General features: G+C 45.9%; 1 protein-coding gene across 1 annotated transcript; it reads right to left on the bottom strand.

Annotated features, from left to right (window-relative positions):
• Positions 1-41,733: 41,733 nt before the first annotated feature.
• On the bottom strand, positions 41,734-55,685 carry CYP1A1 (cytochrome P450 family 1 subfamily A member 1). The gene is made up of 7 exons (XM_086959341.1): positions 55,436-55,685; positions 51,085-51,942; positions 50,655-50,781; positions 50,097-50,186; positions 49,870-49,993; positions 45,529-45,615; positions 41,734-43,775 (listed from the first exon to the last, which is right to left on the bottom strand). Exons 2-7 carry the CDS (start codon positions 51,922-51,924, stop codon positions 43,472-43,474), a joined length of 1,572 nt encoding a protein of 523 aa, XP_086815467.1. The 5' UTR covers positions 51,925-51,942; positions 55,436-55,685; the 3' UTR covers positions 41,734-43,471.
• Between the last annotated feature and the right edge of the window lie 16,404 nt (positions 55,686-72,089).

Raw genomic sequence — 72,089 nt, 5'->3', positions numbered from 1 at the left:
CCCCCACAACTCCCTCCACCCCCCTCCCTGCCACCCTGAATAACGGATTCCGATGGCCCTCTTCCCCAACTGTGCAGTGGGCCTGTCCATGGAGGAAACGGAGGCTCAAACCCCCCCTCCCATCCCCCTCCCATAGAAGCATAACTTATGCTACAGGAACCATTATGCTAGTTGTTTACACTCATCGCAGTCCTGAACAACATTCCCCAGTCTTTGGTACATTTAACCCATACATCCTCTACCAATGGTAGGATTACGCTGGTCGCTAGTCTATCAACAGTTCCGATATGACAGCTCAGTCCAGTTTGCCTCATCAACGGTGGGGCGACCCAGTATGATTGTCCGGAGGAATATTTATCACACTAGTCTCGGCTCCAGCTCTTGTGGTGATGTCACAAACCCCGTCGCGTGTTATTCTCTATCGTCTTGGGTGCATTATTGTCTCCTCTGTGCCTTCTCCACACTTCATTCTTGTTGGTCCGGGGAACCTTTATATCCCACTCTCCGCCAGCCGTCAAGCCATTCCATCGCCTCCACAGGATCCGTGAAGAACCAGCTTCTGCCCTCCGCCTCCACATGCACTTTTGCCAGCAAAAGCTTGGTGTATTTGACTGGTTTGTTCCAGAGAGCCCTTTTAACATCCAGGAAAGAACGCCGCTGCTTCTGAACTTTAGCGGTGAAATCAGGGAAGAATTTAATTGTGCTGTTTTCAAACATGAGCAGAGGGGCAGATCGAGCTGTTTGAATATGGTCTCGGTCTCTGAAGTTAAACACCCTCAAGAGTATAGGTCAAGGGGGTGCCCCTGGCCTGGGCCTTCCCCCTGAAACACGGTGGGCTCGCTCAATAGAGAAATAGTTAGAGATGTGTTTAGGCTGCAGGTGTTTGGTTACAAGGTCCTCAATGAAAAGGTCTGGCCCCTCGGCCCTCTCTGGCACCCCTAGGATGCGGACCTTATTATGCCTCGATCTTCCTTCATAATCATCGAGTTGGATCTTCAGACCCTCGGTATGTTGTTGTAGTTCAGAGACTTGTTTTTTCAGGGTCGATGCCTCGACGACCAGGTCTTGCGTGACATCTTCTACCTCTTTCACACTAGAGTCCATCATCCGTAGATCTGCTCTAAGCAGGGATATGTCTGTAGTAACTGAATCGATCTGGCCTTCCAGCGATGTACGGATGCCACAATCGGGAGACAAGGTCAAAGAAACACGACAGCGCAAATGAATTCGAGCGCAGCAACAGTAATCAACCTATCGGACCTAATTCTGCCAGAGGAGGAATTAAGGACTTTGTCTTTAGGTCTTTCTTACTGTACTCAAACTAACTTCAACTATGGACAAACACAGATTGACTTCCCTAAATTTGTGAGAAATCTGAAATTGAGAAAGTTTTTTCACAACAAAACTGAATCAGAAGGAGTGCGACAATGTGGTGGTGGGTGATTTGAATTTACTACATGATTTAGAACAATTGGAAAGGGATAATGAAGGAACGAGGTCACTCGCAACATCTAGAGAGACAGATGATTTTTGGGGTATCGATATTTATGGTAGCCTCAAACCACCTTTTAGACCCAAGTCTACTTTTGTTCCTAACATTCCCAGGGACTCAATGGATATATTCTCCGACCATGTAATCACTGGTTTAAAAGATCTATGTAGGATTTCCAGTGAGAACTTTTTTTAAAGGAAATATAAAGCAGGATGAAGGATACTTAAAGTTGTGAGCAAGATTAAATCTAGGAAAGACATTGTGATCCGGCAGTCAGATCTGGAGGAAACATTGTTTTGTGGCCATTAAGCATGTATAACAATGAGGCCAAAACTCAGCTACGGGACATCAAGTGTTATCAGAGAGTACCACAAGCCAATATGGCCGAGGTATTCAGTGGATTCCACATAGATTTAGCCTGGTGGAAGGGAACATGTTTAAATTCTCTAAGTGAATACCTGTATTTGAAGGTAGATGCTCCTATTACACCTATACAGTACCTGATCCCCAAGATACACAAAAATCGAGATTATCCACCAGGGAGACCCATTATCTCAGCCATTGGTAGTTTATTTGAGGCAACCTTCCTCTACACTGACCACTTTTTGCAGGAATTTGTAAATGGCCTTCCTTCTTACATACAGGATTCAGGGGATTTCTTGAGGAGGGTTTATGATATCCAATGGGAGGAATCTTTTGTCCTGATAACACTTGATGTAACTTTGCTCTACGCCAGCATCTCTCCTGAAGATGGACTCAGGGATATGAGACATTTTCTAGACTCAAGAGCAATAGGCTTATACCAACACTCAGAAATGCTAATTGAAATGGCAACATGGTGCTTGGAAAATACCTTTTTTATGTTTGGCAAAGATACATTCTGACAGATATGGGGTATGGCTATGGGCACCTGCTTTGCCCCAAGTTATGCCAACCTACATATGGGTTGGTGGGAGGAGCTGGTGCTCCGAGTCAAATATGCCAGTCAATATGGTCAGAGAATGTCATTATCTGAACAAGATTCATAGATGACTTGTTCATCTTGAGGAAAGGTTCACAGAAATCAGCAAGGCTATTTGTGTTGGCACTAAATGACAACTCTTTAAATTTACACAGTACAATGTTTATCGTGCTAAAGTGAGAGAATCCATGTAAAGACATTGGCACTAAGTGAAGAGTGACCCTATATTAGGCAGTATTACACCACGTAGACTTTGTTTACCAATCTGAACGGCAAAATCCACAAGACAGGATGTGGTAGTGAGTAGCCTAGAGATGGTTGATATGGAGGGTAGGTTGAGGGCCAGTCCTGGCTTTAAGAGTCAGAAATGCAAAGCCTGTAAACATGGTCTTAACAAGAAAGAGATCCAATCAGACTTACTAAAGAGCCAATGCAAAATTCCCCATTTTACAATTGCAGAAGCAAATTTGTAGTTTATATCCTTCAATGCTCTTGTCCAAAACTCTTTGGAGGTAGCACTATCCATATGGCTCATGTGATAATTCACCAACACCTGAGGGCGGTACAAAACTGTGACGAAAGCTACCCTGTCGTCAGACATATTAAGGAGGTACATGGAGGAAATGTAAATGAGCTTTTGTACTATGTGATCGATTCTGTTTAAAAAACTAATAGCGGTGCCAGCCGAAAATGAAAATAAAGACATTTAGAATCAAGATATAGCATAATGCTCAATACAAAAATTCCACATGGCCTCAATTCTGATGAAGATCTGCATGTTCTTATATAAGGATGAGTTCTTTTCATCCATCTCTCTTGAAAAGCAAAATGAGATCACATGGGAGTGGAAAATAACAAACAAGTTTTGTAAGGAAAACAACATCTCAGACCACAAAAATGAATGTGAAAAGATAAGGTATTTCTGATAGATACATCTGCCGTGTGGATTCCTCACCTTGTGAATATCCCCCTTGCGTCAGCAACATTCGGAAATTCTTTTCGTAGCCTCGCGCCGACGTGGATAGGACGTCACAGAGACACGGCTCCGCTCGCGACTCCGCTGACGTCACCGACGCCTATATTAGGCCCACGCCGGCGTGATGATATCAGTTCCCTTTTTTCCGCGTCGTCGACGCTAACGGTTATCGGGAATCTCTGTAGCCTACTGGTACATTGTTGCCATTTTGTTGCATATTTCTGCTTCTCTGTATCCTGTCTCTTCGATGATGTCATCCAAGAAGACCGGCTTCAAGCCCTGCAGGGAGTGCGGTAAAATGATGTCCATTACCGACCCCCATGAAGACTGCATCTGGTGTTTAAGTTCCGACCATGATGTGGAGGATGGTTCTTCATGTCGGAAGATGAATCCGAAGGCCCTGAGGGAGAGAGAAGCCAAACTTCTGGTTGCTAAGGTGAAAGCTGGAAAGGAGAAGTCGTCGAGGTCTCGTTCTCGAAGGGCGAGGTCGAAGTCCAGGGCGAGGTCGAGATCTGGTTCTCGCGAGAGGTCGTCTTCGAAGTCGGCGTCGGATCATGTTTCGAAGTCGAAGAAGAAACACAAGAAGAGGAGACATGAGTCCCGACGTCGGTCTGGTAAGGAGTCGTGCTCGAGGTGGAGGTCGAGGTCACCGAAGAAGGTACGTTCGAAGGTGGTTACTCTCGAAGTCTCTGAGCCTGAAGGTGAGGCCTCACCTTCCGAGTCGCATGGGCGTTCTCCCACTCCGGCTCCGGTACCCTCTCCGGCTCCGTATCCGTCTCCGGCGCCGTCCCCGGCCCGTGAAGAGGAAGAGGCTCGGGAGGTTGTGGATTCTGCGCCTGTTGAAGAGCCGAATCCGATCCCTCCACAGGACCGGCCTGATGGTTTTCAGCCGCCCTTTCCTGCTCCAGGCCAGGACCCATCAGCGTTTCTTAACGCTATGTATGGCGTTTTCTCAAGGGCGGGGTACTCCTCTGGTGCACCTTCGGGTCCCATGGGTCCTTTGGCTTACAGCCTGGGAGTTCCTCACTCCTATCCTCCGGCTCCGTTTATGCCTTATATGCCGGCTCCGCCGCCGCATTGGCAATTCCCGGCTCCGCCGAAGTCGTCGACGCCGATTCCAGTGTCGCCTGCTCCAGATCGTCCTCGAGGGCATTCTTCTGTGCCGTCGGATTCGATACCGGCGTCAGCCCCGAATCCGTCGGAGCCGCAGGTGGATCCGGCTGCGAGGCGTGTAAAGGAGAGATCCAGAAGGGAAGCTCAACGCCTTTTGGAAGAGCAGAGGTACATGGATTCACAATATTTATTTTATTATTTTATTTTTTAAATTTGTAAGGCGCAACAGCTACCCAAAAAGGGTTTCCCGGCGCCGAGACACAGCAAAATGAGGGCAAGGAATTACTGGCTATTCTAGTTATTGTTCGAATAGCCAAGTCTTTACGTGCCTTCTAAACCTAGCATGGTTTTCCTCCTTTCGAATGAAGGGAGGGAGTGCGTTCCAGAGGGATGGTCCAAGGTGGGCAAAAGATCTGCCTCCCATTTTTGCCAGTTTGAATCTTGGTACGCAGAAGTTGGCAGCTGATTGTGAGCGAAGTTTTCGCTTGGGGATGTAAGGATGAGCCAACGCTAGAAGGTATTTGGGTGCAGTACCAGCTTTGATTCTGAACATGTAGTTCAGGGCTTTGAAACGGATTCTACTTTCTACCCTGAGCCAGTGGAGTTCACGGCGGTAGCTTGAGACTCCCGAATTTTTGGGGATTCTGCACAATAGTCGAACAGCTGCGTTTTGGACAAGCTGTAGTCTACTGACTACAGCTTTGTTGGAACCAAGGTACAGAATATTGCCGTAGTCAAGCCGTGATGTTATGAGGGCATTGACTACGGTTTTTTGAGTGGAGGAAGGCAGCATCCAGAGGATTTTCCTCAGCCATTTGATGATGGTAAGGCATAGGCCGACAACTTTGCTGGTCTGTTGGTTCATGGAGAGGGAGCTATCCATGATGACTCCCAAATTATGTACTTGAGTAACTGGGGTCGGAAGATTGCCCATTTGAAGAAGGTGAATTGGAGGAGAGCTGTTTTGAGGAATTGGCAGATTCAGGAACTCTTGATTTGATATTAGTTAAGTCGTGTCTGCAATAAAATGGGAAGGTTGCATATAAAATGTCTCAGTATACAAAGAGGTGTTATGAGCAATAAGGTACAAGCATTACAGTCCAAGGCATGTCAAATACATAATAATAAGGCACTTGCCAATAGGTTCTTCTATTTATTAAATGAATATTTGCACAAGCAATTATTTCACTACATGAATGTTGGCACTTGCACTTTAAGAGAGTAAAACATATTTACCTAATGCACTTGCACTTTACTACAATGAATCTCTATCACCATAATAGTATACATTTAATGAACTCTCCAGGCACTGATTTCATGCACAATCACTTTACCTCGGTGTTAACAATCGACTATTGTGACTATAGTGCAATATTATCTGAAATTTGGTCAAGTATGATTAATTTGAATACAAAAGTTAAATGCTGATAGTAATTTGACATGGGCAACATGAACATAAAACTAACACAAAAAATACAAATAAAAAGTGTAAAATGAATAAAGAAAATAAAATTAATAGAGAATAATAATTTGTTGAAAAGAAAAATCAAAAGTAAGAGAAAAAGTAAAAGGGACACATTGTGAGTAACACTTGTGTTTTAACATATTTGCCTTGTGGTATGTCTTCTATGTCAATTGTTTGTGCAACCATGTGATCTGTTGTTTTAAAAACATGGGAAGTAATGGTGTCTAGTATGTGATCAAGGCAGTAGTCACTGCTGAAACGCGAAACTGCCAGAAATAAAAACGTCCAATTAAAAATATCCTAGCTTGCTGTGTAGGTGTCCAGTTACTGAGTACAAACTGAAATTGGTGATAAATATATATATATATATATATATATATATATATATATATATATATATATATATATATATATATATATAATACATATATATATATACTCCACCAGTGCCGGTAAGAGAATATCGACTGTCGTGAGCGGTCCCAGTAAGGTCACCGGCAGACCTAGCATTTATTTTCCAAACACCTCCTCATCCAGGAAGTAAACCAGGACACCCAGAGCTCCTTGTAGGAAAGTTTATTCTGCAAGTGAAACAGCAACTTGCTGTTTCACTTGCAGAATAAATTTTCCTACAAGGAGCTCTGGGTGTCCTGGTTTACGTCCTGGATGAGGAGGTGTTTGGAAAAGATATATATATATATATATATATATATATATATATATATATATATATATATATATATATATATATATATACATATATATATATATATATATATATATATATATATATATATATATATATATAACCTACTGGCAGTCGCCAGTAGGTATATATAGTTAGGATTTTTTTGAATAGGGATTTCTGAAAATTCTATGTTGAATAACTTTGGCGTTGAAGGACGGAATTGGCTGAAATTTTCAGGAAAATGGCACATTTTGTTTCTGAGCGTCCCCTGAAAGTTTGGGGGGGTTTCTTGAAGTGGGGGCCGAGAAAAAAGGGGGGTCCCAAAACGTGTTTTTAACATTGAGTTTTCCATAGGGCGGTTGGACTCACTTTTAGCTCGAACGGCAGAATGAATTTCTATGAAACTTGGCAAAATTGTAGGGACTGGTAGTCCGATGTGCCTTTGCTAGGTCTCAAGATATGTGCTCTAGTGGATTTTGAGTAATTTAGGTTAAAAAAAATATATATATCTGTAAGCGCGCCCCGGTACGCGCACCGGGGAGTGCACCGGGCGCGCCACGCGACTTGCGCACGGAAAGCTGATTGGCTCTCGGGTGTCTGTAAACATTCGAAACAGTCCGGAGCGGCCGCCATCTTGTGTCTAGGTAGGATCAAGACACAAGAGGTGGCCAAAACAAAGGGGGAAATTACCATAAGGGGGCAGAGTAGATCCTCCCTGACCCCCTAGGTTTGATGTGGGGGCTTTAAAAGGGCCCCGCAGGGCAAAAAAAATATTTATTTTTTTTCATTTTTTTGCGGGGGGAGCGCCCGGTACGCGCACCGGGAAGCGGTCCGGGGAGCGTACTATGGGGAAAAAAGAAAGATAGACTTTACAAATATTGTATGTTTATTGATTGTTCTTTTTGTTGTTTTTTTGTTGTTTTTTTATTTAAGTAGCAACATGTAGGTACCAATGCAGAGTCTAAAAATTAATATACACCGTCTCCTTTGTAGATATCTTGCATGTTGTTTCAGAAGTTATTGTGGTATATGGAATTCATACCATAGTCTGTCAGGAAAGCAGAAACAATATGGAGGCAGGAGATGATAAAGAGATGTTAAATACACATTGGAGATAATATAGTTGGAGAAAGGAAGTAACTATGAGCAAACTTACTATGTAACACAAAAAAGTTGCACAGTATATTTTAAGTCTCACTTTATATTATATCTTTTTGGGTACTATTTCATAATTTTCATATAAAAAAGAATAATGTCTCAAACAATTTTAACTTTTATAATTTAAATTTATTGTTATGATTTTTAAAAATCTAAAAGAATTTGCAACATTAATTCATCTGGTATGTCCTCCTTATCATTCCATGATTCACATTCTTCAACACATTGAATTAATTCTTGGTCTACAGAGTCATGCAAAAAGTCTATTTCGTCATTTTCTTCCTTAGGAATGTTTTCAATCTTAATTTCAAATGAAATATTATTTTCTTTTTGTTGAGCTTCCATTTTCTTGCTGTAAATTTCATTAAAAAAAAAATATCAGTATAGATAGGGCACTGTTGGGTTTAAGTTCAGATAGGTACTTGTGAGTTTTTAACAGTGAAGTTATCTTTGGGCAGTGTATGGTTTCAGGCAGGAAGTAGAACTATTAAAAAGTGCCTGTGATGAAGCCTAAGTAAATTCATAATTATACCACAGAAGCCTAACTCAATCAATAATTTAAATAATTAAGCCTTTCTCAATGACTAACTCTTATAGAGGGACAGTATATAACTATCACAAAACGTTTTCCTAAATTAATTTAAAGTGCATAACATAGTTCTCCTTTCAAATTTCTAAAATAACATCTTACCTTTCAAAAAGAAGTTTAAGTTGACAGTGAAAATGCTCTTGAAATGTACTTCAGGAAGTAGTAGTCAAAATGGCTGTGTTTCTCTCTCTTTCTTTATATATATTCAGGTAATAACCAATCAAATGTCATGAAATAATAGTAGAAAATGAAAGTAACATTTTAATTGATTGTCAATTCTAACACTTCATATGTGTTTTTGTCATGTAATTTACCTCAGGATATTTAGTCAGGCATACAGCATAAATGTCTCAATGGAATTCTATCAAATTTGGGTAAATGGTAGGAACTGCTATGTAGTAGGGCTTATTCTATATTTGGTGTAAGTGTCTCCAGTGGTTTTTCTGTAAATTACTTTCCCACCTTTTTTTAGCGAGCGCTTACCGGTGCGCGCCCCAGTACGCGTACCGGCAGCGTTACGGGAGTCCTCCATTTTGAGTTACGGTAGAATTGAGACACAAGATGAAGGGCAAACAATGTTCCGAATGGGTAGAAGGGGGCACGGTAGACACTTCCTGACCCTCTAGGTTTTCTGAGGGGGGCTTAGGACGCTCATATAGGCAAAAAATAAAAAAAATTGAAAAAAAAAATCGCGGAGGGGGGGGGCCGGTACGCGCACCGGTAAGCGTACCGGGGAGCGTACTGTGGTGAAAATAGTGAAAAAAGTTAGAAAAAGATAAACGTTTTGAATGATCAGAGGTAGGGTAGCTCTAAAAAGAGCTATTGGGTTCTGTGGCTCATTTAGGTACCTACAAGTAGGTTCAAATGCACAGTCTTAAATTCAGGAGGAATATTCTATTCCCCTCATCTGAGAAGTGCACACCTCCTCCTCTGTAGATGTCTTGCTTGTTGTAACGTAAGTTATTGTTGTATATTGAACCCATTCTAAAGTCTCTCATGTAAGCAGAAACAGATTTATTCACATGTTTCCGTGCTTTCTCATATTGTGGACAAATTGGTTGGACCAGTTCCATTTCTGTCTTTGGCATATATTGGAATATACCAAGGCAGTTTGGGGAAAAAGTGTCAACAAAAGATGAAAGGTGTCCTTTAAAAGCATTTCCAGACCAACCCCAGTCATAGTGCCCAAATCATTTCCACCACAGTGCACTATTAAGAGGTCAGGGTTTGGCAGATGCTTAAAAAAAAATATTAAAAACATATAAAATATATTTTTCTTTTAAAAGAAGAATAAATTTCACAGCTTTTGATATTTGCTATTAAAAAACCTTTGAAATTCACTGAAAAAACCATAGGCTATAGACCATATATAGTTAGGAATTAGCATTTACAAAACTTTTAAAATTCACTGAAAAAAACATAGGTTATAGACCATATATAGTTAGGGATTAGCATTTACAAAACATTATTTCTGATAGATACATCTGCCGTGTGGATTCCTCACCTTGTGAATATCCCCCTTGCGCCAGCAACATTCGGAAATTCTTTTTCGTAGCCTCGCGCCGACGTGGATAGGACGTCACAGAGACACGGCTCCGCTCGCGACTCCGCTGACGTCACCGACGCCTATAACAGGCCCACGCCGGCGTGATGACATCAGTTCCCTTTTTTCCGCGTCGTCGACGCTAACGGTTATCGGGAATCTCTGTAGCCTTCTGGTACATTGTTGCCATTTTGTTGGTTAATTCTGTTTCTCTGTATCCAGTTTCTTCGAAAATGTCATCTAAGAAGACCGGCTTCAAGCCCTGCAGGGAGTGCGGTAAAATGATGTCCATTACCGACCCCCATGAAGACTGCATCTGGTGCTTAAGTTCCGACCATGATGTGGAGGATTGTTCTTCATGTCGGAAGATGAATCCGAAGGCCCTGAGGGAGAGAGAAGCCAAGCTTCTGGTTGCGAAGGTGAAAGCTGGAAAGGAGAAGTCGTCGAGGTCTCGTTCACGAAGGGCGAGGTCGAAGTCCAGGGCGAGGTCGAGATCTGCTTCTCGAGAGAGGTCGTCTTCGAAGTCGGCGTCGGATCATGTTTCGAAGTCGAAGAAAAAGCACAAGAAGAGGAGACATGAGTCCCGACGCCGGTCTGGTAAGGAGTCGGGCTCGAGGTCGAGGTCGAGGTCACCGAAGAAGGTACGTTCGAAGGTGGTTACCCTCGAAGTCTCCGAGCATGAAGGTGAGGCCTCGCCATCTGAGTCGCATGGGCGATCTCCATCTCCGGCTCCGAAAGCTTCTCCGGTTCCGAGTCCGTCTCCGGCGCCGTCCCCGGCCCGTGAAGAGGAAGAGGCCCGGGAGGATGTGGATTCCGCGCCTGTCGTAGAGCCGAATCCGATCCCTCTTCAGGACCGGCCTGATGGTTTTCAGCCGCCCTTTCCTGCTCCAGGCCAGGACCCTTCTGCGTTTCTTAACGCAATGTATGGTGTCTTCTCAAGGGCATGGTACCCCTCTGGTGCGCCTTCGGGCCCCACGGGTCCATTGGCATTCAGCCTGGGAGTTCCTCACTCCTATCCTCCGGCTCCGTTTATGCCCTACATGCCGGCTCCGGCGCCGCATTGGCATTTCCCGGCTCCGCCGAAGTCGTCGACGCCGATTCCGGCGTCGCCTGCTCCTGATCATCCTCGAGGGCATTCTTCTGTGCCGTCGGATTCGATACCGGCGACCGGCCCCGAATCCGTCGAAGCCGCTGGTGGATCCGGCTGCGAGGCGTGTTAAGGAGAGATCCAGAAGAGAAGCACAACGCCTTCTGGAGGAGCAGAGTTATATGGGCTCTCAGTCTGACGTTGAAGAAGGTGAGCTAGAGGAGAGCTGCTTTGAGGAATTGGCGGATTCTGGGACCCTTGATTTCTCTCCAGAGTGGGAGTTGCCCTCAGGCTCAGGTGCTCCATCTAAGGATATCCAGCCTTACCATCTAGTAATGAGAAAAGCTGCTGAGCTTCTTCAATTGACTCTGCCTACAGTGGAGTTCAAGTCTAACCTCCTCACAGAAGTCTTGCATTCTCCTAATTCGGTGGTTGAGCCTTTACTTCCATTCAATGATGCCTTGACTGATCCTATTATGGAAGTCTGGAAGAAACCCTTGTCTGCTCCTGCGGTATCAAAGAGTGTTGCAAGGAGGTACAGGGCCGCTCCTGAGGACCCGGCTTTTCTCTCTTCACATCCTTCGCCGGAGAGCCTGGTCATTCAGGCTGCCTGTTCAAAGAAGAGTCTTAGTGCCTTTCCGCAGGTTCCTTGTGAGAAGGAGGCAAAGAAACAGGACCAGGTGGCAAAGAAGACCTTTTCTTCGGCTAGTATGGCCTTAAAGTCAACTAATGCCACATGCCTAATGGGGAGGTATGTTCATGCCCTGATGGACTCCTTACGTATCCTGGCCCCTAAAATTCCTGACGCAAACCGAAAGGATTTTGAGGAGGTGATTAATGACACTCAGGCGGCTGCCCGCCAGGTAATTCAAAGTGGTCTGGACACTGCTGACTCTGTGGCTCGAATTATGGGCACCGCTGTTGCGACAAGGAGATCTGCCTGGTTGAAGTCATCGGACTTTTCGGCTGATGTTCAGGCGACTCTGCTTGATCTCCCCTTTGATGGCTCAGGTCTCTTTGGGAAAAAGGCGGATGCTGCTCTTGAGCGGTTCAAGGATTGCAGGGCAACAGCGAAGTGTTTGGGCCTCCAGATCAGGGGCGCTTCTTCCGGCAGAAGGTTCAGGGGCTTTGGTCGCTCCTTTCGGAATTTCCGGCAAGGCCAACAGCAGCAGCAGCAGCAGCAGCAGCAGCAAAATTCAATGTACAGATCGTACAGGGGAAAGCAAAGAGCGCGTCCTCGTGGACGTCAGCCCTCCTCTTCCTCCACCTCTTCCAACCCCCCTGCCGCAGAAAAGCAGCCCTAGATCCGCTATTCAGGATCATGTGGGTCCGGTTGGGGGTCGGCTTACCCATTTTCTACAGGATTGGGAATCGGTTACGTCAGATCTTTGGGTTCTCAATCTTGTAGAAAATGGGTATGCCCTTCCCTTTCGGGAATTCCCCCCTGTTTACCCTCCTTGTCAAGGTTTTTGCACCCAGGAACATCTGTCTCTTCTGCAGGAGGAGGTTCTAACTCTGTTACGAAAGGGTGCGATAGAGGTGGTCCCAGAGCAGGAAAGGGGTCAGGGATGCTACTCCCGGTATTTCCTGATCCCCAAGAAGGATGGCAGGCTTCGTCCTATCCTGGACCTCAGGATCTTGAACCTCTATCTGAAGCAGGAGAAATTCAAGATGCTCACCCTTGTTCAGGTTCTTCAAGCGTTGATGGAAGGAGACTGGATGGTGTCGCTCGACTTGCAGGATGCGTATTTCCACATCCCAATCCTGAAGTCGCACAGGAAGTATCTCCGTTTCACGGTTGGGTCACAGCACTACCAGTTTGCGGTCCTTCCGTTTGGTCTTACTACTGCGCCTCGAGTCTTCACCAAGGTGATGGCGGTGGTGGCAGCTCATCTCAGGAGATCGGGGATACCTGTGTTTCCGTATCTAGACGACTGGCTGATCAAAGCGGAGTCGTCGGAGAAGGTGCTCCATCATCTGCAGGAGACAACTCAGTTGTTGTTCAGGTTGGGTTTTTCGATAAATGTACCCAAGTCTCACCTGGTGCCCTCCCAGCGCAACCTGTTCATAGGTGCCGTACTGGACACTACTGTTTGTCGTGCATTCCCTCCTCCTCAAAGGATTCGCGACATACAGGAAATGATTCCTTTGTTTTACCCTGGAGCGGTCGTTCCAGTCCTGAAGGTCCTTCGCCTGCTCGGTCTGATGGCTTCTTGCATTCTCCTGGTCAACCATGCACGCTGGCACATGAGGGCACTCCAGTGGTGTCTCCGCAGGCAGTGGTATCAGCACAACGGAGATCTCGGGGAGTCGGTGAAGATCTCCAGAGAAACTGCAGCGGATCTGTCTTGGTGGAGCGTGGAAGGCAACCTGTCGCAAGGGAAGCCTTTCCATCTACCTCCATCGGTGGCCGCGGTGATTACGGATGCATCCACTCTAGGGTGGGGTGCTCATCTGGGGGATCTGGAGGTCAAGGGTCTTTGGTCTCCAGAGGAAAGGTTGCTTCACATCAACCTTCTAGAGTTGCGGGCGATACGTTTGGCGCTCAAGGCCTTCCTCCCTTCCCTTCGCGGTCAGTCGATCCAAGTCCTGACGGACAACACGACCGCGATGTGGTACATCAACAAGCAGGGAGGAGTGGGGTCGCAGTGTCTCTGCAGAGAGGCTCTGCGTCTCTGGGCCTGATGGCAAATCATCTGGCCGGAGTTCTGAACGTACGTGCGGACAGTCTCAGCCGGCAGTTCTCTGCCGACCACGAGTGGAGGCTTCATCCAGAGGTGGTTCGTCACGTCTTTCGGACGTGGGGGACCCCTCGGGTGGACCTGTTTGCCACTCGCGAGAATGCTCACTGCCCGTCATTCTGCAGTCTCCAGTATCCGATGCAAGGAGCCTTGGGGGACGCGTTTCAGTTGTGTTGGGGAAGTCAACTCCTTTACGCGTTTCCTCCCATACCCTTGATTCCTCGGGTTCTGAGGAAAATTCGCCAAGACCGGGCCCAAGTTATATTGGTCGCCCCGGATTGGCCAAGAAGGGTGTGGTATACAGATCTACTCCACCTCTCCTCTCACCCGCCGCTCCGTCTCCCTCTCAGGGCAGACCTCCTCTCTCAGATGGAGGGGCAGGTTCTACACCCCCACCTCCAGACATTGCACCTTCATGCCTGGAGATTGAACGGGGCAACCTGATTTCCTATTCTCTCACACCTGATGTGGTGGATGTCATTTTGTCTGCTAGACGTGACTCCACTAAGACTGTCTATTCTTATAGATGGTCTAGGTTTGTTGTTTGGTGTGGTGAGAATGATATTGACCCGTTGAGAGCCCATTTATCAGATGTGCTCCGGTTTGCTCTCTCTCTGGCTCAACAGGGGCTGGCAGTTGCCACAGTTAAGGGCTATCTTTCGGCACTGTCAGCTTTTATTTGTTTGCCTGATCAGCCCTCTCTTTTTAAGTCACCTGTTGTCTTGAGATTTTTGAAGGGTCTTGTAAATAAGTTTCCTCCTACCCCTTTTATTGTACCTCAGTGGGACTTGAATCTTGTTCTGACTTTTCTTATGGGCTCTCCCTTTGAGCCTCTTCATAAATGTCCTATGAGGCTTTTAACCTTTAAGGCAGTTTTCCTAGTTGCAATTACCTCGGCAAGGAGGGTGAGTGAGCTTCAAGCTCTTAGTTCCAAGCCCCCGTTCCTGACCATACATGCTGATCGGATGGTTCTAAGGACCAGGGCTGCTTTTCTTCCTAAGGTGGTGACTCCTTTCCACCTTGGTCAGTCCATTACCCTCCCTACCTTTTATCCTCCCCCACACCCTTCCAAGGAGGAGGAGAGGTTGCACCGTCTGGACCCTAAGAGGGCGGTGTCTTTTTATTTGGACAGAACTAGAGACTGTCGCTTGGACGATCAACTCTTCATTGGCTTTGCTGGCTGCAAGAAGGGAAGAGCGGTCCATAAAAGGACTTTATCAAGATGGATCGTTCTGTGCATAAAGATCTGCTACTCTTTGGCCGGTAAGGAGCCTCCGGAGGGTATTAGAGCTCATTCCACTAGAGCTAAGTCATCTACCTCTGCTTTAGCTAGAGGTGTTCCTGTGGAGGACATTTGTAGGGCGGCAACCTGGTCTTCCCTCCATACTTTCGCGAAGCATTACTGCTTGGATACGGAAGTCAGGAGGGACGGCCACTTTGCGCGCTCTGTCCTTCAGGATTTCCTGGTTTAGAAGAGTGGACACCCTCCTCCGGGAGTGGGGACTGCTGTGGGACTCTATTCACAAGGTGAGGAATCCACACGGCAGATGTATCTATCAGAAGAGCAAGTTACTTACCTTCGGTGACGCTTTTTCTGGTAGATACTATATCTGCCTGTGGATTCCTCACTGACCCACCCGCCTCCCCGTTGTCCACTCTTCTATGCCAGAGTTATTGTACTGTAATGTATATTTGTTTTGATGTCAAGGAAATGTTTCATTTGCTTCCTGCATTTGCTTTACACTGTGTGTTTTGCCTTGACTATTGTATACTGTGTATGCTTTGTATATATCTACTGTCATTGGTCCGTCCGTGTGCCTCGATGGCACAGAAAAAAGGCGGAACTGATGTCATCACGCCGGCGTGGGCCTGTTATAGGCGTCGGTGACGTCAGCGGAGTCGCGAGCGGAGCCGTGTCTCTGTGACGTCCTATCCACGTCGGCGCGAGGCTACGAAAAAGAATTTCCGAATGTTGCTGGCGCAAGGGGGATATTCACAAGGTGAGGAATCCACAGGCAGATATAGTATCTACCAGAAAAAGCGTTACCGAAGGTAAGTAACTTGTTCTTTACTCACACAAAACCATTGAAATTCGCATATATAGTTAGTTGCACTAACTATATATCGCGCACCCGCAATCCACTGCTGATGATGTCACATATTACATCATTCATGACATGGTCAGTGACATCACTGATGACATCACTGTTGACAACTCAAATGACATCACTGACAACATCACTGATGACATCATTCATGTGATAATACGATGAACCTCTTCAGACTCTAATATAACCTTAGATACACTCAGTGTAAACAGACACTCACAGATTGTCACTCATCCATGAAGTTACTCATACACCTAGTCAGTCATGCAAAGAATCAATCACACCTCCATTTCCTCAACTATACAGTTATACACACCTTACTTATTCAAACATATTCTAACACATATTTACTCTCTTATACAATCACTGATACAAGCTTTCAATGATCCATGCAGCCACTCACACAGTCACTGGCTCTTATACACAGTAATTTATATATGTCAACTCTCACATGAACTGTGTTTTACATATGTACTTACTTTGACATGTAGCACTGAGATATCCATTCACTCACCAATACACTCATGCACACAGTCAACCACCCATACAGCTGTTTCCACATGCAGTTTTGAACCAATACATCGAGTGAAGCAAGTGTTTACACATCTATGCACAGAGTCACACACCTCCCAGCCACCCACACACACACACTCACTCTCCCATACAAATACTTGGGCAACCAATCAATAACCCATACAGTTAATCATATAGCTACTGATCAACATATGCAGCAGTTTACAGAACAACAGATATAATGATGCACAAATTAAGACAGTTTAGTCACTAACCCATGCACTCAGTGAGACACATTTAATCACTCTCTCATACAGTCAGTCATGCACCTACTAAATCCTTCATCCAGACACTTATACATCCACTCATTCTTCAATATTAACACATATTTTAACTTTAAGAAACATACAGTCACTGGATGATGTCATCAGTGATGTCATCAGTGATGTCACTGACCATGTCATGAATGATGTAATATGTGACATCATCAGCAGTGGATTGCGGGTGCGCGATATATAGTTAGTGCAACTAACTATATATGCGAATTTCAATGGTTTTGTGTGAGTAAAATAAGGTTTTGTAAATGCTAATCCCTAACTATATATGGTCTATAACCTATGTTTTTTCAGTTAATATATATATATATTACCTACTGGCGATAGCCAGTAGGTATATATAGTTAGGATTTTTTCTCTATGGAACTTTTGAAAATTCTATGTCTAATAACTTTGGCGTTTGTGGACGGAATTGGCTGAAATTTTCAGGAAAATGGCACATTTTGTTTCTGAGCAGCCCCTAAATATTTGGGGGGGGGTCGTCAAGGGGGGGCCGAGAAAAAAGGGGGGTCCCAAAACGCGTTTTTCCCATTCATTTTTCTATAGGGCGGTTGGCCTCACTTTTAGCTCGAACGGCTGAATGGATTTGCACGAAACTTGGCAAAATTGTAGGGACTGTTAGCCCGATGTGCCTTTGCTAGGTCTCAATATATGTGCTTCAGTGGATTTTGAGCAATTAACGTTTAAAACAAGATATATATCTGTAACAGCGCTCCGGGTAGCGCTCCGGTTCGCGTACTTTTCGCGTAACGGAACTTTGCGATGCGAAGCTGATTGGCTCTCCGGTGTCTGTCAACATTCTAAACAGTCCGGAGCGGCCGCCATCTTGTCTCTCGGTAGGATCGAGAGACAAGAGGAGGCCAAAACAAAGGGGGAAATGAAGGAAAGGGGGCAAGGTAGACCCCTTCTGACCCCCTAGGATTGATGAGGGGGATATTATAGAGCCACGCGGGGCCCAAAAAAAAAAAAAAATCCGATTTTTTCGCCGTAGAGACGCGTCTTGGTACGCGAACCGGGCAGCTAACCGGGCAGCTAACCGGTAAGCTAACCGGCAGTGTAACGGGAGTCTGAGGAGTAGCTGATTGGCTGTCAACATTGTAAACAGTCCGGAGCGGCCGCCATCTTGTCTCTCGTTAGGATCGAGAGACAAGAGGAGGCCAAAACAAAGGGGGAAATGAAGGAAAGAGGGCAAGGTAGACCCCTTCTGACCCCCTAGGATTGATGAGGGGGATATGATAAAGCCACGCGGGGCCAAAAAAAATAAATAAAAAAAATCTGATTTTTTCGCCGTAGAGACGCGTCTTGGTACGCGAACCGGGCAGCTAACCGGGCAGCTAACCGGGAAGCTAACCGGCAGTGTAACGGGAGTCTGAGGAGAAGCTGATTGGCTGTTAACATTGTAAACAGTCCGGAGCGGCCGCCATCTTGTCTCTCGGTAGGATCGAGAGACAAGAGGAGGCCAAAACAAAGGGGGAAATGAAGGAAAGAGGGCAAGGTAGACCACTTCTGACCCCCTAGGATTGATGAGGGGGATATTATAAAGCCACGCGGGGCCAAAAAATTTGTGGATTTTGTCTAATTAAGGTTAAAAAAAAATATATATATATATATATATATCTTTAACCCTTTCGATGCTGATGACGAGCTCAGCTCGTCATCACCAAAAGGTGTCGTGTGCTGATGACGAGCTGAGCTCGTCATGGTGCCACTAAAATGGCATTTTCCAGCACAGGGGGGGAAAACGCCCAGCAGCCATGTGGTTAAGCGTGTTCTGGCGCGCTTACGTTTTGGGTTTGGTTTGCGCTGCAGAGACGATACATCACGGTTATGCGATGCATCATGAGGCGTCTCACGGGTTACGTGGTACCTCACTTAATAAAGAATATATTTTACAGCTATAGATATTAGCTTTTAAAAAACTAATGAAATTCACAGAAAAAACCATAGGTTATAGACCATATATAGTTAGGAATTTGCATTTACAAAACCTTGAAAATTCACTGAAAAAACCATAGGTTATAGACCATATATAGTTAGGGATTAGCATTTACAAAACCTTATTTTATTTGCACAAAACCATTGAAATTCCAAATATAGTTAGTTGCACTAACTATATATCGCGGACCCGCAATCCACTGCTAATGATGTCACATATTACATCATTCATGACATGGTCAGTGACATCACTGATGACATCACTGATGACATCTCAAATGACATCACTGATGACATCACTGATGACATCTCAAATCATTTATGTGATAATACATCTTCAGAATCTAATATAACCTTAGATACACTCAGTGTAAACAGGCACTCACAGACTGTCACACATCCATGGAGTTACTCACACACCTAGTCATTCATGCAAAGAATCAATCAAATCTCCATTTCCTCAACTATACAGTTATACACACCTTACTTATTCAAACATATACTAACACATATTTACTCTCTTATACAATCCTTGATACAAGTTCACAATGATTCATACAGCCACTCTCACATTCACTGGCTCTTATGTTCAGTTATTTATATATGTCAACTCTCACGTGGAGTGTGTTTTACATATGTACTTACTTTGACATGTAGCACTGAGATATCCATTCACTCACCAATATACTCATGCACACAGTCAACTGTCCATACAGCTGTTTCTACATGCACTTTTGAACCCATACACCTAGGGAATCAACTGCTCACACATCTATGCACAGAGTTATACACCTCCCAGCCACCCACACACATACTCAGTCTCCCATACAAATACTTGGGCAACCGATCAATAACCCATATAGTTACTCATATAGCTACTTATCAACACATGCAACAGTTTACAGAACAACAGATATAATGATGCACAAATTAAGACAGTTTAGTCACTAACCCATGCTCTCAGTGAGACACATTTAATCACTCTCTCATACAGTCAGTCATGCACCTACTAAATCCTTCATCCAGACACTTATACATCCACTCATTCTTCAATATGTAAGACATATTTTAACTTTACAGAAACATACAGTCACTGGATGTTGTCATCAGTGATGTCATCAGTGATGTCATTTGAGATGTCATCAGTGATGTCATTAGTGATGTCACTGACCATGTCATGAATGATGTAATATGTGACATCATTAGCAGTGGATTGCGGGTCCGCGATATATAGTTAGTGCAACTAACTATATATGGAATTTCAATGGTTTTGTGCAAATAAAATAAGGTTTTGTAAATGCTAATCCCTAACTATATATGGTCTATAACCTATGGTTTTTTCAGTGAATATATATATATATATATTCACTGAAAAAACCATAGGTTTGACACCAGTTATAGTCATGAGTGATGTCACTGACCATGTCATGAGTGATGTAATATGTGACGTCATCAGCAGTGCATAGCAGGCGCGCAAGTTATAGTGAGTCCAACTAACTATAACGTGGGAAGTTCAATGGTTTTATGTCAGTAAAATTTCCAGCTAACTATAACTGGTGTCAAACCTATGTTTTTTTCAGTGAATTTAATATGTTTTTTAAATGCTAATTCCTAACTATAACTGGTGTGAAACCTATGGTTTTTTCAGTGAATTTCATAGGTTTTGTAAATGCTAATTCCTAACTATATATAGGGCCTCAAACCTATGTTTTTTTCAGTGAATTTCAAAGGTTTTTTAATAGCAAATTTCTATAGCTATGAAATTTAATATTTTTGATAATGAATCCTATATTGTATATTTATGTAATACTATTTTTTTAATGTATATTGTTCATGTTCATTTATTTATTTTTGCCCTGGAGCGCTCCCGGTGCGCGTACCAGTGAGCGTCCCGTTTGCGCTATTGCCGCGAACGAAAACATCATTGTGACGTATCGCGTAGGCGCGTGATGCGTCTTATGACGCAAGGCGTAAGCGAACCCGGAAGCGCCCGAGCGCATACGATCGCGCTACGTAAGCGGCCCCGGGCGCGCCCCGGGGCACGTAGCGTAAGCGCGGCGGGCCATGTGGCCTGTAAATAACACTTTTCATTGGTGCAGAACAGTTTTTTTTCCAAATGATGAAAGCCCCCACCCTTTTTCCTCATTCTCACTTTGTACTTTGACTGAGGAAGACCTGTTTGCAGACCTGTTTGTAGTAAGTGACAAATGGCTACAGTAGCAGCAGCAGCAGGAGCATCTCAACCACCACCACCACAAGGACCACCACAACACCACAGTGGTGGTGAAGAAGAAGAGGAGGAGGAGGAGGAGGAGAGGCAGTTCCTGCCTGAAGACAATACCCCCTATAAACCCAAGGAGCACTTTGTGTGGGAGTTTTTTAAAATCCCATGGGGACAAAAGAAAGTAAATGCTCCAAAAGTCACATGTCTCATCTGTGGCACTGTACTTTCCAGGGAAAACCCTGCAAAAAAGTATTCATTTGGCAACAATACAATGATTCGCCATATGCAACGCATATAAAGTGAGACCTATAGTATACTGTGCAACTTTTTTGTGTTACATAGTAAGTTTGCTCATAGTTACTTCCTTTCTCCCACTATATTATCTCCAATGTGTATTTGACATCTCTTTTTCATCTCCTGCCTCCTTTCTCTCACTGTCTGTCTCTAATGCACCATATCACCGCCAATTTTGTGTAGATTCAGAAGAGAGTAAAATGTAATACTTGAAAACATCATAAGGGAGCAGGGTGGACTACCCATGATCCCCTAGGCCTTCTCAGGGAGTGCTTAAAGGATCTGTTTCTGCTTTCCTGACAGACTATGGTATGGATTCCATATACCAGAATAACTTCTGTAACAACATGCAAGATATCTACAGAGGAGACGGTGTACATTGAATTTAAGACTCTGCATTGGTACCTACATGTTGGTACTTAAATCACCCACACAACACAACAACTCTATTCAGAGCTACCCTACCTCTAAGCACTTTAAATTATTATCTTACTGTTTCACTGGGTTTTCCCCATGGTACGCTTCCCGGTGCGCATACCGGCGCTCCCCTGCGAAAATCCCCCACATCAAACCTAGGGGGTCAGGGGGGGTCTACCCTGCCCCCTTTTGGTCATCTCCCCCTTTGTTTTTGCCACCTCTTGTGTCTCAATCCTACCGAGACACAAGATGGAGGCCGCTACTGACTGTTTGGAATGTAGACAGACACCAAGAGCCAATCAGCTTTCCGCTTGCGAACTCGCATAGCGCGCTGGAGCGCGCTCCGGTGCACGTACTGGGGCGCCATATAGATATATATATTTTTTTTAACCTAAATTACTCAAAATCCACAGGAGCACATATCTTGAGACATAGCAAAGGCACATCGGGCTACCAGTCCCTACAATTTTGCCAAGTTTGGTGGAAATCAATTCAGCCGTTCGGGCTAAAAGTGAGTCCAACCGCCCTAGGGAAATTAACATGGGGAAAACACGTTTTGGGACCCCCCTTTTATCTCGGCCCCTGCTTGACGAATCCCCCCAAACTTTCAGGGAAGGAGCGGAGCGGAGCTGGCCATTTTCTTGGAGAAATTCAGCCAATTCCGTTCATCAACGCCAAAGTTATTCCCAATAGAATGTTGCGGATTTCCTATGGAAAACAATCCTAACTATAACTACCTACTGGCGACCGCCAGTAGCTAATATATATATATATATATATATATATATATATATATATATCAAACACACAAATCTACTGCCTTTCTCCTGCACCGAAATGACGACTCTGCAGTCTCCAACACTCTGGTATGGATTTGTTTATTATTCTTTAATGCTTTGAGCCATGACGCAATATATATATATATATATATATATATATATATATATATATATATATATATATATATATATATTCGCTGCAAGTTTCACCCATGAGCTGCCGAACTCGCTGCGGGTGCCATTCATCGCAGATGTGTGGGCAAAGTCACGTTGAAATATTAAAGCTCCAAAAGATGCAAAGCACTCACGGGACACATATCAGGTGGATTTATTCAGCAAATGTATTTTGGCGTCAAGCCTTCCTCAGTGCTCCTCGACTAGGCATTAGGCACTACACACATTTTAAATGCACATACCAAGATCTGATTGGAGGAACACAAATTCATGGGCAGCGACAAAGGATTCCCTAGGTTGATGTCATGATACCTCTCTCCCAGGCGGCCATAACAGCATGCCTTTGATGGCTTGTAACCTGATGGTAAACATTTCATTACTTCTCATTGTGAAGGTTATCTGTCTCTCATAGACAATTTACAAATGGAATGTTGAATATTGCTCACATGCCGCATGACTCATCCGGTCCCCCGTGGCTGAATCCGCCATTGTGCCTCCAGATTGCCGGTGCCACCGTTGTTTTAGTCCAGTCCCTCGCCTGCCCAGAATCCAAATGTTGCACACCCCACAGGCTTCAGTATGGATTACTTATAACCTCCAATTCAATAATTGGCAGTGGTGGCAGACAGGATGGCTCCCTTTGATCCTCGGCCGTTCAGGCAGCATATAAATAATCGCTACAAGTTTCACCCATGAGCTACCGACTCGCGGTGGGTGCCATTCATCCCAGACGTGTGGGCAAAGTCACATTGAAATATTAAATCTCCAAAAGATGCAAAGCACTCATATATCAAGGCATATATCAAGGCCCGAGTGGGGGCGAAATGAGTAATGGCAGATATGCTGGGCATATAATAAATTCAGTGTTTTGCACTAAGAACCTTGGTTCCGCTTTCGTCATTCCATACAGGAACTGGAGTTGCTGTGGTGAATCCTGTGAGGTATACATACATATACATATATATATATATATATAAACAGACATTATAAAACTTTGCAGACATCGAATATTATATGGCGTATCACTCACATACAAATATTAAGTGATATATGCATGGGCTATACAGAAAAATATGCTTGATTGTTTGTGTTTTAGGATTATCGAAGAAATTGGTTTTACATTGATAATGACTAATTTCGAACTGAGATATGTTACAAAAAATTTAAAGATACAGTCTAGGTCTATGTTTACAAAATTCTAGTTGTGTCATAAGATTTTGGAACATGATTTACTCTGAAAGAAAAATAACATGTATTTTTTCACTTTCTATGATCACATGTTAAGCCACGTAGTGAAGGTGGGTGTGTATCACATAGCATTTAAAAAGCAATGACATTCTTGACAACTGCAGTGTGAACAAGGGCTTTTCAAGCTCGAAACGCGTCACTGCTAATTGGGTAAAATAAACATCATACCTGAGCTTTGTGGTCCGTCTTCTTTCTCGTCCGCTTGCTGGAGGTTCCTTGGAGTGTTTCGTATATATATATATATATATATATATATATATATGTAAATATATCGCTCAAATTTCCTTTCATTTTTTGGCAGGAAAACAGCACTCAGGAGGTGTAGGATTTTCAACGGTCTTTATTCTTATAACAACAAAAGCGTTTCAGCGTTTAGCCTGCGTCAGTGTGTATATATATCTTCAATCAAACTCCTCACCATTCCTCACCATTTGACGAGAGTTTCCACAGCACACAGCACCAGAGAGAGTCCACAGTTAATTAAATCTAAAATGCTTTATTTAGTACACCATAAGTGCGAGCTTGGCCGGTCAAAAAAAAAAAAAAAAAAAAAATATATATATATATATATATATATATATATATATATATATATATATATATATATATATATATATATATGTGTGTGTGTGTGTGTGTGTGTGTGTGTGTGTGTGTGTGTGTGTGTGTTTGTATATACATACAGACACACACTTGCAGTAGGTAGTTTTAGTTAGGACCAACTTTTCTCATAATTTGTCAAGTGGGGTCAGAGTATTTTTTAGATAAGGCAACAGGCTGAACCGCTGAACGGATTTACACCAAATTTGGCAGGAAGCTAGTTCTTGGTCCAGAAAGTGCCCTTTTTGTAATTTGTTGTAAATCTGTTCAGTAGCTTTGGAGTTATAAAAGAAATAAAACTTTCATGAATATAAAATTTGTTCAAAGAAATAAGAAAATCCGAATTGAAAAATAAATGTGCATGCTTCTCAGAATGCAAATAAGTATTAAATAAACATATATCTATCCGATTCAGTTCATTTTCATTTAGAGGATAAACATTCAAGCTTAAGTGGGATAAATGTGCATGCCAACAGGTAATAGGGTGCAAAAACCACAGGTGATGGACAGAATGCACAATGTCATACATTCACCCCAGTACAGAGATCTGGGCCTAAATCCATCGTTTTTTTGCACTCCACACCACCCCAGTTCAGACATGGCCATATGCAAATCAGTCTGACCCTGTGCCTCATGGGAACAGTCCAGCCCGAACTGCCAAGCCATGCCTTCCCTGGACCAGAAACAAGCTTCTGAGGACCGGTTTCTAGCATTCCAGCCGTCTTCAGCCCGGCTTGCTTGAATCCAGTGGTGTGGAGTGCATGGGACTCACGTCTGAGCATACCCATCCCACTCGGGGTGACAAATGCAAAAACCACAGTTGATGGACAGAATGCAGAACAATGTCATACATTAACACCAGTACAGAGATCTGAGCCTAAATCCATCGTTTTGTGCACTCCACACCACCCCAGTTCAGACATGGCCATATGCAAATCAGTCTGACCCTGTGCCTCATGGGAACAGTCCAGCCCGAACTGCCAAGCCATGCCTTCCCTGGACCGGAAACAAGCTTCCGAGGACCGGTTTCTGGCATTCCAGCCGTCTTCAGCCCGGCTTGCTTGAATCCAGTGTTGTGGACTGCATGGGACTCACGTCTGAGCATACCCATCCCACGTCTGAGCATACCCATCCCACTCGGGGTGACAAATGCAAAAAACACAGGTGATGGACAGAATGCAGAACAATGTCTTACATTCACCCCAGTACACAGATCTGGGCCTAAATCCATCGTTTTTTTGCACTCCACACCACCCCAGTTCAGACATGGCCATATGCAAATCAGTCTGACCCTGTGCCTCATGGGAACAGTCCAGCCCGAACTGCCAAGCCATGCCTTCTCTGGACCGGAAACAAGCTTCCGAGGACTGGTTTCTGGCATTCCAGCCGTCTTTAGCCCAGCTTGCTTGAATCCAGTGGTGTGGAGTGCATGGGACTCACGTCTGAGCATACCCATCCCACTCGGGGTGACAAATGCAAAAACCTCAGGTGATGGACAGAATGCAGAACAATGTCATACATTCACCCCAGTACAAAGATCTGGGCCTAAATCCATCGTTTTGTTGCACTCCACACCACCCAAGTTCAGACATGGCCATATGCAAATCAGTCTGACCCTGTGCCTCATTGGAACAGTCCAGCCCGAACTGCCAAGCCATCCCTTCCCTGGAACGGAAACAAGCTTCCGAGGACCGTTTTCTGCCATTCCAGCCGTCTTCAGCCCGGCTTGCTTGAATCCAGTGGTGTGGAGTGCATGGGACTCACGTCTGAGCATACCCATCCCACTCGGGGTGACAAATGCAAAAACCACAGGTGATGGACAGATTCCAGAACAATTTCATACATTCACCCCAGTTAATAGGGTGGCATCTGCAAGTCTGCACATTTCATCACAAACATATTAATTCATAGTACTGTTAGGCTAAAACATGATGCGCAATTAACTGTAGTGCTCCACTCCAGTTAGCATGGTAAAAAATACCCGGCTATGTTTTACTATTGCATCTGTACAACCCCAATAGTTACTTATTGAAACTCTTATAAAAATCTGTAAAAAGGAAATTATTTATGGTGAATATTAAGTTAATCAAAATTCTAAATAACTCAATAATTCATCCCAACCAAGAACAGTAAGGCAGGGGCCAATAGCTCACCTCCTGCCATTGCAGCATTGTGGTTGGTCAGAGGAGCCTGGCTGTTCTTCCTGGCTTCCTGTGGGCCTGGAGGGGGCACGCTCAACCTCGTGCCCCCTCCAGGCCCACCTCAGCCCCACGCCCACACCGATCGCCCCTGTTTTAGCATGTAGATAACTCAGAAACCGATATATTGCAGCCCAGAGGGCGCTACTACCAGATACAAATCACGCTTCTTAAAGTGCATAAACGAGCTGCACTTGATACTACTCGGTGAGTTACAGGTTAGGCGTAGCAGTGTATATCTGGTTTAGTTCCTGGAATGCTTAATAAAATGGTATACATACACACAACCACACACACACCCACACAGCCCCATGTCACATGAAAAACCTCTAGCTAGTCCTAGCATTTTAGCATCGGGTTGCATTCTGGAACCCTTTGTTTTGTGTTTACCCTTTTAAACGTGGGATTAGATATCCCTGTTTGCACAGTGATTTTGGATGAAAAGCTAGGGCTGGCTGAATGTGTTACATTTGACATGTCACTTGGCAGCCGAGCACAACCATTCTTTCATGCTGTTCGCCGTTTTGTGAGGTAGGATTTCTCTGCTTCTGTAGTATTCTGCAACTTTTAGTAAGAGGTGGTTACACAGCAGCTGCCTATACTGTAACTCTATAAGGGCAGGTCTCATTGCTCCTTGCTTTTCATAGTAAAATGTATTTGTGAGAGATGCATGCAGTGTTGCTTGGGTGATGCTTGCAGTGCATCTTGTTTTATGAGGGAGACTTATGCAGCTGCTGCTCTTAGTTTTAATGTTTAGTTCGAGAGAAGCTTGCACAGCTTCTGCCCCTGCTGGACCTGTTGTACTCAGTAACCTTACACCACTGCTCACTGTAATGTACAATGGGGCAGATTTACTACTTCTGGCGCATCTCTGCTAATCAGCAGGGATGCGCCAGAAGAGTTGCGATGCATCTGCCCACCCATGCTCCACCACTGATGCGCTACATTTACAATATGGTGCACCGTGGCGCATGGATGGGCAGATGAGTGTTGCATTCCGCGTCGGAAAGGCGGGGCATTGCTGGAGTTGCGTCGCATGTGCGACGCAGCTCCAGCAAGGCTCGGGGGTGCCCATGCCCTAACATGCGGTACAAAAGGGGGTGGTGATGGACGGAGCATCTGAATCAATCAAACACTCACACCCAGTCAAAAGATCTGGGTTTAATCCATCACCGTTCTTTAGCCCACTCTGCCACCCCAGTTCAGACATGGCTATATACAAATCAGTCTGACCCTGTGCCTCATGGGAACAGTCCAGCCCGAACTGCAAAGCCATGTCTTCCCTGGACCGGAAACAAGCTTCCGAGGACCAGTTTCTGGCATTCCAGCCATCTTCAGCCCGGTTTGCTTGAATACAGTGGCAAACTGAGCAAGGGACTCACGTCTGAGCATACCCTGCCACACTTATGGTGGCCAAAAGCGGTACAAAAGGGGGTGGTGATGGACGGAGCATCTGAATCAATCAAACACTCACACCCAGTCAAAAGATCTGGGTTTAATCCATCACCGTTCTTTAGCCCACTCTGCCACCCCAGTTCAGACACGGCTATATGCAAATCAGTCTGACCCTGTGTCTCATGGGAACAGTCCAGTCCGAACTGCCAAACCATGTCTTCCCTGGACCGGAAACAAGCTTCCGAGGACCGGTTTCTGGCATTCCAGCCGTCTTTAGCCCGGCTTGCTTGAATCCAGTGGCAAAGTGAGCAAGGGACTCACATCTGAGCATACCCTGCCACACTTATGGCGGCCAAAAGCGGTACAAAAGTGGGTGGTGATGGACGGAGCATCTGAATCAATCAAACACTCACACCCAGTCAAAAGATCTGGTTTTAATCCATCACCGTTCTTTAGCCCACTCTGCCACCCCAGTTCAGACATGGGTATATGCAAATCAGTCTGACCCTGTGCCTCCTCGGAAGCTTGTTTCCGGTCCAGGGAAGACATGGCTTGGCAGTTCGGGCTGGACTGTTCCCATGAGGCACAGGGTCAGACTGATTTGCATATAGCCATGTCTGAACTGGGGTGGCAGAGTGGGCTAAAGAATGGTGATGGATTAAACCCAGATCTTTTGACTGGGTGTGAGTGTTTGATTGATTCAGATGCTCCGTCCATCACCACCCCCTTTTGTACCCCTTACATGCTGCATCAATCCTTACGCCTGCTTCAAGCAGGCGCAGGGTTTTGATGCAGCATGGCCTTAAAAGTAACTGAGTGAAATCTTGTAGATTTCATTCAGCCACTTTTAGGAGGCGTTCCTGCGCCGGAACGCCCCCCCCTTGCGCCGGAATGCCTACATGTGGCGCAGGGCTTTACAACGTGCTGCATCTCCCAGATGCGTCACGTTGTAAATACCCCGCAGCATGGCGCTGGCTTTTCGCCGCCGCTGCATCACAAAAGTGATGCAAGGGCAGCGTAAAAGAGGTGCATGGGGCTTGTAAATCTGCCCCAAAGTGTTTAGAGTGATTTGTAGCAGTTTCCATGCTGTGTGTGTTTTCTGTGTATGGAAACTTTGCACTGCTGCTGCTCAAGGAATACCTGTTCTTTGTGTGAAGAAAGCTTGCACTGCTTCTGCCTCTGCCAGCCCTGTTTTTTCTGGTTTGTGTGACTGGGTGAGATAGAGGGATGACATAGGTGAAAAACATGGAGATTTAAATGGAGAGGCATGAGGGAAGAAGCAGAGAGGTTTTTTTTTTGGGGGGGGGGGGGTTATATAGCGAGAACTAGCGAGAAGATTAGAGGATAGTAGACCGAAAATAGTGGTGAAAGTACCATTGAGCGAGACAATGACATGAATAAGGCTGGAAATAAGATGAACCTAAGAGATAGCGATGTTTAGTGGTCAAAGATAGTAATGGGTGTGAGACTGAATGCAATACAAATTAGAGATTGTGAAGTATGCAGGTTGATTGTAAAGATGTGAAAATGAGAAACATAAAGGAGTAGAATGGAAACTGCAAGAAATTAATTTAGTGAGGGGCAAGGCGGAGTTAAGGGGAAAACTGGGAGGTCGATTTGAACAGGTTGGGCAGGCAGGAAATACAGAGAGAACTTAGAACGACAGAGGTACAGGACATGAGTGCTAGTGAGAGGGAGCAATACATTGATGAGTGGTAGAAGGAAGAGTGATTGTGTGATATGTTAGAAAGAGAATGGGGGTGAAGGAAGATGAGAGTTAGAGATAAGAGGTAGACTTGGAAAGATGGAATTGAGAAATGTCAGCAATATAAAGGACCAATAATAAGGTCGATTGGTGCATTGCCAATTCACTTTTTATAGTACAAAGTTATGAGATTTGTTCTTTCTCATCTTTTTTGCTACATTTGTTTATTGGGGTTTTCAACACACAAATGTGTGGTACAGCGTGCAAACAGTATGCATACAGTATTATTGAAATCACGGGAAGCTGTTGTGGGTTTATAGAACCCAGAGGTGATGAAAGCGCCCACTCAAGACACCCAGAGAAGGAAGGGTGAGGGCCGAAGCCCAGCCCAGATTGTGGGGCCTGCCCACCAAAAAAGAGTGGGTCAGTAGAAGGAAACGCCCAGCAGCAGGAGTCAGGGGGGCCGACAACAGTGGGCCACTGGCCCAGGGTAAGGTGAGGGTACGTAGGTAGGTATCACCGGGGTGGAGAGGATCTTTGAAGCACTCGGGGCAGTATCTATGGGAAGGGGGGTAGCGGACAAATAGTCCCACTGTCTATTTACAGTAGGGGCAGAGCATCATTATGAATTTCTACATTTTCAACCTCATTAACCCCCATTATGTACATCAGTAAAGCCAAGACGATTTTTAAAGTGCCCTGCTTTTCCCCTGACTGCAGAACATGTTGATTTCCTAGAAGCAAACTCTATTACTGAAATTTCTGGTATCTTGGAGGAGGTTGACATGGTGAGGTGCTTGAAAAATATTTGTTAGGAGAGTGATTATATGTGGGGCCTTCCCCTCATAGTACATGGCAGAGAGGCACCCTAAGGTTTCATTATATTCATATTTTAAAGGGAATCAACCAAAACCGGTTCTGAAACCTTAGACAGTGGATCCACACACCCTTTCTGGGAAATGTGTTTAGCAATGGCAACCAAACCAACACACCTCTTTCCAGGTCCAAGTTTGTTGTGACTAAGGATGGTACTGCTCAGCTGAGTACTCAGATACGGCAGAGTGACTAGGGCTGGCGTCTGCATGACAGGCTGTCTCCAAGAGGTGAGGGGGCATCACCTGATGCCTGCACAACTTGCTGGATGAGCTGGGGGTCTATTAGGCCCCCAGAGGCCAGCCTGCTAGCCTCCTCACAGAGGGAATGTAAGTGCCTGATCCTGCAGAAGGCGAGACTGTACAGGAGGAGAAGCCACTTGTGTTACCAGCATGAGGAACACCCAGATGCTCCTGACTTCGTGAATGAGTAAACCCAGAGCAGACTCATGTCCTGAGTGTTCTCCCATCCCGGAACCCGCAGTGGACTGCACAGTGCATTCATTCAGTGGTGTTCGGCACACCTACGACATGCACAGGCATGATGTTGCTTCAGTCAACTAAGCCCCACAAGCGAATCCAGAGCAGAAGCTGCAGCCTGAAAATCACAACTACCCAAGGAGAGGTGTGGCGCCGCAGCCAGGGTGACTGACTCTGGAATCTGGGGATCATGGTTCGATCCCCGGGGCCGGGATCGCGCGGTAGATTAGCCCAGCACAATGTGACTCTGGGCAATAGCTTGCTTGATCTTCCCGACGGTGCCTAGAGACCCTAACGGCTGATGGTTCGCGCTTTACAAATGTGGATTATTATTATTATTAAGGAAGCTACCCACCTACCCCCTCCCAAGGGGCCCCAGCCCGGGGAAGCCACAAACACCCACAACAAGCACCAGTCAGATCTTGGGTACATCCTGACAGTTTGTTTATTTGGAACCAGGGAAGGTTTATGAAATGAACAGTAGTACACACAAACAGTAGCGGTCGGCAGTAGGTGTTTCTATAGGGCGGTGACGTGGGCAGGAGGAGGGGCAGGGTGGGGGGAAATAATGTATGGATTACGGAGTTTTACAGGTAAGTAAACATTTAAATACATAAAACGAATTTCGTTGCGCACACTGCATCACCAAATGTGATGCAGTGCGCGCAACGAAATTCGTTTTATGTATTTAAATGTTTACTTACCTGTAAAACTCCGTAATCCATACATTATTTCCCCCCACCCTGCCCCTCCTCCTGCCCACGTCACCGCCCTATAGAAACACCTACTGCCGACCGCTACTGCACACAAATATATGTCTGTTATTGCTTTTCTGTACTCTTGAATCATGATGTGTACTAACATGTGTTATTACTTCTGTTTGATGATAAACCAAATGGCAATAAAAATATGTTGGAAAAAAGCACCTGTCAGATTTTGACAAGGAAGCCGCATCTGTCAAGAAGGGTGTTCTTGGAGCAGGAGTGTGGTGCAGTGGCCAGAGTGGCTGACTCCGGAGTCTGACGCTAACGGTACGATCACCAGTGCAGATTAGCTCAGCATCCTGTGACTCTGGGCAGTAGCTCACTAAATGTCCCTGACAGCCCCCACCTCCTTGAGACCCTTAGGGGTGATTAGTTCGCGCTTTACAAATCCCGGGTTATGCTTCTCCATCGCTGCCCGCAGTGCCATGCGAGTGGTGACTTAACTGAGAGTGCCAGTCAGAGGATTATCTGTCAGCCCTAGTGAACCACGACAGCGTGAGCAGGTAACAGGCAGGGCCTCACGTGAAAGTGCGAGCAACAGTGGCTGTTGCCTTAGCCATCCCTCTAATTTGGGAACAGATATTGGACTGGCGTGCAAGGTATTCCAAGGAGGTAGAGAGCTGGTGAACTGCATGCATACCTAAATGTGCCTTTGACTACATTAGAATAGAAGATCTATAGACATTAAAAACCCTTCTAGAAGGGGGTGAGAGCGCTAGAGGGGACCAAGCTCGCTGTCCTGTGGGCCTAACAATTATACATTAATACGAAAAAATCCAAGCGCTATAGAAAATAAATTGGCTTCTTCAGAAGTAAAAGTGTATATGTTTAACAAATAAACCAGACATTTAACAGGACCTGTAGTACAGTGCTGTACATTATCTATTTGTTATTGGTTATGTGGGTGGAAGGAGGAGTGATGCCAGGCATTCCAGATATACTTCTGGCACATTCCCTAACATCTTGATGTGGACCTGTAAGCTCAGAAGCACTTGTGAGATGCAACTTTCTGTTTTCCACTGGTCTTGATCTAGGTTCCTTGTACATTTTGTGCCCTTTCCCCCTCAAACAAACCCAGAGTGTTAGATACTTTCTTGATAGTTATTTCATTTTTGTTTTATGTGAGAGTACCAACTAAATCCTAGGATGGTCTCGTGACTACCTAAGTGAAGAGGAAGGAGAGGAGAAGAGGCCTTCTGTAAAGTGCAGAATTTCACCATAATATATCACTGGTAATGTGACCCATTACACCGTTGCGTTGCTTGCCCTAGTGATTGTCATTAGGACCACCCTGAAAGCCAGGACCCTGCAGATAGGTCTTTATTTTATTTCTAAAAAAGAAAATTGCAAACAATTATTAGTACCCCTTCAGGATCCAAGTTTTACATTTAACCACATTGACAGTTGAGTGGGAGCCATCATGGGAGGGAAAAAAGAGCAGTATTTGTTACACTGATTCTATTGACTTAGTTTTTTTTTCCATCATGAAATTCCTTCATCAGTCCTCATTGCCAACTATTGAATCCCACTTATTTGCCAATAGCCCCACCACAGTCTCTTCCCATTATTGACACAACTTTCCACCGAGTAGGGATGAACCTAGTTGGCCCTGTGATTCTTTCTTTATAGTTCTACATTCCTTTTCTGTTTTAATTTGAATCTTGTGGCCCAATTCCGTAACCTGATAGCAGTCAACAAAATTCATATGTTGGCTTACCATTCTCAGCGGATGGCTTAGTTAGAATGTACCCGTAAATAATAACAATATAACATTAATACCGGCCTAAATGTCTGTCAAACAGAGATATGATTTTGAGCTTTTGAGCTTGTCACATACATCCAAAATTTTAAATGTTTGCCCATTGGCAGGGTCCTCACAAACGCATTTAACAAGTCACTCTATTCACTTATCAAGTATCTCTGTCTGACACAGATAACCACCACTACATATATAATTTCAATCACCTAAAGATTTTGGAAGAACCTATAGAAATATGAGGGTTCCATATAAGAATGCAGTCTACATAATTACTAGCAAGCCCAGAGTGGTTAGTTGGCAATTGTAGGGTGTGGTCTACATATTTACTAGCAAGCCCGGAGAGGTTAATTTCCAATTGTAGGGTGTGTTAATGTGTTATATTCTGGTCTTCGCTATTCGTATATATGGTATGTCCCCCTCTCCCCAACCCCCTTAGTGTTATGTTCCATATAAAATGTTTATTCTTGTTTATGGAAACTGTAAGTGGCAGTTACTGGGGAGGAACCTGAATATGCCTGCGGGGGGCTCATTCCCCAGAGTTGCAGCTACCCGATTTGGCCCCATCTCAGTAGAGTTGGGCTCCACGGCTTAAGGCAGTGAATGGTGATACAGGGTTTTGCTAATACTAATCCCAGTGTTTATTCTTTATTGTGGAAACTGTGATGCAGTTACTGGGGAGTAACCTGGATATGGTTGTGGCTGGGGTTTGTCATCCCAGAATAAAACCTGTTGAAGCTTCCTTTCTCTACTTCGTCTTTCTTTTAGATATTGGAAGACTACGAGCCTGTTTCACATAGCGTCTTTAATTCTCCTTTCTTTACCTTTAAGCATCACTCTAAGCCTTTCACAGCAAAAGGACATAACCAATTTCCTGATGATCTACCATCACATTGTCACTGAGCCAAATAAAACCATTGGGCAACATCTGTACCAAAACCCTACCACTAGGAAGGCAGAGCTAGTAAAAGAACCGTGTTGTCCAATAACAAGATGAAAGTATATTTGCATTGACTTCAGGCACATCAATGAATTTCCCACTTTGATATGGACCCGTTACTCATATTGAATACGTGATTGACCGACAAAGAAGGCCCGATAGGTTAATGTCAAATTCTCCAAGTGGTTATTCCTCCTGGTTACTGTTATACCCATTGACCTACAGGGCGCACCTACCATGTTTCCAAAACGTTTGGAATAAATACAAACTCCCCATCAAGCTTAAGTGGATAACATTATTGTTTATAATTCAGATTGTCAGAGGCATTTACAAAATCAGAGGGACAGCCTTCACTCACTAATAAACTAGGTCTCCAAGATCATTCTGCCTAAAGCTTGACAACTGCCTGACAAGTTTGCTCCTTAATTTAGTCTAGGAGAATGGAGCAATCAAGTCACAAGTAGTCAAACTAGTAGCAATTACAGACATGTCACTCCCCCAAGCTAAGAAGCATATGAGTGCACACTTAGGGATAGTAGGGATATTACAGGCTTGTCCCTAACTTTGAAACTATCTTTACTCCCTTGACCAATCTCTTAAAGAGCTCTGTTCCTCACAAACTGCCACCCCCTACATACTTCTGCATTGGAACTTTTTCTAGCTTAAAAAATACTTCAAGTGATTGACAAACCATGTCCTCCCTAGACATAAGCCTGCAGGGTGAGGTTGGAGGCACTGTTTTCACAGCGCAAGAAGGACCAGTAGTTTACTTCAGTAGAAAACTCCCAGAGAAGCAAATCACTCCACCCTGGACAAGGAGTGTGGCACAGTTAAATGAGTTGTTGATTGCCCACAACACTACTCGCTACTCTACACTGACCAGGCCCCCTCCCTTTGCTGGCTTGTCATAGGGAGCCAAACTACAGTTCTCAGATTATTCCTTTCCTTGCAGTCGCTTGCATTGTGCATGGTCGTTTGTAGGACGTTTGCAACCGAACGTGGATTTTTTCTCCCGGTATTCCTTACATGAATTTCCTTTTCAGTTACATGTATGGGTATGCGGCGACCCTTTACTCTCTTACTGGCCCAGCTCCTCCATTTGCTGGTTCCCTGGAAATATTACCCCATCCTGAGACCGGTAGGCACGGCGAGTAAAGGACGGCCCGCTCAGCTCAGTTACTCCATCAGGCTCTGGTAGCATGAGAGGTTGGGCCGGCCCTCTCTACAGAAACAGAAATGTATGGGCGATTTCTCTCTGCATTAGACTATTGCACTCAAAGGGGAAGACAAGTGAGGCTGTCAACACTATTACATGAGGAATCAAGGAAGAACTGGCACTGGCTGGACCAGGGTGATGAACCCGACATGAAGAGAAGGGAAGATTATTATAATTATTATGGAATTTGCTAAAGCGCGCGGCTACCCCCACCGGGGGTGTCCCGGCGCTGAGGACAGGAACGGTAGTGATCAAGGCGACTAGTAGCAGGAGAACAGGTATGTTTTCAATTTGGACCTGAAGAGGGGTTCTAATTCGGTGAGTCTGAGGTTAAGCGGTAGGGAGTTCCACAGCTTAGCAGTGACCACTGCAAAAGCTCTACCTCCTCTTCTAGAACAATGAAAGCGGGGAGGTAGTAGGAGACGGAGGTGGTTGGATATAAGGGAGCGGACTGATTGGACCTGCTTCAATCTGTCTCTGAGATAACCTGGCCCATACCCACTGAGTGCTCTGAAGGCCAGGACGAGGGCTTTGAACTGTATGCGATGTGAGATCTGGTGCCAATGCAAGTTCTTTAGGTACCGCGAAATGGAGTGCCGATAGGGGACATGACAGATCAGTCTTGCCGCCGCGTTTGGACAATCTGCAGTCGGTGACGTAAGTATGCAGGCGCCCCTACATAAAGACTATTGGAGTAGTCCAGGTGTGAAGTGATTAGGGCGTGCACAACAGTCCTCATCGAGTCCCTAGACAGATAGGAGGAGATTTTTTTAATCATCTTTAGTTTGCCAAAACAGGCAGATGTAACCTTTTGGATTTGTACTTTGCATGAGAGTTCATTGTCAAAATGAAACCCAAGGTTCCGGGCGGAGTACGCAGGGATGTGGGGTGGGTTAAGCTCAGTCGGCTACCATGCGGAAGGCAGCAGAGGGGTTTTCAGATAAAAAAATAGCACCTCAGTTTTCTCGGTATTCAGATTTAATGTATTAGATGTCATCCATTGAACAATGTTGGTGAGGCAAGATTTAAAATTATCGAGTCCTTTGGAAGATGGAAAGAGCCTGACAGCATCACCAGATAGCAAGACCCAGGACTCACCAGAACTGCTTATTCCAGTCCCTGGCGAAACCACACACAGGCCCAGTAAACGAGCGGAGCTGGTTCCAAGTCCCCAAGACCCAGGGCCCGTGCTGTGGGCTGTAACAATATATACTGCATGGGGCTGTGGGTAGGAAGACGGAGGGATTGAAGGAGGAGAGAAGATTGATGGGAGGAAGGGGTGAAAGAGGACAGACACTCTAGCATATAATGTTGGCACATTCTGTAAGCTCAGACACGCGTGAGCCTCATGTTTCTGTTTTCACACTGGTCTCGACCCTAGTCCACGTGCACTGCCCACCATAAACCCCTCAAACTAACCCAAACTTGCAGGTATTTTACTAAAAGCTACTAAGTTTTGTTCTCCAAAGAGTACCGACCAAACTCACGGAAGGCCTCGCTGTCAAAAAGAGGAGAAGCATGCTTGGACTACTGTTTGCGTGTTTTTATGAGCTCTACTATAAAGAACTGAACTCAAAACGAACAAGCATTGGCAAAGTTAATCAGTCTGATATTTGGTCTGCTTTTTGACTTAACAGTAATTGTTTTACTTTCTCGTGTTTTTTTATAAAACATTGTGGGAACAGCCGGGGCTTTGTCAATATTGGAAAACATCTGTAAAAACAGAGAGGGACCCAAAAACCCAAAGGAGTAGGGTACCAAATGAAAAGTCTGTCAGAAATAATCCCCTTTGGGTAAGTATGAGAGTAAACCACAAATTTCTATCAAACACACAAATATACATGCAACAAGGAGCAATAAATGATTAACATGAATCAGACATACAAAAGACCTTGTACATTTTATTCATAAACAAAATTAAAAAACAGTACATTGTCAGAATAAAAAATTCATAATAAAATGTGGGACAGAACAAAGGGAAAATGGTTCCAATTAAAAAGCAGAGAGAGCCACCAGTGTTATGGTAACATGTGATTAAGTAACTCCAGATCTATAAATTCCACACTTTCGTAGGAGTTTCTTATCTCTTGTGGCCTAGTGCTCCTCCACCAGAGCATCGACGTGTTTCGGTTTATGGCATATACACTTCCAAAGCCAAAAAACCTTCTTCAGGAAATAGCAATAAAATATCCCACAGAACCACAATGTCTTCGTGGAAATGCAATAAAAAGTGTTGTCTCAGTTATAGCCACTTCTATTGTTTCGCCACCTTCTCAGTGTGTCTCAGAATAGTAATACGATGCGCATAAAACTATGCTGCATCAAAATGCTGAAAGACGGCAAAAAGTCCTGTCTTCAAGGTCAGTCTTCCTCCCGGTCAGACCGCCCGCAGTCTGCAGGTCTCCGCTATTCATTTGAATAGCGGAGGTCTTACCACGCAGTACCCCAAGTTACTATTCCGTCTATCCGACCTGCAGACTGCGGGCGGTCTGACCGGGAGGAAGACTGACCTTGAAGACAGGACTTTTTGCCGTCTTTCAGCATTTTGATGCAGCATAGTTTTATGCGCATCGTATTACTATTCTGAGACACACTGAGACGGTGGCGAAACAATAGAAGTGGCTATAACTGAGACAACACTTTTTATTGCATTTCCACGAAGACATTGTGGTTCTGTGGGATATTTTATTGTTATTTCCTGAAGAAGGTTTTTTGGCTTTGGAAGTGTATATGCCATAAACCGAAACGCGTCGATGCTCTGGTGGAGGAGCACTAGGCCACAAGAGATAAGAAACTCCTACGAAAGTGTGGAATTTAGAGATCTGGAGTTACTTAATCACATGTTACCATAACACTGGTGGCTCTCTCTGCTTTTTAATTGGAACCATTTTCCCTTTGTTCTGTCCCACATTTTATTATGAATTTTTTATTCTGACAATGTACTATTTTTTAATTTTGTTTATGAATAAAATGTACAAGGTCTTTTGTATGTCTGATGTTAATCATTTATTGCTCCTTGTTGCATGTATATTTGTGTGTTTGATAGAAATTTGTGGTTTACTCTCATACTTACCCAAAGGGGATTATTTCTGACAATATTGGAAAACACACTGGACTAAGGCACGAATATGTTTTGGTCTCAAGAAGCACATATTGCCATAGTTTACTGCCCCTGGCACTGAGGGTACTTTTAATGTGTGGATGTGCTCCTTATGAAAGAGCACAATGGAGTCACTCACAGTGATGTTAGCCAATGGGTAAAGTAGGCTAACCCATTCCCCCATGATGTATGCTCTAGTGGGCATAGGCAAAATATCGGCGACACAACAGATAAATGTATAAAGGGGGATGGCCAAAAAAACCTATAAAAAACATATAAAATCAATCAATCAATCAATCAATCAGTGACACTTGTAAAGCGCGCTACATACCCGTAGGGTCTCAAGGCGCTGGGGAGGGGGGGTGCCGCTACTGCTCGAACAGCCAGGTCTTCAGCTTCTTCCTGAAGGAGAGGTGGTCTTGGGTTAGGCGCAGGTCGGACGGGAGGGAGTTCCAGGTCTTGGCGGCCAGGTAGGAGAAGGACCTTCCTCCTGTAGTCGCTCTTCGGATGCGGGGGACGGCGGCGAGGGCGTGGGTGGCTGATCGGAGGTGGCGTTTGGGAGCGTAGAAGTTGACTCGGCTGTTGAGGTAGCTCGGGCCTTGGTCGTGTAGGGCTTTGTGTGCGTGGGTGAGGAGGCGGAAGGTGATTCTCTTGTTGATGGGGAGCCAGTGAAGGTCTCTCAGATGTCCGGAGATGTGGCTGGACCGTGGGATGTCGAGGATGAGTCTGGCTGAGGCGTTTTGGATCCGCTGGAGTCTCTTCTGGAGCTTGGCGGTGGTCCCGGCGTAGAGGGCGTTGCCGTAGTCTAGTCGGCTGGTGACGAGGGCCTGGGTGACGGTCTTCCTGGTCTCTGAGGGGATCCACCAGAAGATCTTCCGTAGCATGCGTAGGATGTTGAAGCAAGCCGAGGAGACGCTGTTGACTTGTCTGGTCATGGAGAGGGAGGAGTCCAGGATGAAGCCCAGGTTTCGTGCATGGTCTGTCGGTTTGGGTGCGGTGCCCAGGGCGGGAGGCCACCAGGAGTCGTCCCAGGCGGAGGGTGAAGAGCCCAGGATGAGGACCTCCGTCTTGTCCGAGTTCAGTTTCAGGCGGCTGGTCGTCATCCACTCGGCTACCTCTTTCATCCCTTCGTGCAGGTTGGCTCTGGCGGCGGCGGGGTTGTTGGTCAGGGAGAGGATCAGCTGGGTGTCGTCGGCGTAGGAGATGATGCTGAGGTGGTGTTTGCGTACGATGGCCGCGAGGGGGCTCATGTAGACGTTGAAGAGGGTGGGGCTCAGTGATGATCCTTGGGGGACGCCGCAGATGACTTCGGAGGCCTCTGACTTGTACGGTGGTAGGCGGACTCGCTGTGTTCTTCCGTCGAGGAAGGAGATGATCCATTCCAGCGCCTTGTCCCGGATTCCGATGTTGCTGAGGCGCCGTATTAGGGTGCGGTGGCAGACCGTGTCGAATGCCGCGGAGAGGTCTAGGAGGATGAGGGCCGCTGTTTCTCCATTGTCCATCAGGGCTCGGATGTCATCGGTGGCGGCGATGAGGGCGGTCTCGGTGCTGTGTTTGGCTCGGAAGCCGGACTGTGAGGGGTCGAGGGATCCGTTCGTCTCGAGGAAGGCGGCCATCTGCTTGTTGACGGTCTTCTCGATGACTTTGGCTGGAAACGGGAGAAGCGAGATGGGGCGGTAGTTCTTGAGGTCGGTGGGGTCCGCTGTTGGTTTCTTGAGTAGAGCGCTGAGTTCGGCGTGTTTCCAGCTTTCGGGGAAGATGGCGGTGTCGAAGGATGTGTTGATGATGTCTCGCAGGTGGGGTGCGATGACAGCGTCGGCCTTGTTGAAGACGTGGTGAGGGCAGGGGTCGGTTGGTGATCCGGAGTGGATGGAGTTCATCGTGCGGATGGTGTCTTCTGTGCTGATCGGGGTCCAGGCGTGGAGGGTGGTGGTGGGGGGGGGGTGGCAGGTCGGTCGTGGTGTGCGTTGGTTGGTTGTTGAAACTGCTGTGTATGTCCGTGATCTTGTTGTGGAAGTATGAGGCGAGGGAGTTGCAGAGGTCTTGCGATGGGGTGATGTCGTTGTTTCCTGCGCTGGGGTTGGAAAGCTCTTTCACGATGTTGAAGAGTTCCTTGCTGTTGTGTGCGTTGTTGTCCAGCCGGTCCTTGAATGCTGTTCTCTTGAACTCTCTTGAACTCAATGCAAGAGGTATTGGCGAAAACTAGAAACTATTAATCATCACTCATACAGTGACCCATTGGACTGTCCCGGGTACAATAGGCAGTCTGTTACCTAATGCCAGTGGCAAAACATACATGGATGCTACTGGTCTAGTGGCGTGTGACTATGCCTGAGGAAGCAGTGATGGAACGTGTGTTTAGAAATAGATGTGTTGACACACAGAAGGAAAGAAAACCCATCAGCCAACCCAATGGCGGAGGGTCATCATCTGGGATTTTATAAGAAAACTGGTATCTACTATCTGTCTCACACGTTAACACCCAGTGAGACACCTAGTAGATACCAGTTTTCTCATAAAATCCCAGATGATGACGCTCCGCCATTGGGTGGGCTGATGGGTTTTCTTTCCTTCTGTGTATCAACACATCTATTTCTAAACACACGTTCCATCACTGCTTCCTCAGTCATAGTCACACGCCACTAGACCGGTAGCATCCATGTATGTTTTGCTATTGATGGACAGGAGTATAGGATGCAACTGGGTCTTTAAATATCGATGTCCTCTTTTGACCCTCTGTAAAGTTTAGTATTATATACCTACTACCTTTGGCCTTGGTAATGGAATGCAGAAAAGGCAGGCAGCGGTACCATGTGTATGGTAAAATTATCACTTAAAAGTGCATAAAATAGGACCAAATATACCACTTTTTCTGTTTATAAATCTTTATTTTGTAATTATCTCACAGAGATTAAACATTGGCTCAAGTATCCTTCACTTAACATGTATTTGAACCTTCTTAAGTATGAAAATATAGATTTACTTTCCCCCTGAAAGCATACTAACACGATAAAGCCCTTGGTCAGACAGACAGCAATGTGGTAAGTACAGGATGTAGTTGCTTTGTATGAATGTTCCTGCAGTGTTACAGAGCACTACCACTGCCACCAGCATGTCTTGCCTTGTAATAAGAAAGCCACATGATTCCGTAGTTAGCTGTCCTTGTGACATGACTCCATGGGAGGTCACAGACTTTCTGTAGACTCTTCCTGTCACATGGGAGCGCTACGGCAACCTAAGCGCTGACTTACATTCACAGTCTCCAAATACTATTTTCCAGCTTACACATATATATGTATTGTAAAAAAAACAAAATGCTCGGCTATTTTTATTGCACAAAGAGCGGTGGTTTCAAAACCTGGAATTAATGGGAATGTCATACTTGTAAAGCATTTTTCGTAATTTAAATGAATAACCTCATTATTGTGAATATTTTATTCCAACTAAGGCAAGAAGGCTAGAATTATTTTAATGTATTTTAAAGTGCAAGACATGTCACTTATATTATGGTCTAATAATAATATCTTTGGTTTCTAGCGACATTTCAAACCATGTCACTTTTTCAGCAGGACTTCTTGAAAACTGAGAGGTTAGAAGTGCTACAGGAAGCCGTCAATTGCATTACTATACCATAATTAATTTTACCCTTGCGTTGTAAGTTACCATTTGAACATTCTCTTTGATTTGTTAATGTAAATTTGCCTATGGTATATGCAATGTAACTCTTTCTGAAAAAAAACACTATTGACCCACAAGACATTATCTAGTAACGATGTTACCTACCACCATCTAACTTCAATAAAATTCTCTTTGTAGATTATCGGTTGCGGGTGATAAGAAGCTGAAAGTGGGCTAGAAAAATCCAATATGCTATGCTTATTTATTAACATAGATTGCATATCTATATGTACACACCTGTTCAATATGATCAGGTTGGTTGTTGATTGCAGCATTTTGAGAGGGTTGATTTTTGTAGAACTGCAGTCCAAGTACTTCTTACTAACAGAACACTAGTTAGGTACCTCTGCAGTACAAGAACAGAGTGAGTGTTTCATTCACACACAGCATCCGTGAGCCAACAATCAAATTCCCATCTCTACATTGCAAACCCCTATAGCCATAGTCTGATGACAATAATAGTTTGCATTTCATATAAAAAGCTTGATTGGAAAAAAATTGTCACTGGTGGGCAACAGCAGGCAACCGCTGCAAGCATAAGGCGGCTCTGGCATACTTTGTTATGTCAGTAGTGAAAATACTTCAAACTGCACTTTGGTCCTTTCTCCAAGTATGTCTTAAATTCCCATATCCCCATCGCCAGGATCTGTACATGTGATGGGTTATCAAATTGGTGTCACATTTTCTTCTCAAATAACAGGCTGCGTGTTGTGATATTAGCTTTCAACTGCTGGTGTCATCCTAATCTGCTGGTTCAGAAGGCCCCATGCAGGTGATACCGCTTTGATCTCCTGGAGGCTGCATACTGTTGGTTGTTGCAATCTGCCTTGTTCCTGGATTGATATCCTTCACTGCTGGCAGTAACCCCTCTCACCACCCACCTCACCAACCAAGACGATTGAGGGGTAACAGTTCCATGCCAAGTTTTCACTTAGCACTCTGAATCTGAAAGCGTGGCCGTGCATGCATCATGCACCGCTTGTGCTTCATGGTTAGCCCATAGTCAGCAGACATGTCAGGCTTCTCGTCATCGGCCATGCTAAACTCGAGCTGCTGAACTAAGGTGGTGAGGAAGAGGAAGACCTCCATGCGGCCGATGTGCTCCCCGATGCATCGCCTTTTTCCCAGGCCAAACGTCATGACTTTTTCAGCCTCAGTCTTGCTTACACTGGTCCCCTCAGCAGAGAGGAAGCGATCCGGATTAAATGTGAAAGGATCCTTCCAGATCTTCCTGCAAAGACACAAGACAACAACTTAAAGTTCTAGTGGTATGGTCTCACTGCAAGCTACAATAATATTTGGAGTTGTATACAAGTCTCTACTATAGCAAAAAGTCCACAGCCAAGAACTATAAGGTGCAACTCCTGTGCAAGATTATCTAATCCCTGAGCAAGAACAAATTACATTTGGTCTTCCCCTAGCAACATGGACTTTCTTGAACATTCTGATTCCCTCTTATGTCAACTCCCTTAAATAGATGCATAAAATTGTCGTAAAGCAGCACTAGTAAGAGGCTGAATGATCTATCACAAGAGCAAACTACCAAATACTAGAAGAGACTACAATGCTCTTCACACCCAAGGAGCGGGCGGAGCTACCTTGCTCTTCTTGCCTGAGCTACTCTTCCATCCTTCCATGGAAATTCGTCTGATTCGACCACCCCAAGTGAGTAAGCAGCACAGCAATGTCAATGTATTGATGTCTGGATTGTACTGCGGAATACTGAGGCTAGGAACACCAGCATACTCTACTATTGTGGACAGAATATCAAGGGACCCGATACTGAAATGTAAGTGCATGTAGAAGAAGTATAGATTTACTATTCTTAACTGCACATAAATGCACCATGAAGATATCAAAACAACACAGTGGTCCAGCACACTTGATTCAGATTTGCAAAAATAATTACTGACGTTTTCACAGAAGTGATCCTTGCTATGTCTTAAACATTCTTTTCACATAATAAATTCTCATATTTGGCACAGGTTTACTGAGCTGGTTAGATCTCTCTTTGGCCAGAGTCCATGTAATGGCACAGCACTCTTATTAAAAGCTGAAGTTTTCTTCTCGTTCATATTAGTTTCTTGCTGTAGCCTTAAGCCATATGGAGGTTAATCAGTGCTATTGGTGAAAATCTAGAGGGCCATCTAAAGACATTGTAAAATTGACACCTGTATTTCACAAAACCATAATGGAGAAACCATCAAAACTGTTTGGTTATGAAAAAAAACTTTGAGCGATAGTGTAATTTGGAAGTATATGTCACTCTGAACTGGCACTTAAAATTGGTTGCCCTTCTTATAATTGTGTATTTGCGTCTTCTTTCATACAGAGTGTTAAACATGTGCCTTTTATTTTCAATTTTGGGGCACATCACACCAGCCACTTGCTCTGAAGGAACACACAATATTTATTCAGATCCAAACACGGTCCCACTCACCCACAAAAGTATTCTGCTCAAATTTGAAATTTTGCTTCAAAGAAACCATGGACAGAAACCCATTTTGCTCCTACGAGAGTATGGGTAATACATTCAGGAAGAACACAAATAATTGGCTCATTTGCTTCATCTTGTTACGGGTCATCTTAGCCCAATGTAAGGATGCAAACCGCCCCCTCACTGGAAGACTTCAGGAAAAAGCTGAAGACATGGGTGTTTGACCAATGATCACAGAACCCCAGCGTCTGGAGTCCCAATGGGGTGACAAGATGCACTATACAAGAATTGATTGATTCATTTAAAGAAAGTTTAGACAATTTTGTCATACTGAGAAAGTAATTATATATTTCAAACAAGGATTTTATATTTGAAACTATCTAAACATAATTGAATTGAGGTATGAAGACGGTGTTTAGATCAGAGGGTTTGATCACCAACAGATGGGAGACACCTTCAAGCACTGTGAGACTTCGACTTCCCCTACAAGATCCAAATAAGGATATGGTCTTATTGAGACAATTTGGCTTTTTGTAAGACTACTTACTCATCGTGGTTGACTTGCCACTGGTTCACAAAAACACAGGTGTCCTTGGGAACGTAGTAACCATTCAAGGAAGTGTTTCTTGTCGTGCTGAAAGACAAATTGTCAAAACAACTTACAAAACAGTCCAAACCACAGTCAGTCTGTTTAAAGAAGAGAAATTATGTAAACCAGGAAATCGTACACTTATATGAAGTTATACTATAGCTTATAAGTTTTTATGTCACAGGAATTCAGAGCATTAAGAATGGTATGGGTTTCAGGAGCAAATACCACCTTCCGTGAGTTAACGTTTAGGTATGTGGCTTGATTTTTGCTAAATAGTGTCCTTGGTCTTAAAAATTAGAAGTAGTCGTGGCTCATCCCTCTCTTCTCTTCTCTTTTTCTTTCCTTGTTTCCCTTAGTTTGCCTGTCCTTTTTTTTCTACCATTGGTTGCCTGGGTTAGGCTCATGTTATCCATAAAGGCGCATTACCCTCACGCTATGTATGCACATGTAAAATTTTGCCTTGGATATCCTTGCTTACCCTGCTATATGCTTTCTGTATACCTTGTGGAAATCAATAAAGTATTGGAGTAAAAAAAAATAGAAGTAGTTGACAATAAAGAGGTAGTGTTTGGTGTGTCTGGAGGTGGACTGACCATAGGGTAATCAGGAGTTGTTCTGAAAGGACAATACCTCTGAAAGACCGGTAGGATATAACCATGTCATCATATAAATATACATTTTGAGATTTCCCAACAGACCGTTGCTTATGTAAGGCCTAAAAGTGTGGTATAGAGCCACCCCTCGCTGTATTCTTTCTGATTCTAGATTGTGTACTAACCCTGAAACTAACAGGCATAGATATGAAAACTGAAATGAAACATTGAAACTACCATAAAAGTTAAATTGATGTCTGTAAATGCAATAAAACTCAAATGAACAAATGTGGTAGTAAAATCCAACATTGAAACTGAAATCAAACTACAACACAGACATTGAACTTGAATTATCACTGAACACTGCATGAAAAAATAAGACAGTAAAGAAAAACTTAAATCGAACGCGTTCATGTTTAATATTTAAAACTGAATGCACACGCTAACAGTTAACAAGTACTTAAATTACCATCAAACTAAAATAAAAAAACTGAAATCACATACCAAACATTTTACATTTACACTGAAACCAATGACTGAAAATTCATATGGATTTAGACAACAAAGCACAGGTTGAACTGTAACAAAGCACTAAATGTATCATAAAAATGAAGCGAATGTAAAAAATAACTGAAATCAAACACTAAAGATCAAATAAATCACTCAAACTAAAACACCTAACTTAATAAGAAACTACAATTAAACACTGCACCACACATAAATAGTGAAAGTAACTCCTGGTGTCCGTTGTTGGTGCAAAAATGTGACTGTTTTGCTTCTTGTTTTTAAATACCAGTAAGGTGGGTTAAAATAAACTGAAATCAAGCACAAACTAAAATCAAATACTTAAAACAGCACCAATCTCAGTACAGACAGTGAAACTGTAACCAAACAATGCAGTGAATCTGGAAATTAAATTAAACTGATTTTAAGCTCAAATAAAGTCAAACGAATACCAAGCATTGAACATTTATATGACTTGTATTCAGAACACTCAAAGCAACAGAAACTAGAAAACCACTTAAACACGTGCATGTCATGGTTCTTCGGGTAGGAAAAGAGGGATGTTTAATGGATCTGTACTGTTTATGGTCTGGTTTGAAAGTGCAGCTGTCGCCAGATAATTATGTGAGCAACACTAGAGAAGGGCTAAACCTCCGCCTACATGTGGGAAGTCAGGAGTACATATTTTGATTGGGCAGAAGTTGTAGGATTCCACAAGAGAGTGCTTGCCCTACACACAGCTGAGAAAAGTACATATTTTGATTGGGCAGAAGTTGTGTGCTTCCACAAAAAAAGTGATTGCCTGCCACACAGCTGATGCTGTATTAGAGTATGTACTTAAAGCCCCGCCCACTCTCCGCCCATATTTGTCATTTGCTTGTGTCAATGTCCTTCGTAAATGCTGGCATCTGATTGGTTATTAGGCTTGTTATTCCCTTCTTAGTACCGCCTTGTCTTCATTTGTAACCTCCCATGAGGACTGGCCCTTTTACTACCGTTGTTAAACGGTACGTCTCCTTAGTATGTTAGCTCTATTTTCTTTAATGAGTTTCTCTTACTGCAGGAGGGCCTCTTGTGCACAGTTGTGACCACTGGCTTGTTAATTTAACTTGCAGCAAACAGGAAGCTCTTCTGGGGCCATGGGAGACAGAATGGGGCAACTCACTGATGCCTTAAAGTATGTTTAAGCTATTGGCATTGTAAATGACATTGCCTTTTCTTTATGTTTTAAAAACCAGAACATAAATGTAAGGCATTATCATTTCAAATGTCAATAACTCAAACTTGCATGAATGTAAGACAAATTGCATTGCAGATGCTTGTTTATTTATTCAGTTTCCTAAGCCAGAACTTCAGGGACACGCACATGACACTGGAATGCTATTAAAGTGTTTAAGATAACTAGATAATGTATTTTGTTTTTCTCTGGCAGCAGCCCAGATGGCAGGAGGGCAGCTTTTAACCTACATGGATTTTTAGGTCTGGTTTGTAATGCTTCCTATTACCATACACATTACTTTAAAGCCATACCTACTTGCATTGCCTATGGTACCTTGTTTTATTTGAACTTTTGCCTTCACTATGCAGAGAACTTGACTACGGGTAATAACAAGGCAGCGGAGTGTCCATTGTGCAAACCATAAAAACTGAAGCACTCTGCAATGACTTCAGTTCCCCTGCCTCTGGGCTGAATCTGATTTGAATTATGCCTCGTTGCACGGCAGGCTACATGTTTTCTTAGGATTTAAACAATTGCTTTTAAACATGCACCAGATTTATAGCAGTGGATCACTGCTTGCAAAACATGTCTGCGGTAGCGAAAAATCTGTCCTGTGGCCTCAGCCGCAAGCCTTCAGAGTTAAAAGGCCAGAGGCCAAATCTGTGGTCCCTTAATGGGACATGTGGTTTTTACTCAGTATTTTATACGTTTTTTCACGGGCTGTTCTAGGCGGAACTCTTGATTAATTTTCTGCTGTATCCGCTGCGGAAGAGGGGGCCTTCCCAGGCTCCCAGCCTCTCTGGGGTTTGGCCAACCCCTGCATTAGAGCCAATTGTGCCTGGCAATGAGGTCAGCAGTGTCTGAAGGCTTGTAGGTATCCATATGTTTAAAGTGAAGCGTGCCACAGTGGACTCGTTTGCGCAGTTCGAAAGCATATGGAGTTGTCGTTAAGTAAGTATTAATGTAAATGGGGGGTAATGGACGTCTGCAATACATATATGCACAGGAAACAAACATTGGCCAAGCCAATAGAATTGTCCTTGGCAGAGTATTCAGTTTAATAATAGTTAATTGTATTACAAAACTCCACATAGTTATCCAATAACAGCAACTTTAACACTTACAACCAGCCCTGGTACTAAACTCTGACGAGATAAGAACATTTTTAATTGGGCAAATGCGAACTAAGGGAAGAGGCAGAGTGCCGTCACTCCAAGTAAAGGGTGCAAATACTGATCCATTGCATATGCTGTGATGAGTGGAAGCAAAACGTGAATGATAATTTAACTGACCAATTAATGAAGAAGTGTGACCAAAAGCCCGGCTATATATTGTAGATTAGGTATGAATTCTTGTAAAAAAAACAATTCTTGGGAAAAACAATTGGCTGTCCAAAGAGCTAAAGCTGGCCAGACCGAAAAATCATATACAGCTATTTGGGGAAAGGGACTATAAAAGTACAAATTAACTCCATCTGATGTGCACTTTGAAAACCCCCTATAATAATACATCTTTGTAATGCAACAGAAAAGCTTAGAACTATGAAAGCGTATGCCATCCTGAGCAGTAAAAACGTGCATGGCACTTGGGATATACCTGTACCAACTCATGATAGGTGTGATGATTACTCTATGAGTGCTACACCTTTTATTGGTCTTGGAAAGACTTAGTGGTTCCTCCTGGTATTCGAGAAAAAAGGGATACCCAATTTTCGCAGGTCTGTTGATATCCTGAGCTAAGAATATTAAACAAGTTCAGCTAAAGGGGTAGGACAGGACAGGGAATTCACATATCCTCACAAGGGAATCCTGAGCTCTACTGATAGGACACTACCTCTAAAAGATCTCATTGGCTCCGGCCGTTCGAAGAAGGCAGTCTTTGCTATGCAAAGCAGGATAATGCCTGAACCTCCTTGTGTCGTGAAGTTGAAGAAAAGACTACATTAGTGTAACGTAAATGGGTGGCAGTTCAGGGACTTACCTGTGTGGGATTGTGAAAGGCACAAAGGATGAATGGCGGAACATCTCCAAGATGAATGCTTCGGCGTATGGCAGCATGGTCTTGTCCGACACCCTGGGCCTTCTCTCTTTGCCAATGACGTGATCTGTGGAAAATACCAGATAGGTCAGGACCGGGCTAATGTTTGGCCCAGGGCATCCAGGCGCTCTTCTAGCAGAGGAGAAACTTATGGCGCATTTTCCACTTACCCAGCTCTGCCTGCAGTTTCTTCTGTATTTCTGGATAAGCCACAAGGTACATGAGGCTCCAGGATAGGGCTGTTGTGACTGTGTCAAACCCTAGCAAAGAAGACGGAAACAGATGGAGGTGAGCAGAGGAAGACTTTACGGGAAGAGGCGGGTCTGGAACTATCATGATGCAGATGAGTTCACGCTGCAGTTTTTGGGTAGATGGGAGCTGCTGTCACACATGTCCAGTTTCCCTAGATTGCTTTATTTAGTCACCCCTCTCCAACACTTCCCCATACATGTGCGATCACCTCCTGGGACACAGCTTGTTTGTTATTTTAGGCAGCTCTAAGAAAGGATGCTATGGACTACTGGTTGGTTTTACATTTACACACAATACAAAGTGTGGTTTAAGCTGGCCCATGAAGATGAGGTACGATCTGGCCCCACTGAGCTGTTGTCTAGGTTTTATGTACTTCACTGACAGGAGTTCCCTAATCCACTGTCCCTTTGTTAAGGTTACTTATTTTTGTTGGTGTCACTTTCTGAATTAGAGTAAAAAAGAGCTTGAAGGCTTACCAGCTCCGAAAAGATCATTGACAATGTTGACAATCTTCTGGTCGGACATCTGGATGTTGGCGTTCTCGTCCACCTTCTTCTCCTGGCAGTGGTCGATCAGAGAGTCTGTTATGTCCCGGATATTATCCTGGAGGAGGACAGGCCAGCAAGTTAAAACAGTGTTGGGGGTGGCCATAGAGCAGCAGAGAGTGGGGAATGATAATGTGAGAGATTCAAAAGACGGAGAACCAAAAAAAGAGCAGACCTTGTCTGTTACCTCTACGCAACATATGTGTAATTCTGACCCTTATTACATGTCCCTCCTCATCCCATGGACACCTCCCTCTATTGCAACATTTCTTTGCAACCTTGCTTAGGTTTATTGTCTCAAGTGTGTTGTACAGTACCCTCTTTAAAGGAGACTTCTAAAAACGGAGGATTTGCCACTTACCTTGTCAAAGCTCTGGTAGTGCTGCTTGACCAGCCTCTGTATAAAGGCCAACACTTTAGCATTGACCCGCTTGAAATTCTCCATGCTGCGGTTTGGCAAGTACTGGAATATAGGAATGAAGTCGGCTGGGTTCCCAGAGCCTGCAGCCCTCCCAAACTCATCAGTCAGATCCACCAGGCTAACCAGCTCCTGGTCTTCGTGACTATAGCGGGTGGCAAAGCACATTGTACTAATTACATTGGCAACCGACACCACAACGTAACGGCAAGGGTCAAAGCCACCCTTTGTCTCCATTAGTTCTGCAAACTTGCTGACCAGGTAGTCGGCCTCTTTGCAAATGTACTCCTCTACCAGGCAGGAGCAGGAAGAACCAGTACAGGGTGCAGAAGCAAAGGCCTTTAGAGCACTCTGGGCAAGTCTACGACGGGCCTTCCATACCTCACCACAGTCGCTGCTGAATGACAGACTCTGGCCATCACCAACGTGCCGGAAGGTGTAGAGGTCTGGCCGTCCAGCGAAGTCATCTCCTTGCTTGACCAGGGCCTGTTTGATAGTGTCGAGCCCGCTCAGCACCAGCACTGAGCGCATGCCGATCTGGATCTGCATCACATCGCCGTAGGTCAGGGCCATCTCTGTAAGGCTAAGGTGCGGGTTCTTGCCCAGCTTCAGCACATTGCCGATCAGCGGGTATGGTCTAGGGCCAGGCACCTTCTTCAGTCCCTTTGGGATCTTCTTGTGGAAGGAACGGAGAAACAGGAACACCAAACATAAAAAGGTAGTGGCAAAAAGGAGCTGGTCAACTGAGGTGGTCCCTACCAGGGGCAGTAGAAAGCTGGCCATCTCTGCAGATCACAGAAGCTGTCAAGAAGACAAACGAAATGAGGGAAAATCATCGTTGAGATATAATGAAGCAAATAAACAGTCTCAGATGGTTTACAAAATGCACTTTTATGACTATAGACTTGTGTTACTATCTGCTCATAACATACAAGTACCACTACATACATTCACATTCAGTACAAGAAATGCAAAGCCAGTTGGTCTGAGTTTAATGTGCTAATGCATGCAGTACTGGCACATTAGAGCTAGACACGCGAGAGAGACCCAGCAGGGGCAGAGAGAGAGGTATAAAAATAAAATAATATATATAAAATAATAAAATAGTCCCTCTTGCTGTTCAGTGCAAGTATTAAAGTAAAAGTGGAAACCTCAAAATGCCAATAGAATTAGGTCAACGATAAATACTCTACAGGCCTGAGCCAAGACACAATTAACAAAGTCTTAAACTGGTCGAAGAGAGCCAGTGTTTGAAAGAGGAGGACCCAAAGCCTAGGTCGGTTTGACAGCTGCCCTGTTTAAAAAAAAAGACCTAAAAAGCCCCACATTGCATTACATACATGCTGACAGCATCAGTGACACTTCTTACTGAACAGCGAAACAATTATTGAAAAACAGAGGCACTGGTTATAGGAGCCGAGAGTTTATGCAAACAGTTCCAGCAGAAAACATGGACTACCAAAGAAATATAGTTGAGCCCACAGTGCATCTCAGTCAAGAGTGTGAAAAGTCCCATGGCCAACTACTGACCACAGTTCATCCCCACTGCAGGAACTACACAGTGATAGAGACCACGGGTTCCCAGTATTCTGAGCTCATCTTATCCCTTCCACTGCCCCTTTGATTTCAAAGATTCTTAAATTCTGTATGATCTGGCACATGTGTGATTGACCACATATTGTGGTAATAGAAGAAACATGTACCCCTGCCATCCACACTCAAAGTAGTGCTGTATTGACCAATTCTTACCAACTCAATTAGAATTGTTGAAAAGGCTTCAAAAGGATATCTTGCCACAGTAGCTATACGCGTACATGCTAGCAAACATTGGTAAAATAAAACAAACAAAAAAATACAACTGACTTACTTCATAAAATGGGGACTGGCCACGTAAGGAAACTCCGTAAAGGGAAAACTTAAACAATAAGGTTCATACAAACAGGGGATTTTATAGAACTTAATGGTATGAAAATTAAAACGAGAACAGCCTCGTACACAGTAAGAAGAGGATAGTGGGCAAGATACTTTTCTCTGTACAAGTCTGCACCGTTTTATTCTGGGGGTAAAATTTCTGAAAAAAAGTACGGGGAGTGAGGGAGAAGCTGTGGACAGCGCTGGATTTTGGGAAATTTGTAATCATCGTGATGAGAAAAAGGGAGGAAACATCCCAAAAATAAATCTATTGCGGACGGGGAAATCAATGAAAATGTAAAAACAAACTTTCCAATTACAAATGCACTTTTGCATTATATTTCCACTAGTGACATTTTTTTATGTAGAAATGTTCTGCACAGGAGTTCTCCGAGGAATTTGCTAGAGTCTAAGGAGCACTCGCAGAAATATGTTGTGTAATCTTACTAGGTCTGAAATGTGCTCCAAACTCAGCAGCAGCCCCAAACGCATAAAGTTAATTTGGAACATGATTTTCTTTTGGAGCTAACTTGCAAAGTACTTCCTGCACACAAACTGCCGCCATGTTGGCGTCCTGAAGTGGCGCCAAAAACACAGGTGATCGAGGCGGCCACTGGCAGCGTGACGCGCGAGGACAGGGCCGCATTCCCGCCGGCGATGCGTGGCTCGAAAGCGCGTTCAAAACTGGAACAGTGGGGGGCAGTAGTGTTCCACCAAAAGGAAGAAAACAGAGCGGGCCGCTCGGCGAGGGGCGGGCTGGACTCACTGCAGGGGACTCGACGTGCCTCTCTGGAAGACCAGCGAGGTTTATTAGGGGGTGTATCGTAGCCAAAGCATCTTTAAAGTATTTCTAAGCTTCACTGATTTTTGCAGCTGAGTGGAATATGCCACCGGTAGGAAACACCATGTACCCAATACCACGCATGTGTCTAAAAAACAACAACAAAAATACACATGGAAGCCTTAAATCCCTGGCCAACAACTTTTTACTATATTTATTGCACTAGTACTTATATAGCGCTTGGAACCGCCCGCGTTGAGGAGTTATTACATCACCTCATATGACAAATTAATTGTGCATTTATTTATGATATGAAATGCCACATTGCACACCACACACCTCATTTCTCTTTGTCTACTTCACTCCTTCTCTTTTGTTGTATTTCACTCCATATCTTCTGATGCACTTTACCACTTCTCTCCTGCTCTGCTTCAACCCGTCCCTCGTCCGCTGAACTTAAGCGCCACATCGTATGCGCCAGGTCATTATGCTTCCTACTTCCTTTCTCGTGCCCACCATTACCCCTTCTTTACTGCTCTGCGTCCTCTTTACTCTATTCTCCCCTCGTGCTCTGATGCACGTTATTCCTCTTCTCCTGCGACGCACCTGCTCGCCTCACCTGGTGCACTTCCTCCTTCTCTCCTGCTCTGCTTCAACCCTCGTCCACTGTACCGTGCCCACCATTGCCCCTTCTTTACTGCTCTGCGTCCTCTTTACTCTATTCTCCCCTCGTGCTCTGATGCACGTTATTCCTCTTCTCCTGCGACGCGCCTGCTCGCCTCGCCTGGTGCCCTTCATCCTTCTCTCTTGCTCCGGTTCAACGCTGCTCTTCTGCTGCCCGTGACCCTCTCCTTCTGCAGCCACCCCCACTCTCCCGCTACACCGTCCCCCCATTCCCGCAGCACTTCTCCCTCCCTTTCCTGGTCTCCTGCATCTTTTTCAGTATTTCATCCTACTGGTGTACTGTTGTCCCTCCTGTCCTGCTGCTCCACCTGTTGCACTTCCACCCACGTTCTTTACTTCACCCGTCGCTCTCCTGCTGCACTCCGCACAGTCTCCTCTTTTGCTGCACTTCTTCCACCTTTCTTCTCAAGCGCACTACTCCCTCTGCTCTCCTGCTATAGCGCCCATGGCGCCGCTGGCTGCACTTCATCGCCGCCCCTCCAGCTGCACTTCATCGCCCCCCCCCCCCCCGCTGCACTTCATCGCCCCCCTCCCGCTGCACTTCATCACCGCCCCCCCCTGCACTTCATCGCCGCCCCTCGCGCTGCACTTCATCGCCCCCCTCCCGCTGCACTTCATCACCGCCCCTCCCGCTGTTCTTCATCGCCCCCCTCCCGCTGCACTTCATCACCGCCCCTCGCGCTGCACTTCATCGCCGCTCCTCCCGCTGTTCTTCATCGCCGCCCCTCCAGCTGTACTCTCCGCCCCTCTCCCGCTTGCACCTCTCACCTCCTGCTCCTCTCACCTCCGGCTCCTCTCACCTTCTGCTAACCCCCACCACCCCAACTGTGTCTTCCTCCCCGGGATGTCTGCTTCCCTCTATGTCCTATTTGGGTGTTAGCAACAGTTGGTAGGCTATTGGGGTGGGAAAGCACTTACCTGGCTGCACGCTGTCTCCAGGAGCTCTGTGTAGGTATATGCAGGGCCGGTGCGGGTATATGCAGGGATGGTGCAGGTATTTTCAGAGATGGTTCAGGTACCTGCAGGGCTGGCGCAGGTACCTCTGCTGGGAAGGTGCAGGTAACTGCAGGGCTGGCGCAGGTACCTCTGCAGGGCTTGCGCAGGTACCTCTGCTGGGATGGCGCAGGTACCTCTGCTGGGATGGCGCAGGTACCTCTGCAGGGCTGGCGCAGGTACCTCTGCTGGGCTGGCGCAGGTACCTCTGCTGGGATGGCGCAGGTACCTCCCCTCTGGTGCTCTTCTTTCCCCGCTGTGGGAGTGCAGGGCACAGCTGGGTGGTGCAGGGATGCTGCAGGTCCGCCTCAGCAGCGCGGTGCAGGCTTCTGCTGGGATGGCGCAGGTTCCTCTGCTGATCACTTCTCTCTCTGAGTAGGAGGCAGAGCACCCTGAGCGCTATGCAGACGCCCACCCCTTATATCCACCTCTCCACCCGCGGATTGGCTCCCCGCCCTGGGTCATGTGGCCAAAGTACAATCACAGGCACTTGCGACACCCCCGCCCCACCCGCGAGGAGCCCGAGCTCGCACGCACCTCTGAGCGCACGCAGCGGTCCTGGCACTGTGGCGCATATAATAATTACAAGGCACGGGGGAGAGGGGTACGGAGGGGGGGAGGTGGGAGACATGGAGCCAGGCAGCCCTTCCGGTGGGAGCCTGAGCTCAGAGCCGTATAGTTCAACATTTCAGGGGAGTGAATGTACACAGGGAGGCTGGAGGCGGAAAGTATTCTGAATAGTTTCTGGAAAAAAGGGTTAGGGGTCGTAAACCCTTACTCGCTGGATATTGAGCGTAGGACCTTTTTTTTTGGTTCCTGCCCTTGACAGGGGGAAAACCCCTGACCCACTGAAGTAAGCAAGTTTCAAATGGTTGGTCTGGGCAAGATTCCTTTTATCTATATTTTTATGCAGGGAAAAAATTCCAGTGACGCACCGGTTTCACACAAGGTGTTGGTAGATTTATTTGCACTCATGAGAGTGGATGAAGGAAGACCCAGCCAACACGTGTTTCGCCCCCTTACATGGCCATCCGGCCGGGTGCTTCCTCAGGGCGGGTAGGTATGTGTTTATTCACTTCCAGTGTCGTGAGTAGAAGGTATACGATTCTCAAATAGTGGGCGTAATGCCAGGTCTATCGTCGGTAGATAGACGAACACTGCATCCCAACCAGGCATTACGCTTGATGGCCATGTAAGGGGGCGAAACACGTGTTGGCTGAGTCTTCCTTCACCCACTCTCATGAATAGAGTGCAAATAAATTTACCAACACGTTGTGTGAAACCAGTGCGTCATTGGAATTTTTTCCATGCATAAAAATATACATAAAAGGAATCTTGCCCAGACAAACCATTTGGAAAGTATTCTGAAGGTGGTCTGCGGGATAAATGAATGTGCAACAACATATACTTTATAAACACAGGGATGGGGTTGGAGTAGTAGTGGGGCGGTGTGTGGGAGTGTCAGAGATAGAGGGTGCACGCGATAAGGTACCACAAGGTCAGGTAGGATCAGTGGTCCCAATGATGACGTAAGGTCAGGGGCCCAGAACTGAGGAGACGTCGATGCGCCTCAGGTTCGAGGGAAGGACTGGGGCAGTGGGACAGGCGGGAAACCCTAGAGGTGATGCAGGATCCGCTACAGGTGAAGTAACAGACGCCAATCAACCTCAGTGGCCAAGACGGCATATGTCCCGAGAGTTTGGGGGGCGGGGGGAGTTGACCGGCAAACTGGCATGGGTGCAAATTCAGGACAGTGAGTGTAAACATTCAAGACAAAGGGTCAAAATTCAGGACAAAAATTGTATTTGTACCATTATCAATGCTTGTGTGAGTTTAAGAGGGTAACAGTGGATGCACCTGGGTAGCATGTGCCAAAATGAAACCTCCAGTCCACCCCCCTCCCCAAGCCCCTCCAGAGTTTTGCCCCTGGTGAGGTGACAGCCAGAGCCCATAAACAAAAGCAGTTTGCCAAGCTCCTGGGCTCCGGCGGGCAGGAGGAGGCCCAGCAAATGCTGTCACTGGACAGAGGCCCATTATCATTCTGTATGTGATAATTGGGCCGACTTACGGAATGATAATGGCCCGATAGCAGTCTGTGCCAGGTCGGGAGGGGCTGCTCCAGGCCACCGATCACAGCGGGAGCGCGAGCTGCCCCTGCAGTGAGAGGTACAGAACTCTCAGGCTGCCGCAATGTCTGATATTCGGGACAAAAGGCGTCATTGGAAGAAATCCTCACGGACACCGGTCAAGAGGCCAACATTACGGGCTTTAAGGGCGGTTGGTCACCCAAGGGGGGTATGGGCGATGATAGGTAATGGGACCCGGGAGTCGCGGTATGTCGGTGTCCAGCGTCACTGGAGGTCAAGATTAATTGGTATTGGTGGGGGCTCAGCGGACCCCAGAGGGGGGTCGGTGGAGATCCCTCCCGGGACGTGATTCCAAGCATTCCTGTATTGGGATAGTGAAGGCGAGGGTGTCCTCCGGCGAGGCTGTAATCAGAACCCGGAGCGATTGGTGTGTTTTCTGGGGACTCCAAAATGGCAGTGAACTTCAGGGGCCTCCCAGCTTGAGGAGAGGGCAAAATCTCCGGTGGGGAGGTTCTACGATCCTATAGGGGTGGGGGCAATGAGACCCCAGGCCAGGGAACCCCTGAGGTCAGTAAAAGGTCTGGAACCATCCGATCTGTCCAGGGCTCAGAGGCGGGGAAGCCACAGCAGGCGGTGGAGAAGTCTGTTATTTTTATTTTGCAGTTTTTATAGAGCGCGAACTCTACCCGAAGCTATTGGAGTGCACACGAGCACCAGTTACATTAATTAAGCACACATTAATTTTTGGTAGGCACGGAGAGATTAAGTGATTTGCCCAGAATCACAGGGTGTTGAGCAGAAGCCGAGACTCGAACCTGGTAGGCAACTCTGGCCTCTCCAAGAGCCTCGGAGAATGAAGCGCTCGAGACAACTTGCTGCCACCCGAGCATGAACGGCGGGGCTGGTAGCGCGTCCACGCACAACACATTCAAGACCCGGCGGCTCCTGCCACTCACAACACATTCAAGATCCGGGCGCTCCCTACGTGGGCTTTCACCTGCAGGGGTTCGAGCCCCGGGGAGCATCTCAGCAACACACGGTGGATTTGTATCAAAGACAGAAGCAATACGGCCTTTCACACACACTGACACTCACATGAAGAAACAACACACGTGCACAACGCGCGCACACAAGCAGAGCATGTTCTCACGAGAAAAAAACGCCTCTGATTGATTAACTAAAACCGTCACTGAAAAGCAACACAATTTTACGTACTTTAAAAATGTGTAATAATCACAAAATTGTTAATATTAACAATATTTACCTATTAATAACTACTGCTAATATTAATGATGGCGTTCTTAATTTGCCAGGATAATGAGTTGGGGCTATGCAAAACTGGCAAATAAATAGACAGTACTCGTTGCAACCCACAATGCACATAAGATTAAAACGAATCTTTTTTTAACTGACCATAAACAGACACGTATATGGATACACAACGACAAAATGTTAAGGCTGTAACATTTAGTAATGCGTGTTAATACATATTCCATACGAGTACATTTTCTGGTATGTGACTTTCCGTGAGAATGTATTCGTCTTCGAACAGTTTTTCACCTAACGATTCGACATTTGTTTGGTATCGGAATTTTTCGATATTTATTTAATAAAATTCGCAATAAATGAGATACTAAAACAGCGCACAACGAAATATGCTATACTCACTGTCGGTGGTTCAGAACAAGTACAGTACTTGTTCTGGGAATAATTCAGAATAGCAACTTTCGTCCAGATATCGATGGTGATGTGTGTGTATTGGAGAAGGGGGTTTAAAAAATAGGCTATGGAATATTTCACTTTTTTGTTCACAGCTAATACTATAAAAACATTTCCACAGCTGGTAACTAATATTTTCGTTCATTCATTGATTCGGATTTCCTACAGACCTCACATTTTGTATTTTATCAAATGTATTCCCCCTTCTGGAAAATAATAAATAAAAGATTCGCGGCTTTATTGTTCATGCTCAACAGCGCCCCGGCCCCTTCGGGGTATTTCTAGCTTGCGCTGTGGGCACAGGTGTGAGGACAGTTCGTCCCGTCCCCGACAGCCCTAAAGTCCATTTTAAAATCAAAAGGCTAGAAAGTGTATACATTTCGGTAACGCGCGCGGGGTTTGTTCCCCCTGTCGTGCCTACAGTCAGTCTCCGCCAGAAACGAAAACTCTATACAAAAATAAAAGGTTTGGCTCCTTTTGTATATCATTTTTGTTTGTACATTAATATAACGCGCTCTCCACTGCCGCACCAGCATCGAATCAGCTCACGCTTGAAAGAGAGACGGGGAATTATAGCGAGAAAACATACTTTATATAAAGCGACTATGGTGACGTGGGGGTGATATACTTATGTACTCCAGTACCTCGACTACTTCACAGAAAATGTCCTTCGCTGGTAACTTAATAATTCATCCGTTTGTTCATTCGTTTATTCAGCGGCCCCTCTGAGCTCACTTCTACTATTTTGCACGGGGCGCGCTTCAGGAATTAAAAACGCGCGCCTTTCATTGGGCACTCTCACAGGTCTGCTTCCCATGTTGGAGACAAGTGAATATATGAGAGAGCGTCCTGGCACGTCCTCTGAGGAGGCGGGGTCTTCTTTAGTGCTTAGAAACATACGTGACAAATATTCCCCAAAGTGTGCGTTGTTCTGGCTTCGAGAATGCACGTGCGCGGACACATACGTGTGTGTGTCCGTGTATTCCGTGTGAGGATCAACAATTGTCAGAACCCGGCAGGGCCTGCGGCAGGCACGGGTCCGAACCCACAGGGACGGACGAGCAGGTGGTTAAAGATTATCCGCAGGTGTTGTGCCCTGTTGGTGCGCGCGCCAGGGAGGCTACCATTGGAGACAGAAGCATCGGGCAGTGAACGCCCACCAGCTGTCCCGTGGCGGCGGCTTTGCCATCACGCTGGTTGGCACTGGTGCTCAGAAGGGGCCACCTTCGGCTCGAGGGCACACATGGGCGCATGATTTAGATAGAAGTAGGAGCTACCCACGGTCAGAAGTGTTCTTACCACAGTGGCAGCAGGGGGCGCATTAGGGTGCTATCACTGGGCTGTGAAGAAAACAATGGTTGTGTCTGTTTTTGCCCCAGGAGTAGTAACGGGGTAACCCATAGCATATGAAGGGGGTGTTTCTCTCACTGCATCGCCCCCTGCGGTAATTCATCGATATCACGTCCCATGTTCATAGTTTTTGCTTCACCTGCCTAGGGTGGGTCTCCTGCACCAGGTGTTATTGACCCATCTCTCCCTGCTTCGGCCCTGGGGTGGTTAAAGTTTACTGAGTGCTGGGGATGCACTTCACACTGCATCTACCCTGCAGTGGTGAACGGTTACTGAGTGCTGGGGTTGCACTTCACACTGCATCTACCCTGGGGCGGTGAAAGTTTACTGAGTGCTGGGGATGCACTTCACACTGCATCTACCCTGGGGTGGTGAAAGTTTACTGAGTGCTGGGGATGCACTTCGCACTGCATCTACCCTGGGGTGGTTAACGTTTGCTGGGTGCTGGGAATGCAGTTCACACTGCATCTTCCCTGGGGTGGTTACACTGCATCTACCCTGGGTGGTTAACATTTACTGGGTGCTGGGAATGCAGTCCACACTGCATCTACCCTGGGGTGGTGAAAGTTTACTGAGTGCTGGGGATGCACTTCGCACTGCATCTACCCTGGGGTGGTTAACGTTTGCTGGGTGCTGGGAATGCAGTCCACACTGCATCTACCCTGGGGTGGGAAACGTTTACTGAGTGCTGGGGATGCACTTCACACTGCATCTACCCTGGGGTGGTTAACATTTACTGGGTGCTGGGAATGCAGTCCACACTGCATCTACCCTGGGGTGGTGAAAGTTTACTGAGTGCTGGGGATGCAGTCCACACGGCATCTTCCCTGGGGTGGTTACAGTTTACTGATGCTGGAGATGCACTTCACACTGCATCTACCCTGGGGTGGTGAAAGTTTACTGAGTGCTGGGGATGCACTTCACACTGCATCTACCCTGGGGTGGTTAACGTTTGCTGGGTGCTGGGAATGCAGTTCACACTGCATCTACCCTGGGGTGGTTTACGTTTGCTGGGTGCTGGGAATGCAGTTCACACTGCATCTTCCCTGGGGTGGTTACAGTTTACTGATGCTGGGGATGCACTTCACACTGCATCTACCCTGGGGTGGTGAAAGTTTACTGAGTGCTGGGGATGCAGTCCACACGGCATCTTCCCTGGGGTGGTTACAGTTTACTGATGCTGGGGATGCACTTCACACTGCATATACCTTGAGGTGGTAAAAGTTTACTGATTACTATGCAGTTCACACTGCATTTACCCTGGGGTGGTGAAAGTTTACTGATTGCCGGGGATGCACTTCGCACTGCATCTACCCTGGGGTGGTTAACGTTTACTGGGTGCTGGGAATGCAGTCCACACTGCATCTACCCTGGGGTGGTGAAAGTTTAATGCATCGACCCTGGGGTGGTGAAAGTTTACTGAGTGCTGGGGATGCACTTCGCACTGCATCTACCCTGGGGTGGTTAACGTTTGCTGGGTGCTGGGAATGCAGTTCACACTGCATCTTCCCTGGGGTGGTTACAGTTTACTGAGTGCTGGGGATGCACTTCACACTGCATCTTCCCTGGGGTGGTTAAGATTTACTGAGTGCTGGGGATGCACTTCGCACTGCATCTTCCCTGGGGTGGTTAAGATTTACTGAGTGCTGGGGATGCACTTCGCACATACCACAAAAAAGTATCAGAGGGTCAAGAGTAAGACAGGCAAATATTGAGGACAGTGAAGGTATAACGCTCCCACTAGCCATATGACTGGAAAAGAAGTGGTATTAAAAGTGCCAGATCAAGATCGGTGTCTGGTCTCTGGCACCCATCAGTCACCACTCGGAACCGCCCTTCATCATTTGGGGCTCCGAGGACCAACACTGTACTGGATCTTGTTTCTCTAGCAGAAAGAAATTAACCTTCCTGTTAGTTAGTATGTGTTGGTATTAGGGTCAGAAACGTGTGTGTTGGTAAAGTAACTGACGGGGTAAAAAGAGTGTGCAGTGCAAGGGAAATACCAAGAAAATAAAGAGGGTGAGTAAAATTGGTTTAAGGAGCAGAAAAATAATTTTAATAGGGTATAGCTCCTAACACCAATGTTAAAAATAGCCAAGACAGGGTAAAACTAATGACCTGTCTAGTGATGTAACGTGGTCGACATGTTTCAGCAAATCCGGCCAATAGCCTTGCTTTCTTCAGGACCTTAGATATACAGCTACTGCAAACAGAAAAAACCCCAAATGTGACAGAAGTGTTTAAAAGTGAGTGAAATATAGTATTGGAACGACATTTAAATGTCACCTGAACCTCTAGGTATGTCTGTTCCAGGTCTTCTCACACAGTCAGCGATGGACTGGTTAGTAAGAAGTATAGACCTCACCCCACCTGGCTGCGGCTCAGGACTTTAGTGAAGCACCGCTCTAACCGTCGGTACTCCTAAGCTGCATCAGTAGCTGTATATCTAAGGTCCTGAAGAAAGCAAGGCTATTGGCCGGATTTGCTGAAACATGTCGACCACGTTACATCACTAGACAGGTCATTAGTTTTACCCTGTCTTGGCTATTTTTAACATTGGTGTTAGGAGCTATACCCTATTAAAATTATTTTTCTGCTCCTTAAACCAATTTTATTCACCCTCTTTATTTTCTTGGTATTTCCCTTGCACTGCACACTCTTTTTACCCCGTCAGTTACTTTACCAACACACACGTTTCTGACCCTAATACCAACACATACTAACTAACAGGAAGGTTAATTTCTTTCTGCTAGAGAAACAAGATCCAGTACAGTGTTGGTCCTCGGAGCCCCAAATGATGAAGGGCGGTTCCGAGTGGTGACTGATGGGTGCCAGAGACCAGACACCGATCTTGATCTGGCACTTTTAATACCACTTCTTTTCCAGTCATATGGCTAGTGGGAGCGTTATACCTTCACTGTCCTCAATATTTGCCTGTCTTACTCTTGACCCTCTGATACTTTTTTGTGGTATATGTCTGTCGGGCGTGTATTCAGAGCAGGTCATTAAATTGCCCTTGGGTCCCCTTTAATGTATGTAGTTTGGATGCACTTCGCACTGCATCTACCCTGGGGTGGTTAACATTTACTGGGTGCTGGGAATGCAGTCCACACTGCATCTACCCTGGGGTGGTGAAAGTTTACTGAGTGCTGGGGATGCACTTCGCACTGCATCTACCCTGGGGTGGTTAACGTTTGCTGGGTGCTGGGAATGCAGTTCACCCTGCATCTTCCCTGGGGTGGTTACAGTTTACTGAGTGCTGGGGATGCACTTCACACTGCATCTTCCCTGGGGTGGTTAAGATTTACTGAGTGCTGGGGATGCACTTCGCACTGCATCTACCCTGGGGTGGTTAACATTTACTGGGTGCTGGGAATGCAGTCCACACTGCATCTACCCTGGGGTGGTGAAAGTTTACTGCATCTACCCTGGGGTGGTGAAAGTTTGCTGAGTGCTGGGGATGCACTTCGCACTGCATCTACCCTGGGGTGGTTAACGTTTGCTGGGTGCTGGGAATGCAGTCCACACCGCATCTACCCTGGGGTGGTGAAAGTTTACTGATGCTGGGGATGCAGTCCACACTGCACACACTGCATCTACCCTGGGTGTTTAACCTGTACCCGCCCTGTGAATAGATCTCTCTGCACCTGCCCCGTTGGTGGTAAACATCTTTGACTACGTGCTGTAGATGAAGTTCACACTGCATCTACCCTGGGGTGGTTAACGTTTACTGGGTGCTGGGGATGCAGTCCACACTGCATCTATCCTGGGGTGGTTACAGTTTACAGATGCTGGGGATGCACTTCACACTGCATCTACCCTGGGGTGGTTACAGTTTACTGATGCTGGGGATGCACTTCACACTGCATCTACCCTGAGGTGGTTACAGTTTACAGATGCTGGGGATGCACTTCACACTGCATCTACCCTGGGCTGGTTACAGTTTACTGATGCTGGGGATGCACTTCACACTGCATCTACCCTGGGTGTTTAACCTGTACCCGCCCTGTGAATAGATCTCTCTGCACCTGCTCCGTTGGTGGTAAACATCTTTGACTACGTGCTGTAGATGAAGTTCACACTGCATCTACTCAGGGATGTCTAACCTGTGCCATGCCCCGTGAATATAGCCCTCTGCAGATGCCACATGGGTAGTAAACCTGTAATACCCCCTGCTAGTGGCACGGCTCCCACCTTATCTGCCCATAGTTATCCTGTGCCAGATCCCACCGTAACAGCTGGCACTGCGTCTGTCCTGAGGTGGTTAACATATACCAGGTACTGTAGGTACAGCTCCCAGTGCATCCATCCACAGGGATTAACCTATACCAAGCACTGTAGATATATCTCTCACTGCATCTGACTTGAAGCGGTTACCCTGTACCAGGTCCTGTAGATATGGCTTTCACTGCATCTACCCTGAGGTGGTCAACCTGTACCAGGTCCTGTAGATACAGCTCTCAGTGCATCGGTTCTGAGGTGGTTAACCTATACCAGGTACTGTAGTTAGAGTTCTCACTACATCTGCCCTGAGGTGTTTAACCTACAACAGGTCATGTATATTCAGCCCTCATTGCAACTGTTACTTATAAGCCTTACAAAGGGTAAAGGGTCTGATAACTTTCTCGTTTGGACTATGGGAACTCTTATTGGCTTGGGTCTCCTCGCTGCAGGTCATTCAAAATACAGCAGCTCGTTGTCTTCTGAACATCCCCGGACACCAGTCAGCTGGAAAGGCTTTGGCAGATCTTCACTGGCTTCCGGTGGAGCAGCGGGTGCAGTTCAAAGAGCAATGTAATGCACACAGAGCCTTTTACAAGAAGGTCCCCACCTACTACAATCTTTGGTTACGCCCTACATTCCTGGCAGGACACTGAGACCGGCCAGCACCCATCAGTGCTCAGGGCAAGATGGGGAGGCTGTTCATTTGCTCATCTGGCCCCCAAGTTGTGGAATTCTGTGTTGACTGGCTGCCTCAAATGAACCTAGACTCAACCATCAGAAATATCTAGCCCACTGTGTTGAGGTATTGGATGCAAAGGAAATATGGTCAGCCTCCATATCCACACCAGCGGACTCAAGACTTTTAACAAAACAGGCAAAGTTGCTGTCTGCCGACTGTGATATGCAAACTGTAAAAAACTTAAAGCATGGAAGCTGGGCCATGACCCTCTATGTCAGCGTATCCTTGCCATATTACCTGTCCTCTCCCTTAAAACCAATGCTGAAGTGACAACCAATGAGGTTGCGGTTCAGTCTGATCCCACTGCTGGCATACAAATACGGGCAAGGCTATAAAGAGTCTGTAGTTACCAAGTGCCGAGCTTGCGGAGCAGCAGAGCAATCACTAATTCACATATTCTGCATTTGCGTGAAACTGGGTCCACTGAGAAGATACTGGCTCCGTCCAATTTGGTGTATTTTAAATATCCGAACATGTCACGCTGCCCTAGTTGAGTGCATAAAAGGTGAATCAGCACAGCTGGCGGCCCGGTTCCTGAAATATTTGGTGGCAATAAGGGCTTCTCTGGACTCCCCATCATATAGAACTTTAACCTGCAAAGCTGGGCCATGTTATGCACTTCTTTTAAGGTTTTTATGTTTATAGTAACCAAAACAGGGTTTCCTGTTTTCTTAACTTTTGCATAACTAATCGAAACAACCTGTCTTTTTATTTTGTACTATAAGGGAACAAAATTGTATACTGTATATTTATATATGATCTCATTGCAATGGTTTTAATTAATTGTGCAATAAAATTATCAATCTACCAGGTGCTGTGGTTAAAGCTGCCACTTCATCTGTCCTGAGGTGGTTAATCTATACTATGGTCTGTATATACAGTCCCACTGTATCAGTCCTGAGGGGTTTCACCTATACCAAGTACTGGAGATGCAGCTCTTACTGGTACTGTCTTGAGGTAGTTACCCGAATTGGGTCCTTTAGATACAGCTCCCACTGCTTTCGTCCTGAGATGGTTAAACTATACAAGGTTCTGTTTATGTGGTTTTCACTTCATCTGTCCTCGGATGGTAATATGAACCAGGCCCTTTAGGTACAGCTCTCACATCATCTGTCCTGGGGTGCTTAACCTGCACCAGCTCCTGTAGATACAGCTGTTGCTACACCTGACTGTGGGTGGTCAACCTGAAACAGGCCCGGTAGAGACAGAATATACTAAATCTGCTCAAAAGGGGAGTTAATGTTCATCAGATGCCCTGGACATAGCTCTCACTGAATCTGTCATGAAATGGCTAATATCTACCAGGTCTTGGCAATACAACTCTCACTGTATCTGCCATTTGGTAATTAACCTGTAAAAGGTCCTGTGAATACATCCCACTCGGCATCTTCTCCAGGGTTGGATAAACTACACCAAGTCCTTTGAATATAACTCCCCGCACCTGCTCCATGGGTAGGTAATCAGTACTAGGCCCTGCTCTTGGCACAGCTCCCAGTGTATATTCTCGCAATTAACCTGTGCCAGATCTCATCGTAGCAGCTCTCACCGCATCTGATCTCTGGTACTTAACCTATACCAGGTCCTGTAGCTGAGCTCGTCATGACCACGCCCGTTCCAATGGAACGCCCAGCACAGCAGGGGAATTATCCCCACGTGGGCGTTCAGTAACGGTCATGACGAGCTGAGCTCGTCATCTGCACAGCGCCACCGTGCTGCATGACGAGCTGAGCTCATCATGGGCACCCAAGAGGTTAAAGATACAGAAAGAAGGACAGTTTTTCTCCTAAAAGAGTTGGACTCAGAGATGCTTTTAAGATCATGTGTAAGCTGGTTCAAGAGTACTGGTTAGAGGTATGAACATAAGGTGTCTCCCAGGCGAGCTTTCTAACATATGTTATGGTTAGAGCCAGAGTACAAGATGACCTGAGGGAGCTTAAAGGAAGATTCCAGGTGAACTTTGTCCTAAGATATGCTGGGCCAGTTTGATAGAGTCTGGGTTGGTAAACAATATAGATTTAAATTGACAGCATTTTTTCCACTGGGAGTCAATCAGAAGAAGAAAGATGGGAGGGAACAGAAACATTTGCTAGGAGATTAGGAATGAGTCTGGCCGCTTAGGTTTGCACAGTTTGCAACTGAAGGAGGGGGTAGTCTGGAAGTCAAAAACATTGCCCTAACCCAATCAAGAAGTGATAAGTGAGTGTACCGATTTTTTTTTTTTTGCTGAACCTGGTACTCAGCATGCCTACAATGTTGCACCAAAAGACAGAGACATAGTTAATCTGTTTGGAGAAGATCATTTGTGATCAATGAGAATCCTTAAATTCTTTGCACAAGTATAAAGTGAGGGAGAAACATCCAGTTCAGAGGCCAACAAGACAAAGACTAGGCTGAACAGCAGGTGAGTTGGGTACAGAATAGTAGAATTTCAGTCTTACCCAATTTGAGCTTGCAGCATTTGTCTCGCATCCAGGAGGCAACTGCAGTCCTATAGGAACTGAAGTGAGTAAATGGTGAATAACACAAGAATTTGTGCTTACAACACCAAAATCTGCATAGCCAAGTAAATACCAGACATTTTCCTTGTTAGAACCAGCATCTTTTGGCATGTTTCCTGTCTTTTTGCTTTCTAACCTCCTGTTTTTGATTGTATGGTATACATCATTTTTGCTGGTTTAGGTCTCTTATAATGGACGACTACTCACCCATGAGAGATTTCAAGGTGCTGAGTGGGGTGTGGGTGAGCGGATGTATCTGCGATCAGTCGTAGAGCCAGGTCTCAAGGTCCTTCCTGAATTACAGCAGCGATGGTGATTGCCTGAGGTGCATAGGCAGGAAGTTCCAGGTCTTTGCAGCACGGTAGGAGAAAGATCTGCCTCCAGCCGTGGTATTGCAGATCTGTGGGATGGTGACCAGGGCCAGTTGGGAGGAGCGGAAATGTCTGGTGGGAGTGTAGAAGGTGAGGCTGTGGTTGAGGTATGCAGGTCCGGCATTGTGGTGGGTTTTGTAGGCATGTGTGAGAAGCTTGAAGGTGATTCTTTTGTTGATAGATAGAAAGTGAATGTCTCTCAGGTGGCCGGTGATGCGGCGTGGGATGTTCAGGATGAGTCTGGCAGAGGCGTTCCTGATGTTCTGCAGTTTCTTTTGGAGTTTCCGGGTGGTGCTGGCATAGAGTGCGTTGTCGCAGTCGAGTCGAGTCTGTTGCTGACAAGCGATTGGGTGACTGTTTTCCTGGAATTGGTGGGGATCCACTTGAGGATCTTAGGAAGCAGGCGGAGCGTGTGGAAGCAGGAGGATGAAACTGTGATGATTTGGCAGTTCAGTGAAAGCAAGGAGTCCAGGATGATGCAGAGGTTTCATGCGTGGTCCATGGGTGAGGGGGATCCGAGCACTGTGGGCCACTAGGAGTTGTCCCAGGCAGAGGGGGTGGAGCCCAGCATGAGGACTTTGGTCTTGTCGGAGTTGAGCTTGAGTCAGCTGTCCTTTAACCAGGTGGTGAATGCCTCCATACCATTGCTCTTGGCGGCTGTGGGTTCGCCTGTGAGGGAGAGAATCAGCTGGGTGTAGTCTGCGTAGGAAACAATGTTGAGTCCGTGGCTAATGACAATGGCTGCAAGCGGGACCATGTAGATGTTGAAGAGGGTGGGGCTCAGGGAGGATCCCTGAGGCACTCCACAGTTGATCTCTGTGGGTTCTGAGTTACACGGTGAAAGTCTGACTCTCTGTCTTTGGCCGGCGAGGAAGGAGCAGATCCATTCTGGGGCTTTGTTGCGGGTGCTGGTGTCGTAGAGTTTTGCATAGAGGGTGTGGTGGGAGATAATCTCGAAGGTGGCTGAGAGGTCAAGGAGGATGAGTGCAACAGTCTCGTCTCAGTAGAGGAGGGTACGGATGTTGTCTGGAGCGGTGAAGAGAGCGGTCTCGGTACTGTGGTTGCTTCTGAAGTCCCGATTGGGAGAGGTCCAGGTGGTGGTTTGTTTAGATGAACTCGAAGAGTTGGGCGTTAATGACTTTCTGGATGACATTGGCTGGGAAGGCGAGCAGAGAGATGGGTCTGTAGTTCTTGAGGTCTGTCGGGTGGGCAGCGGGTTTCTTCAGCAGGGGTTTGATCTCTGCGTGTTTTCAGTCTTCCGAGGAGGTGGCGGACTTGATGGAGCAGTTGATGGGCGGCAGAGTTCAGGTGCGATGGAGGTGTCGTCTCTGTTGTATAGATGTGGTGAGGGCAGGGATCCAATAGGGCTCTGGAGTTGATGCTCTTCATGATCCTAAGGGGGTCGTCAGAGGTGAGGGTGGTCCAGTTGGGCAAAATCTGCTGAGTTCTGGAGCCATGGGGTGCAGTGGTTGGAGTGGGGTGGGTGGGTCTTGGGTTGCGAAGCTGTCTTAAAGCTCCTTGATCTTGCGGTGGAAGAAGGTTGCGAGGTTGTTGCAGAGGTCATGAGAGGGGGGAATGTCTGCTGGGTTTGGCGAATTCTTTGACCACGGAAAAGAGCCCTTTGCTGTTGTGCACATTAGCGTTGATGCGTTCCTGGATAACTGCTTTCTTTGTTGTCCTGATGAGGTGGTGGTGTGCAGTGACTGCGGTTTTGAATGACTTGTGGTCTGCCATGATCTTGCTGCTACTCAATCTTTTCTCAAGCCTTCTGCAGGTGCGTCTAGACTTTTGAAAGGTGGGGAGAACCATTTTGCTTTCTTGGATGGCTGCTTGCTGCTTGAAAGTTTCCTGAGGGGGGGCAGTCTGCTGGCGCAGTCGGGGATCCAGCAGTGGAGGTTGCATGCTGAGGTGTTGGCATCCGTTGATTAAACCGTGGGCAGAAAACCCCACTCCGCCCACAGAGTGTGCAGAGATTTGCCTACTCTGCGTTCCGCACACTCCGCAGCAGAGCGGAGTTGGCCCGCCGCCCGCCTCCACCCCCTATTACGATATAAGTTACAAGTAATTTAAAAAAAGTTAAAACCACGTACCTGTTCACTGCGGCATCCCCGGGCTGCCCTCCCCCTCTTCCTCGCCACAAGGGTACTGCTTGAGAGAACTGTGCATGCACGGTGGCTGCACATGCGCATTTCTCATGAGAAATGCGCCTACACGCGTGCAAGCACAGTTCTCTCAAGCAGTACCTGTATGGTGAGAAAGAGGAGGGGTGCAGCACGGGGACACAGTGGTAAACAGGTAAGTGGTTTTTACTTGTTAGAAATTACTTGTAACTTATTTCTTAATAGGAGGGTGGAGGCGGGCAGCGTAGCGGAGCCGGGCCCTCCATACAGCCCCGCTATGCACACTACGCCCAGGGTTACCGTTGATGTCGGTGGTGGGGTTTTGCTGAGGGAGGTTGTAGCAGAGTAGGATCTGTTTCTTATGGTTACCCCCACTTTTTGCTAGATGTAATACTGTTTTTGAATAGTCTGACTGGGATCCTGCTAATCAGGACCCCAGTCTAGCTGCTTTCTCCGTAAACTGCTATGTTATCTACTTAGGTACACTCCAGATTGGATACTGTGGAACCCTTGTCAGTCCCTAGTGTATGGTACACATTACCCAGGGCATAGATACCCCAAGGGCCTCCCATGGGCTGAAGCATGCATTATGCCACCCATGCAATATGGAACTACAGGCCTGCATTGCAGCCTGTGTAAGTTGATGCATGACCACTTATTTCAGCTATGGGTTTACCATATCTAAGGGTCACAGCACTTAAAACTTATAAGTCATGCCTATAGCAGGCCTTTACAATCCTGAGGGCAGGGTGCTTGGTTCTAAGTGAGAGGGTGCCACTGCATGAGCAGGACACCTGCAGCCTAAGGAGTCCATTCTCCAGGATTGTCAGTGAACCAGCCATATACTACTATTGAGGGCCATTACGTGACTGTGTGCTGACCAACTCCTAAACGGCTGAAACAAACCCTATTGTGTTTGGTGTGAAACATGTTCTTTGTGGGACCCCTGGTGTTCTCGGTACCAGCCTTCTTGCTCTGGACAGCGCAACATGGTTGTTGCCGACCAGTGACATATTTCTGCCCTCTTGCTGCTGAGTGAAGCTTGAGCAGGGGAAGGCAGAACAATAGGCATCCTGTCACAGGGAGGTGTGACCACCTGCCAGACAGGATTTAGTGTATTAGGGCTGTGAGGGTGCGCTTGCTAGCAACTGAAAGTCTGCATGAGGGGCACATTTGGTATCCATGTGCAAAGTCCAGTTCAAAACAGTCCTGGGAGCCGTTGGCTCCCGCTCTGGTGCAAAACTGGACAAAGGACATGGGAGTAACCACCCCCCTGTCCAGACCCTCCCCTGGGAGGGTTCCCTGAATCTTTCTAACCCTCTCCCATGGGTACTTAAGGGCTTACCTGGCTGTAGGACCTTAGATTCTTCGTGGACAAGATTCAGAACTGAAACCACTGCAGTTCGACCGTCTGGGCACTCTGGACTTCGCTGGACTTTGTTTGGGCCTGACTTTGTCTCCCTCTCAGTCT

The sequence above is a fragment of the Lissotriton vulgaris genome, chromosome 2_2 (genome assembly GCF_964263255.1).
Source record: "Lissotriton vulgaris chromosome 2_2, aLisVul1.2, whole genome shotgun sequence".
Classification (NCBI taxonomy): domain Eukaryota; kingdom Metazoa; phylum Chordata; class Amphibia; order Caudata; family Salamandridae; genus Lissotriton; species Lissotriton vulgaris.
Note: the sequence above shows the minus strand (reverse complement) of the source record. Positions and strands in the feature narration are given on the sequence as shown.

What these genes read in the sequence shown, in the direction of transcription:
- CYP1A1 (XM_086959341.1), bottom strand. Translation starts at nt 51,924, where the DNA reads ATGGCCAGCTTTCTACTGCCCCTGGTAGGGACCACCTCAGTTGACCAG. An exon ending in ACTACCAGAGCTTTGACAAG is followed by an intron (nt 50,782 to 51,084) that starts GTAAGTGGCAAA and finishes GTCCTCCTCCAG; the next exon opens with GATAATATCCGGGACATAAC. An exon ending in TGGCAAGTCAACCACGATGA is followed by an intron (nt 43,776 to 45,528) that starts GTAAGTAGTCTT and finishes GTGTCTTTGCAG; the next exon opens with GAAGATCTGGAAGGATCCTT.